The sequence below is a fragment of the Bos indicus genome, chromosome 23 (genome assembly GCF_029378745.1).
Source record: "Bos indicus isolate NIAB-ARS_2022 breed Sahiwal x Tharparkar chromosome 23, NIAB-ARS_B.indTharparkar_mat_pri_1.0, whole genome shotgun sequence".
Taxonomy (NCBI): Eukaryota; Metazoa; Chordata; class Mammalia; order Artiodactyla; family Bovidae; genus Bos; species Bos indicus.
This window is the reverse complement of record NC_091782.1, coordinates 50,542,422-50,613,359: the sequence shown is the minus strand read 5'-3', so window position 1 is coordinate 50,613,359 and position 70,938 is coordinate 50,542,422. Positions and strand designations below refer to the sequence as shown.

At 48.5% G+C, this 70,938-nt stretch overlaps 1 protein-coding gene and 1 non-coding gene across 5 annotated transcripts; one reads left to right on the top strand and one right to left on the bottom strand.

The window, feature by feature from the left end:
- The first annotated feature begins 19,988 nt into the window (after positions 1-19,988).
- LY86 (lymphocyte antigen 86) lies at positions 19,989-64,222 on the top strand. Of its 4 annotated transcripts, none has more exons than XM_019986308.2 (7): positions 19,989-20,132; positions 20,947-21,096; positions 43,869-43,934; positions 48,119-48,205; positions 49,426-49,554; positions 59,819-59,871; positions 63,829-64,222. In XM_019986308.2, exons 2-7 carry the CDS (start codon positions 20,970-20,972, stop codon positions 63,910-63,912), a joined length of 546 nt encoding a protein of 181 aa, XP_019841867.2. In that variant the 5' UTR covers positions 19,989-20,132; positions 20,947-20,969; the 3' UTR covers positions 63,913-64,222. The 4 variants fall into 4 exon arrangements, 3 of the variants coding, with proteins under 3 accessions (XP_019841867.2, XP_070634557.1, XP_019841866.2); XM_070778456.1 differs by lacking the exon at positions 19,989-20,132 and adding an exon at positions 20,506-20,655; XR_011563523.1 differs by lacking the exon at positions 19,989-20,132 and adding an exon at positions 60,418-60,527 and having other exon boundaries at positions 20,879-21,096.
- Positions 52,870-52,941, bottom strand: TRNAH-GUG (transfer RNA histidin (anticodon GUG)). The gene has a single exon. It is a non-coding gene; the product is annotated as a tRNA-His (tRNA).
- Positions 64,223-70,938: the final 6,716 nt, after the last annotated feature.

Here is a 70,938-nt window from a genome sequence, read left to right as displayed (position 1 = left end):
TTTGAAGTGCTATTCTTGGTGCAGACCCCTTTGAGATCATAATGTCTCCCTGGGGGATTGATCGTTTATCATTAAGCAATGTATTCTTTTTCTCTAGTAATTTCTTCTTGCTCTGAAGTTCACTTTATCAGAAAGTAATGTTACTACTTGTGATTTCTTTACTAATATTTCTATGATATATTTTTTCCTATCAGTTTAATTTCACCCTACATCATCAAGTTTGAAGTGATGTTTTTGGAAGTAACATATAGATTGGAGATATATATATATATATATCCTCTACCAGCCTCTGACTTACGGGCTGGTGTATTTAGGTCATTTACAGTTGAGGTAATTGCTGATATGTTAGTGTTTAAATTTGCCACTTTTGTTGCAGTGAGAGCAGGTGACCCAGAGCACGTCTGCGTGCTAAGTCTCTTCAGTTGTGTCTGACTCTATGCAACGCTATGGACCGTAACCCACCAGGCTCCTCTGTCCATGGGATTCTCTAGGCAAGCATACTGGAGTGGGTTGCCATGCCTTCCTCCAGGGGGTCTTCCTGATCCAGGGATCAGACCTGCATCTCTTATGTCTAACCTGCATTGGCAGGCGGGTTCTGGGAAGCCCAGGTGACCCAGAGCCCCCACCATAAGCCACTGCTAGCATAGACTCTCTGATGTGACTCAAGGTCCCCAGTAAACCAAGCCGCTTCTATCAGAGAAGCTATTCCAAGAGCATAGAGTTTACCTCCCAGGAGCCAAGGGCAAAGGCCAGACCTTTCTTTCCGTGAGCGTCGTTCTTTACTCCACAGTTTGCAAATTGAAAAGGATAGTCCATGTACGTACCTGTATTTCTACTCTTTCCATTACTCCTGCTTCCTTCCTGTTGGTCTTTGATTCTCTTTTCTATCATTTTTGTTGAAAGCATTTCCATTAGTCAGCCTTTAAGGGTGGGTCAGTAGCAACATGCTTCTTTGTCTCAGAATGTTTTTATTTCCTCTTCATCCCTGAAGGACAGTATCGCCTGATAAAGAATTTGATTGACAGTTCTTTTCACTCAGCACTTGAAAAATATGATGCCACTTCCTTCTGGCCTCTGAGGTTTCCGAGGAGAAATCCACTCTTATCTGAACCAAGTTTCCCCCACAGATAACATGCTGTTCATCTCTGACTGCTTCCAAGCGTTTGTCTTTCATTTTCAGAATTTAATTATGACATATCTCCGTATGGATTCCTTTGGGCTTATCTTGTTTGGGGTTCTCTTATCTTCACGGGTCTGTTATTTTTGTGTCTTATGCCAAATGGAAGGAGTTTTCAGGCATTATTTCTTCAAACCCTCTTTCAGCCCACACTCTTGCTCTTCTCTCAGACTCTGATGATACAGATGTTGAATCCTTTTTACTACCCTGTAGTCCCTGAAGCTCTGTTCATTTATTTTCTGCCCGTTTTTCTTTCTGTCATTTATATGGATGAGTTTTATTATTCTGTGTTCAAGCTCACTGATTTCTCTGTCAGGGAAGAGTGTTCCCCTACTGCTTTTTGGAAGGACTCCCAGGGGTCCGCTGAGGATGGTGGGTGTCGTCACTTGGACCCCTGTTGGGTGTAGGGGAGGGGTCAGCCCTCCCAGGGCTGCCTTCACTGCTGGGCTGAGATGGGAAATGCCAAGTCTGGGTGGAAGGGACATAAGCTGTCTACCCCTGTTACTCCTCCAGTCCCAGGACCCCGAACAGATTTGTCTTCTTCTTCCTTTCAGGGTTTTCCTGTGGTTTTCTGTTGCATTATTCCCAGGGTTCCTAGCTGTGCTTCCGTGAGGAGGAGCACAGAGAAAAGAGAGTCTAGCTAGTCCTTGAAGTGCCCCCTCCCCAGTCTAGGAAGCCTACAGAGGGCTGAGCAGGGATGCCCCAAAGTCAGCTTGAGGGTCTACAGGTGTGAAGAGCCGCTGTACTTGTGCAGATGCAGGGGGCTGTGGCCACTCTTGGAAGAGACGAGCTTGGGAAAAGAGAGGACTTAGACATGGTCCAATGGCCAAAATGCTTCCCTGGTGGCTCAGACGGTAAAGCGTCTGCCTGCAGTGCGGGAGACCTGGGTTCTATCCCTGGGTCAGGAGGAACCCCTGGAGAAGGAAACGGCAACCCACTCCAGTACTCTTGCCTAGAAAATCCCATGGACGGAGGAGGCTGGTGGGCTACAATCCATGGGGTTGCAAAGAATCGGAAGCGACTGAGCAACTTCACCTTCACCTTCAATGGCCAAATGGCAGTGTGGCCTATGGGCTATCGTGATAAACACATGAACCGTGAGAGCATCAGGGAGACGGGCCAAGCTGGGGAGAAGGGACTATCATCATCCGCTTCACTGTTTGCAGACAGGGAAACTGAGGCTCAGGGAGGTCAAAGCTGGGCCTTGGAAATGGGTCTGCCTGTCCCAAGAACTCACGTCCCCATGGGTCCAGACCTCTAATTTTTTTTTTTACACCCACCTCTTAGCAATGGAGCTAAATCGGCCTTGCGTCCCACTTTCAGAACTCTCTCCCTCGTTCAGACTTGGCAGCATCCAAGTGTGTGCACTCAGTCGCTCAGTCGTGTCTGACTCTTTGCAACCCCATGTCCTGTAGCCCGCTGGGCTTCTCTTGTCCATGGAATTTTCAGGCAAGAATACTGGAGTGAGCTGTCATTTCCCCCTTCCAGGAGGTCTTCCCAACCCAGGGATCAAACCTGCATCTCTTGCATCTCCTGCCTTGGCAGGCAGGTTCTTTACCTCCAGCGCCGCATGGAAAGCCAAAACTCCAAGTGTGAGAAAACTCTAAACATTCTCTGAAAAAAGCAGGGATGAAGCATCCTACATGAGCAGGATTGGCCAGGCCCTTCCTCTCACCCTGCCCATGGGGACTCATCTCTCTAGTCCTGTATGGGGCCTGGGCAGAGCATGGGCTCCTCCCCACTGTCCACCTGCCAGCCTCCCCCACCCTCAGGGAGGGTCCTCACCTGGTAAATGCAGGTGGGCAAATGTGGTCAGAGTTGGGGGGCACCTAGATGGCTCAGGGTGAAGAATGCACTGGACAGATATGCTACAGGGCTGGGAGGAAAAGAGGCCGGTCCCGAAAGATCTTTTGTTTGTTCCCTGTAGTTCAACCCTGAAAAAGGCTGAAATGCACAGAGACAAATTCTCCTGCATTCTCATCTCCACTATGCCCAAATTGAGTCATTTATTAGAGCTGAATTTAAAGTTTCTTAAAATCTCTTTCATCCTAAAGGGAAAAACTCCTGTGTAGCTGGTGTGCCCTGTAATAATGGCTGTAATTAATCTGTTGAAGGTCTGTGCAATGCAGTAGATGGGGCACCTTGGCTTTGCAGCCTGTGGCTTCAGGACAAAGACTGCAGGATGGAGAACTCATAGCACAGCAGAGGACCCAAGGGCCGCCTTCCGTCGGCTCCTCTGTGACACCCTCGTCTGTTGTCTCCCATGGATGTCAGCTCTCGGGGGAAACGTTACGGTTTGAAAATCAACTCTCCCACGCTTGGCTATAAATCTGTATGGAAAATTGAAGATGAAAAACACATTTCTTTTTCATCGGTCTCATTTGTCTAATAAATGCCTCAGGGACTCACAGCTCAATCAATACTTCCAATCTCCTGAAATTAAATTATCTTCTTTTCGTGAGTGAGATAAAAATGATTGAAGTAGGTGGAATAATTTAGGTCTTATCTTAGCATTATTGACCGAATGGCGTTACCATCAATGATTTTTCCCCTCCTGTGTTATTTATTTCAAGAATTACCTGAGATTGCTGAATATATATATATATATATATATATATATATATATACGCGCGCACACACACACACACACACACACACACATGTATCGGGCTTGCCTGGTGTCACTGGTGGTGAGGAACCCTCCTGCCAATGCAGGACATGTAAGAGCTTCAGGTTTAATCCCTGGGTCAGGAAAATCCCCTGGAGGAGGGCATGGCAACTCACTCCAGTATTCTTGCCTGGAGAATCCCATGGACAGAGGAGCCTGGCGGGATACGGCCCATAGAGTCGAAAAGAGTTGGACACGACTGGAGCGACTCAGCACACATGCATATATGTATTATTTCACTAAAGAGTGTGCTTGCAAACCAGCCATGCTCATTAAATAGAAGGTGCTGTCATCTATCTCTTGGAACAGAAGTGGAAACTTGAGGCCAGCAGTCTTCCTTAAGTGAAAGTGGATTTAATCCCCTCCAATCAGACGATTCATAGACATATAAACACCCAAATTAGAACTACAGAAGAAACACAGAAAAACACCTCCATCCTTTGATAAGAATAGCTTGTCTCGGAATGTTTTAATGCTTTGTGTATTATACAGTCGTTCATTTGGTAACCCCTACACGCCAGACTGAAGGCCGGTTTTTATGAATAGAAAGATGGGTACCACAGAGACCTGATAGCCCACAAGTACACGTAGAAATAAAATACTGTGAATAGAGTGTGTAAATACTATAGCGGGGCTATACGATTGGGCCCTGAATGGGAGAGTTTGGGATGGGGAAAAACCTGGAGGACATGTTTTCTAAAGCAGCGCTGCTCAGCGGCAGTTTCTGTGATGATGAAAACATCCAGTTTCTTCACTAAGACGACAACCACCAGACACATGTGGCTCTTCAGCACAATAAATTTTTAGTTGTATTTAATTTTCATCAGTTTGAATAGTGGCTCCCATGTTGGATAGCACAGTTCTGAAGCAGTAATTCTCAAACCTTCAGTCTGTATCAGAGCCATCTAAAGACCTTCTCAGACCTGACTTAGCAGGGATGGGGCCCAAGAATTTGCACCACTAGAAGCCCAGGTGACTCTGATGCTTCTGGTCCAGGGATCTCACCCCGGGAAGCACTGCTCTAAAGGACACGAGTCCTTAGAGGTCAGAATAAGACTGTCTGCCCTTTGCCTGTAGACTTGCTGTGAGGCAAGTGAAGTTAGCTCCATGACCTTCATTGGAAGGGCTCCAGCAATGTCTTCAAGTGGTCATAATTTGTAAAACTTGTAAAACCCAGGTTGGTTAAGACCTCCATCTTCTACTTTGGCAAACTCTCCATCACATTTCCCCCTTCTGTCCAGTGTGTGGAGAGACCAGTTGTATTTGGGGGGTGGTGTTAAGGGCAGATTGAATTGGACATCCGTTTGGTTGACTAACCGGGATATATTTTTGTGGTTTCCAGCCACTAGCACGTATGGAGTTACTGCACGTGGCTCTCACGTAGGAATTGCGTCCAGGAATTCTCCCACCAGCCCTCTGCTCACCTGTCAGCGCTGAGTAGATTAGAGCCTGGAGGTCATTGCCTCTCCATAGCATCAGACAGAAGTATGTAGGTCATGGCGGAGAAACAAGGTTTGAAATGGAATCTGTGGGAATTGTTTCTTATCATCAGATGTTTAAAATTATAAGTGGGAGCTTCAGTAGTCAAAATGGAAACTCTTGCCTATAAAATCTATTTGGTGATTCAGCTAATACAATTATTCACAAGACATCCCATTTTTGTTTATTAAATTTCTTTTTATAAAGAGAAAGATGTCTTAAATAAAGCTTGAAAAGACTGTTTTACAACTGAATTTGCAAGAGGTTTTGAAATATATCAATAAAACAAGTGAAAAATTTCAGAGACCTAATTTGGATATAGAAAAGAGGCATTTATTTTGGTCATCACTCAATTTATTTATTAAAAAACCAAGAGAAAAATCCAGCAAAAAATTAATGGAATATAAAACAAAAGCCATAAGTTGAACAATGTAGTAATCAGTGAGAGTTATTCTGATATTGGGAAGTGAATTCTAGCAGTTTTGTTTCTTTATATTAAACCAAAAGTAGTAATTCATTAAAAGGAAGTAGTGTATTTTGAGTGGAAATAAAGAATAGACTCTTTGGATTGTTTGATAATCTGATTAATGAAAAGGAGTCCATTCTACAAGGAAAATGGGAAAATATTTAACTCCTACTGGTTTGGCACAAACCACAGATAGTGGAATTGACAACAATAACCTAAAACTCATAAGAAGCCACTAAACCAAGGCCTTGGTGACAAAATGATTTACGAGTGTTTCCAATGCAAAGATTTTTTTTTTTAGAGATTAATCAGTGTATAAAAAACCAGAAAAGTCCTTTAAAGAGTCCTTGAAAATCTACTGTATAGTTCAGAGAACTATATTCAATGTCTTTTGATAACATGTACAATAATTGGAAAAAGAATATATATATACACACACACACACACACACAAGTATAACTGAATTACTTTGCTGTACACCTGAAACATTGTAAGTAACTATGCTTCAATATGGAGAAGGAAATACTGCAACCCACTGCAGTATTCTTGCCTGGAGAATCCCATGGACAGAAGAGCCTGGTGGGCTGCAGTCTGGGGGGGTCACAAAGAGTCGGACACAACTCTTTGAAGTGACTTAGCATATACTTCAATAATTGAAAAAAAAAAAAAGTCTCACCTCTGAAGCTATTCCTTGAAAAAATAAACAAATAAAACTGAAAACTCTTCATTGCATGAATGAAACTCAATAGATGTTTTCCCAAATTTGACAATAGTCCTAAAACTTAACCAGTGACAAATTGAGAAACCACATAATCATTTTTTGCAAACTAGCAATAGTTCAAAAACACCTGACCAACATCAGTCAACAATGCTGGGAGAAAGACTGAATTATCTTTCTAGTCTCCTTATAGAAAACTATGACAAAGTTGCCATCTGAAGAGAGTGACATTCCCAAAAATCTAGGAGGAACAAGCACTTGTAGAGGGAAAGCAGATATCAAGAGTTAGTTAAAATGTTATTTTTACAAATTTTATAATGTCTTGCTATTTGTTGACATTTAAAATTTAATGATTTTATTATTTTTAATTTAGTGATTTTAAATTTAATGATATATCATTTCTTCTGTCACTTGAAATATTCAATGTAAAGATTCATTTTTATTTACAATTTTACTAATTTTTGTTAAAGAAGACCTGTAACTTCTGAGTTTTAGACTCCACAAATTTGTTTCTGAATTGTTTCTGAATTTGTTTCTGTCCTTCTCCAAGTATTTATGAAGTGAGTTGGAAAAAAACCTCTCTAAGCAAATGGACCTAGGAAATATTTTCTTTACTCTTGCTCCCCCAGCGCCCAGCACATGTTGTTGCTGTTGTTGTTTGGTCACTCGGTTGTGTCAGACTCTTTGTGACCCCATGGACTGTAGGCCACCAGGCTCTTCTGTCCATGGGATTCTCCAGGCAAGAATACTGGAGTGGGTTGCCACTTCCTTCTCCAGGGGATCTTCCCAACCCAGAAATCAAACCCGAGTCTCCAGTGTCTCCTGCATTGTCAGGCGGGTTCTTTACCACTGAGCCACCATGGAAGCCCACCTAGCACATGGTAGGCATTTAATAAAAACTTGTTAAAGGATAAATGAAAAGTGAAGCTATGAGCAAAAACAGTAAGTAATTACCCCAGCCAGAGCTATAGCAACAGGAGGGGAGATGGAACCCGTAGAAGGCAGAGCACACCCTTTGACGCTTGTCACTGGGATGGGGAAGTCACAGGATGGGTATCAGAGGAGAGAGATGACCAGGGCGAGGTAATTGGGACAGGTTTATGGAAATGTGGCTCCGAAGCAGAGGAAAGGAGAGAAGGCGGCTGGGGAAGGATGGGTCGGACCAGGGATGCAGGTGGGAACCCACGTGACCTGCTTGAAAGGGGCAAACCAGTTGGTGAGAGAAGGAAGGCTGGACAGGAGAGTCTGAAGGGCAAGCTTGGAGCTGCTTTGGGATAATTAGCCAGGAAAGCCAAGGCTACCCAACCAAGGAGCTTGGTTCCACCCTGAAGAGAGAAAAGACCGCACAATGGGTCTGTCCTTGGGGACACATGTGTGCGTGGGGTTCAGAATGCCTCGTCCCCAGGGCAGGAGGAGGTCTGGGAAAGAGAGACCCCGGGCAAGGAGATCGGACCAGAGATGATTCCACCAGCTCAGGAAGCGGGGTGTACAGTCCAGGGCTGGGGAGGCGGGGTGAAAACAGCCAAGGAGGTGCGGGACAGAGACACAGCGCAAAAAATAAGGGCTAGTGGAGGGGGGCTGGAGATTTGTCTGTTTTTAACGTTTATTGAACGCCTACTATATAGCAGAGGCTTTTTCACGGACCACTTCATTGACTCCTCAAACTCGCCTGAGATAAGAGAGACTGTTGTGCCCAAGACAGGTTAGGGAAGCAGGGCTCAGGAAGAGACGACCCTCCGCGCCAGGCAGGCAGGATCCGGGGTGGGCTTCTCAGAATCTATCCTCCTCAGGCTCGTGATCCTTGTAGACCCCAGTGGCCCCAGGGCACAGGGAGAGGGCAAGTCAAGAACAGCTTCTGACTTTGCCCCTTGGAGGCTGAAGGCCATCTGTCAGAGAGCGGGGTGGTGGCGGGGCAGGAAGATCCAGGGAGAATCTTCTGGAGGCATATTTCTACTTGAACAGCTGGAGGACAGCTTCTTTGTCCTTGTTCTCCCAGCCTGACAAGTATTTTGAGCCCTGAGACTTTGAGAGAATCACTCTGCAGCTGTCCCTGACATTTTAAAATCTGTTTCTAGTTTGAATTAAGTGGAATCTTCATTCTTGGATATGAAAGTTGTTGCAAAAAAAAAAAAAAGGTTACAGAAAGCAGTTTATTTCAGCTTTTCTTCATTGTTGCAACTGACCTTCTAAATAAAATATGTGATACAGGCAGGCTTCCCTGCCCCCTGTGAGGAAAGTCTGGGGGTCAGATCTAGAGCCATCCAAGGCTGGGGGCCCTGTATCTGCCTCCCAGAAAGGGGCTTGCTCTGCCTTTCTGCCCGTGGCTGGGCCGTGGACACAAAAGAGGTTAAGCTAATAAGATGTGAGGACTTCTTAAAGGTGTGTGTTTTCCAGTTTCTCCAATTGTCTGAAGCTTCATCCTTGGGGAAATTTTCAACACTGGTGTATTCTCAAGAGAGATTATTTCCCCTGTTTGGTAAAGGAGAAACTATTTATATATTTCCACAATTTACACTGCAACAAAGACATGTGGATTTATTTAAATATTTCCTGACAGGGCAGCTTTAACATGTTATATTAATCTGCCAAAGACAACTCATTACAGCTGCAGAAAAACATCCCCTGCTTACCCACAGGGAAAAAAAAAAAAAAAAACATTTACAAAAATCAAAAAAGCTGATCACTTTAAAAGTTGCTCTTGCCACGGAAAATGTGAAAATTAAAGAAACACGAAATGGTTACATCAGAACAGGAAGCTGACTGAAGACCCTATAGATATTCTTCATGGTTTGAGGAAACGATATTAAAAATGAAAGTAATGGTCTCCACTTGCAGCAACTAGTTGAACATTACCTTTAACTTTTCTTTCTAAATTGGTCAAGTGCTGTGTAGCTGCTGTGAAAGACACAAATGCTATAGAAACACACTTCTAGAATCTCCCTCCTTCACTGCGGGTCACAGATTATTGGACTGCTGTGATGTTTGCATATATAACTTTCAGCATAAGATTCATAGTAGGCATTTCAAGGATACAGTGTTCACTTCTTGCTCAAACAGTACGAGCTTCTTGACCCTGTCTCCCTAGCTACATCACAAACCTCCTCCACGCGGAGCGTCCATCTGGGCTATCACATCGTCCGCTTGGGCCTTGGGGCACGAGGAATCAAGGCCAGCACACTGATGCTTATCCTGCTCATTATACTGCGAGTAACCAAGGCCTTTGTCTCTGACCCTGAGTTTCACGTCTTGTGCCCACACCCATGAAGCAGTAACAGGTAAGGCCCCTTAGCTTCCAAGGAAGGCAAAGTCTGTGAATCTCCACAGTTCTTAACAATCGTTTAAGAAAAAAACCAATGCGTTGCGAAGTTGATAACATATGTAGAAGTAAAAAGAGTATGATAGAATAAGCAATGAAAAAGATTAAATGGAAATGTATTTACTGCAAGTTTTTATGGATGCGTGCTATAACAGAACAACGCTGTCTAACAGACACATACCACAAACCAGAAATGCAGGCCGTATATGTAACCTTAAATTCTCTAGAGACATAAAAAAGAGGAAGTTAATGGTAGTATTTCATTTAACTCAGCATCTTCAAAATACTATCATTTCAACCTTCAATCAACATAAAAAAATTCAGTTATGTATTTTACATTCTTTTCTTATACTAATTCTTTGAAAATGAGCGTATATTTAAACCACCAGCATAATCTGTTCATTTAAGCCCCATTTCAAATGCTAACGAAGCTACAGACTAACCTATTGGACAGCACAGCTCTAAAACCACTGAACATAAAACAAGGAGGGACGGCTGAAGAGTGGACAGAGATAAAATGGAATACTGACGAAATACTATACTAACCCAGAAGAAGTCAGGAAAGAAAAGAACAGGCTGAGAAGTGATGGCACAAATGACCCATTTGGATGTGGCACACTAATTCTTCACCTCCAGGGCGGAGGAAAGATGAGCACGGAGGCTCAGGTCGTGCGAAGAATTTTGGTCCTAAATATGCCATTCATAATCCTTGGGGATTTAGACAAGAGACCTCATCCTCCTCAATTTGCATATATTTCTTTATCATGTAGTGTATCTGTTTATGGCAGCAATAAATGTTACATTTCAGAAAGTGGATTTGGATGTTAGCCCCAGATTTGAGTCTGGACTCTGCCCTCATGTGACTTTGGACAAATTGCTTAATTGTCCTAAAGTTCAGTTCTTTCTTCTCTATAGTGGGTATTATATAACACCTACCTTAAATCCACACAAAACACAGTGTCCATCATTTTAGAAGCCTTCGAGAATATTAAGTGGTTTTATTATTATTATTAAACCAACTAGGACCCTGAACTATGAGTTAGACACCATTCAAGGCAGCGGTGACTCAAGGCTGAATGGCAAAGTCTCTTTCTACAAAAGAGAAGCCGGACATCTACCTGACTGCCTACTAACATGGCTATTACGGGGCTAAGGTAGGAACACAGAGAGAAGCATTAAGGTAAAAACATGTGTTCCTTATGTCAGTGTTCATACTGTGATGTGTAATCTTTTTCTTTGACAAAATACAGTATCCAGGGAGCCTGGAATAATCATGAATAAAGTTCTGTTCTGGTCATGATTTCAAAAAATTAACAGACTTTATTCTACAAGTGAATGCTGCTGCTGCTGCTGCTGCTGCCAAGTCACTTCAGTCGTGTCCGACTCTGTGCGACCCCATAGACGGCAGCCCACCAGGCTCCGCCGTCCCTGGGATTCTCCAGGCAAGAACATGGAGTGGGTTGCCATTTCCTTCTCCAATGCATGAAAGTGAAAAGTGAAAGTGAAGTCGCTCAGTCGTGTCCGACTCTTAGCGACCCCATGGACTGCAGCCCACCAGGCTCCTCTGTCCATGGGATTTTTCAGGCAAGAGTACTGGAGTGGGGTGCCATTGCCTTCTGCACAAGTGAATGAGGAGCAAATTATTCTCCTTTAAGACTTCCCTGGTGACTCAGATGGTAAAGAATCTGCCTGCAAACCAGAAGACCTGGGTTTGATCCCTGGGTGGGATCGAACCCCTGGAGAAGATCCCCTGGAGAAGGAAACGGCAACCCACTCCAGTGTTCTTGCCTGGAGAATTCCATGGACAGAGAAGCCTGGGGGCTACAGTCCATGGGGTTGCAAAGAGTCGGACACAAATGAGTGACCACCACTTTCACTTAACTGAAAAGAGCAGTTTCTATTTGTTCACTAAGAAGCTCCAATCTTCTGAATCTTACCGTTGGGAACTAGCATTTTATTGATATTTTTCTTCTCTAGCATCCTTTTACAAAAGTACTGTGGTCACTCATGTGTCTGACCTAGCCCCTAGTTTATAAAGTGAGAGTTATTCCGTAGAGAAGATTACCAGGTTTTTGATGCCAAACATATAACAAGCACTTTCTCATACCTACTCGATTTAGTTTTGTTTTCAAGCCTGAAATGTGGATTTAGCAAGCTTCCTTTAATAGATGAGAGTCTGGGACTTGCGAGGGTCATACAGTGGTCGGTGGTGGGGCCAGAATGTGGATGAAGGTCAGCCTGATTGCACCCGCCCCTTGTAAAGCTTCCTCTTATGGTGGGTGCTTCAGAGAGGTTGCACAATAGTATTTCCCATTTGTTCAGAGTACAAGCAATCGGTCACATATCTTCAGCTGCTCTTACCAAATATTCGGAGGCTCTCCAAGCAGATCATATGCTCCAAGCTGCAGTAGCAATGGCGGCAGCAACAGTCTGGGGTCACGAGTTCACTGTCAAGCCAGGGCGATACCCCTGAAGAATTCTCCTTTTCCTACGTGACGTTTAAGTTGCGTGTGTGGGTTCTAAGTCGCTTCAGTTGTGTCCGACTCTGCAACATTATGGGCTATAGCCCACCAGGCTGCTCTGTCCATGGGACTCTCCAGGCAAGAATACTGGTGTGGGTTGCCATGCCCTCCCCCAGGGAACTCTTCCTGACCCAGGGACCACACCCACGTCTCTTGTATCTCCCCTGGGACGCGGGTTCTTTGCCACCAGCACCACCTGGGAAACCTGACTTCTAGTTTAATCGTCTACAATTATTCAGGTTAATATAATGTCTTATATCAAGAATTCTCGTTTGTTTTTCTATATTCAGATCAGATCACATCAGTGGCTCAGTCGTGTCTGACTCTTTGCGACCCCATGAATCGCAGCACGCCAGGCCTCCCTGTCCATCACCAACTCCCGGAGTTCCCTCAGACTCACGTCCCTCGAGTCAGTGATGCCATCCAGCCATCTCATCCTCTGTCGTCCCCTTCTCCTCCTGCCCCCAATCCCTCCCAGCATCAGAGTCTTTTCCAATGAGTCAACTCTTCGCATGAGGTGGCCAAAGTACTGGAGTTTCAGCTTTAGCATCAGTCCTTCCAAAGAAATCCCAGGGCTGACCTCCTTCAGAATGGACTGGTTGGATCTCCTTGCAGTCCAAGGGACTCTCAAGAGTCTTCTCCAACACCACAGTTCAAAAGCATCAATTCTTCCGCGCTCAGCCCTCTTCACAGTCCAACTCTCACATCCATACATGACCACTGGAAAAACCATAGCCTTGATTAAATGGACCTTTGTTGGCAAAGCAATGTCTCTGCTTTTGAATATGCTATCTAGGTTGGTCATAACTTTCCTTCCAAGGAGTAAGCGTCTTTTAATTTCATGGCTGCAGTCACCATCTGCAGTGATTTTGGAGCCCCCCCAAAATAAAGTCTGCCACTGTTTCCACTGTTTCTCCATCTATTTCCCATGCAGTGGTGGGACCAGATGCCATGATCTTCGTTTTCTGAATGTTGAGCTTTAAGCCAACTTTTTCACTGTCCTCTTTCACATTCATCAAGAGGCTTTTTAGTTCCTCTTCACTTTCTGCCTTAAGGGTGGCGTCATCTGCATATCTGAGGTTATTGATAATTTCTCCTGGCAATCTTGATTCCAGCTTGTGTTTCTTCCAGTCCAGCGTTTCTCATGATGTACTCTGCATATAAGTTAAATAAACAGCACTAAATATTTCTATATTTTCTTAACAGTCTGTGTTGTCCTCTGGGTAAACCTAAGTCTTGAACAAATCTCACGGCAGGGTCTTCCTTACCTGCACCAGCTCATACAACCATTTACCCCAAAGATAAAGAACACTGGGCCGAAAAGGAGGCAGCAGTAAATGTCTGTTGATTGGATTTTCATAAGGATCTAAATTCAGCACCTCTTACTTTCTGTCTCTCTTGTGCAAATTTGACATCATCATAGAAAAATGAGCACTAGACATGCATGAGAATTTACAAAGGAATAAGTACACATGACCGATAATAATAACATCAAAAGTGTTTAACTGTACTAGTGCTGAAATAAATAAAAATAAGTTGAAGGGGAAACCAATATTTATCTACTAAATCAACAAAAACCATTTAAAAATAATAATACCTGGTTGCTGAGGGGATCGTTATACTGTTTGTGGAAAACTGTATGATAGGATGTATCAAAAGCCTTAAAATCTGGTGATTCTTCACCTTTCTGTGCCCCTGAAATGCTATAAGTCAACCATAATCCAATAGAAAAATATACATATTAAGAAAAAAGTCTGGTGATTCTTTTCATGAAGCATTTCACTTTTAGGCATTTACCCTGAGGAAGTAATCATGGCGGCACAAAAATATAGAAGAAGAACATTCACTATAGCAGCATCTCCCATTATTGTGCTGTTAACAGTAGTCTAAATGTCTGAAGTATAAACTGATTCAGTAAATCATGATCAGTCCGTGCAGTAGAATACTATACAGTGACTAACAGTCATGTCATGGAAGGGACTGTGAACGACCCACGTGAATCCTGCAGTGTGTTGCAGTGTGTGCAGTTTGCACAGTGTGGTTGTGTGTGTGAGTACCAAATGAGCATTTCACAAAATGTCAGTAGGGCTTATCTCTGGATGTTGAGATTATGGGTGATGATTTTTCTTCTTTGTCCAGCTTCCCTGCCCCATCTCCCTGCAGGGGAGGGTTATCTCCAAAGTCTTTCAATTAAGATGTATTAATTTAAGAATGAGAAGAGAAAAAGAAACTGTGATGCATTTTTGAGAAACAATGACATCACACTTTAACTTCTTGGGGAGCCCAGACTCTCAGGCAAGGGTGAGCTCTTGCTTTGCCCTACCTGGGAGATGACTCAGAAGTCCAGAAGTCCAGTCTCCAAGGCCAAAAAGACGAGTTTATCGGGTCACACCCATCCTCCGTACTTCATCCATTCAGTCTAAAGTGTTTTACCGAGTACCTGCCCTGTGCAGGGGTACAACAGGCAAGAGGAGAAGAGGGAAAGAGAAAGGAGAAAGGATGAGGAGGGAGGGAAGAAGAAAGCCTTCTAATGTACTATGAGGGACTCTGACGTCAACAACGTGGTGGCCAGGAGCAGCGCTGTGAACCAGCCCTCAGGTGCACAAGCTTGTTCTGGAGGGAGTTGCCAGGGCGGCACAGCTTCCTTCAGAGCTCAGGCACGAAGGCGAGAAAGAGGTACGCTCATCCAGTGCAAGGTAACAGGACGGGCTGGAGACACTGGCTCAGGAGGGAGCAGGGTTGCTATAGAGACAGAGAGAGGGCTGGGCCAGCAGGGGTTGGAGCAGAAGAGACCAGACCACAGGCAAATCTTGTGGCCACGTTCTGGGGCCCACTGAAGGACTCTGGATCTGGGAGCAGCCGGGGGATCTTAGGAGACCCCGAGGAGCCCCATCCCAGGCGGCGGTGGGCAGACCTGAGCGGGAAGAGAGACCCTCATGCAGTCACAAGGAAACCGCCCGGTGATGCACAGACTATTTTTAAGTGACTTCATCTTTGACTCCCTGCCAGGGAGTCTCCGATCTTAAGGTTCAAAAGCTCGAACAAAGGAAAGACCAGCTTTTTGAGTGTGAAGTGATAACGCAGGGCGGTGGCTTTCCAACACAATTAAATTCTAGGTGAGCAGAGCCCACAGCTGTGGAAAGCACGGTTTGCCTGGAAAGTACAAAGTGCCTTTTTCCCGCTTTATTCATCAATAACCCTACAATTGGAGCTGACACATCCAAGCTTCAAAGTGAAAGCAAAGAGCTCAGTTTGTGAATATTAAGCGGCTTGCCGAGAGATGGTCTGACCCTTAGGTTTCAGCAGCGTCCAGTGGTGACAGAAAAGGGGCCTAACGTTCATCAGACCCCTTCAGGGCTGGGCGGCTCACTGGCCAGCTGTGGGCTCTCTCTTCTGAACTCTCAAGGTCCTGTTTTCGATTTCTAGTGGGGAAGAGATTTCTTCTAATGAGAAGATATTTATGTCCATCCATTTAGTCACCTGCCATGGGATGCAGGGCCTGGCTTTGGCTGAAAAGAAACGTCTGCAAACTAGATTACTGAGAAACTCTTGAACCTGGCAGTTAGCACTTCTCCCCAAGTCTGCTTTCCTCTAAAAATATAAGTATTAATTTTTTTAAAAAAAGGTGGGATCTCCTGGGGGTGGATCTCTCAGAGGCCCAAGAGGCCGTGGGAAGACTCTACTGAAGACCCTCGCTGGCTGGCACCAACCCTGTGAGATGCACATGTTACCCACACGACAAACAGTAGATGTGAGAACAGTTAAAGAGCAAAACCTCATGGCTCAGCCCTGAAGTGGCGGGGGCGGGGGGCACCAAATGGGGTCACACAGTAAGTATCACGGCTTCCTGCCATCTGCACAGGCAAGGAGCTGTTGTTCCCGTTGCACTCAATCCGGAAGACGAGAGTGAGAGGAGATCACAGCTGTCCCCTCCCTCCGCGGGGTGGCAGAGGCCAGGGTCAGCCCACAGAGGAAGGGAGCAGAGTGGCAGCACTCAGGAGGGGAACTATCCCCTAGTATCACAAATAGCGGAGAGCAGCCACCATCGGATGCAGTGGACCATTGCAGAATGCAGAAGACGCGCTGGCGTGGGAGACAGAGTCCTGTGTAGTCAGAGCTGTTGCCCGGCTGTCGGCGCGTGAAATATATTGATGGCTCACGCTGGCCTGAAGCCCCATCCACGCACCGCAGAAGGGCTGTGTGCGCCGAGCGTGAACCCCTGTCCTGTCCTCAGTGCGCACACATGCACACATACACATGCACACACACACATACACACACACGCGTGCACACACATATGCATTCCTGGAGTGTTTAAGTCTCCACGAAACCTGTGAGGGTCACGGGGTGGCAAGGAAGCCAGTCCCCGCAGCAAAAACTCCAGCATCCAATCCGTCCTGAGACGACCCTGGGCTCCTCCGCCTGCCGCCGGCCGCTTGCTCCGCCCCCAGAGGCCACGTGTCAGCGGCTCCCGCCTGGCTCTCTCCCCGACTCCTTCTCTCTCTCCCTTCCCTCGCACTCAGAGCCCGGTCACCTGCTGTCCCTTCTCCTGTGGGGCGGTGTCGCCCTCCTCCACTTCCGTCTTTGGACTCCTGCCCTCAGGCTCCCGCTCATCCTTACAGTCTCTCCTGAAACACCAGAGTTTTCTTAAGAGCGCGGGCACTGACAGCCACCCTGATGAGAACATTCTTACCGGGCAAGAAAAGAAAGCCACCATCGCCAAGCGAACCTCTGTGGAAAGAAAGCAGCTGGCGACGGGGAGGAAGACAGTTATTTAAGAGTAGAAGGGAAATCTGAACAGGACAGAACAGTGCGGTGACTTCAGCAGGGCGTGGTCGGGGCCTCGAAGTCAACACCAGAGCTTGGGGGTATATTCAGTCACTATTTACATACACATACTATTTACATGCACATAACAATACATACATGTAACATAGTTACATACACGTAAGGACAGAGGATGAGATGCTTGGACGGCATCACCAACTTGATGGACATGAGTTTGAGTAAGCTCCGGGAGTTGGTGATGGACAGGGAGGCCTGGCATGCTGCAGTCCATGGGATCACAGAGAGTCGGACATGACTCAGCAACTGAATTGAACTGAACTGAACCATCTTTCGGGGCTTCCCAGGAGGTGATAGTGGAAAAGAACCCACACCCAGTGCAGGAGACATAAGAGGCGTGGGTTCAATCCCTGGGTTGGGAAGATCCCCTGGAAAAGGAAATGGCAACCCACTCCAGTATTCTCGCCTGGAGAACCCCATGGACAGAGGAGCCTGGCGGGCTTCAGCCTATAGGGTAGCAAAGAGTCAGATGGGATTGAAGCGACTTAGCACACAGGCCCACAATCATCTTTCAAATAAGGATACAACTGACTCTAATTTTATTTTATAATTAATATATGCTGCTGCTAAGTCGCTTCAGTCGTGTCTGATTCTGTGTGACCCCAGAGATGGCAGCCCACGAGGCTCCCCCCATCCCTGGGATTCTCCAGGCAAGAACACTGGAGTGGTTGCCATTTCCTTCTCCAATGCATGAAACTGAAAAGTGAAAGTGAAGTCGCTCAGTCGTGTCTGACTCTTCACAACCACATGGGCTGCAGCCTACCAGGCTCCTCCTTCCATGGGATTTTCCAGGCAAGAGTACTGGAGTGGGGTGCCATCGCCCTCTCCGATAATTAATATATAATTATTTTAATATACTGAGGAGCAGGACCTTCTCAGTGAATTCTTTGGCTGCCTTCATGAAGCTTCTGGTTAAAGGACTCAACACACTATGCTTTGACTGGACCAGGCAAGCCACAGCTGATGATTTCAGGCAAGTCCTAGTTCTCGGGAAGCAGGACTCCTTAGAGCAAGTGGCTGGCTACTTCTCATCTTTTTACAGATGTGCTACGTTTTATACAAAGTATTGCCTGTCATTTAGCACAGAACATTTTATTAGGAACTTAGATGAGTTTTTAAACAAATCGTACACTCTGCAACAGATCAAGTCCTCTGGCCTAGAGCAGAGCTTCTCACACTGTGGCCCCCAGACCAGCAACCATGACCTCCCCTGGGAACTTGTTAGAAACGCAAGCCCTCAGCCCCACCGCAGAACTCGAGGACTGGGAACTCAGTGTGAAGGAGCCCTCCAAGTGAGGCCGACCCCCTCGTAAGTCCAAGAACCGCTGCTCCAGACCCACCGCACCTCCAGAGCCTCTCAGTAGTCCATACTGAATATTTCTAGATGCCAAGGCGTGCGCTTGGTCACTCAGTCGTGTCCAACTCTTTGCAACCCCATGGACGGTAGCCCATCAGGCTCCTCAGGCAAGAATATTGGAGCAGGTTGCCATTTCCTTCTCCAGGGGATCTTCCTTCTCCAGGAATTGAATCTGTGTTTCCTGTGTTGGCAGGCCGATTCTCTACCACTGCGCCACCTGGAAAGCCCCTAGATGTCAAAACAGCCTCTGAACGATGACTTTTTTCACGGCAAGGTCCTTTGATTTACAAAAGTCTGCAGCCCAGTCCTCAGATGAGCTGGCCTCCCTCTTGGGGCTGCTCTTGGGGCTGCTCTTGGGGCATCTCTCCTGCCCGCCTCTCCTGGTCCTCCACCTGGTGGGTGGGGCTGCTCCCAGGGGTGGAGGGGTGTGGCCTCAGCTGCTCTTTACCCTGGCTGTTCAGAGCCGTCTCAACGAGGAGCCCTGAGAGGTCCCTAGAGAAAGTCTCCACATCCCTGTCCTGGAGTCACTGCTGATCGCGGGCTCCCAGGGCCCACAGCTCTCTCAGGGCCTTGCGCTCTCACCTCAACTCTGTTCACAGCGCGACGCCCTCCTGCCCACTCGGACCCTGCAGAGCGACCTCGTCTCTTCTCATAGAAGTTTACCCCCCTCTCCTCTCCTCTGGGGCTCAGATTTCCCCTTGGGTTTCACAAAAAGCCAGTGGTTCTTCAATTTGAACAGGTGTCAGACCCACCTGATGGGCTTATTAAGACACAGTGCTGGCCCCGCCCAGGAGTTTCCGATTCAGTGGGTTCTCAGCCTGCAGCAGTGGAAGAATTTACATTTCTAACAAGCTCTTGGTGCAAGTTGATGCTGTGGTCCAGGAATCCTACTTTGAGCATCTCTGTTGAAAACCAACATCAGTGAACCTAAAAAACTAACAAACAAAAAAACCAGTCCCCAAATGACCACACCCTTTCATCTCCCAAGAAATCCAAAGTATCCTTCAATTAAGTCAACTTATTTCACTGGTAATTAAGTTCCACTTACTGCGAAAAAAGAAGTTTTGAAGTTACTTCAATTCTTATTTAAGCCATCAGCAGAAATAGTCAATTTACTCAATGTATTCAGAGAAATGCTTTTCCTCCCAGGGGAAATAGTGTTCTCTGCAGCTTCTAAAATCTGCTGGCCCCAGCCCTGACTCTGGTTCCCTTAAGCTAAGGAGGAGCTGGGGTTGGGCTGGGGACCAGGGGTGAGAAGCTTTGCTGTCACAATTCAGGACGATGGAGGATGGGGAACAGGGAGAGAGACTCTTGGCTTTGAATAAGAAGAGGGAGGTGACATCAGTAACCCTGCCACTGACCCGAACCATCAGGCTCCAGGCTTCATAGGGAAGCCCTGACTTCTCCACCCCTCCCCGTCCTTCCCACTAAGCTGAGCCCAGAAACAGAACCCAGCTCACTTCTCAGGGCTCTTGCCTGCATCTCCTCTCCAGAGACCACAGCAGCTGCCCCCAAGGACACAGCCCTGCTCCCCCAGCTGAAGTCTGAATCCTGGAGTGGAAGCCAGAGCGAAGTGCCAACAGGGTAAGAGCCTCATTCCAGACCTCAGAGGTCCTTCTGCAGCCCCGCAAAGGCCAGACCCCCAGTTCATAACCCACATCAGAGCCCCCTTGGGACAGTATGCCAGTGATGGAAAACACGTAGAGGCCTGTGGTTTCGCTCTCCTGAGTTCACTGCTCTACCTGGGGGCGGGGTTCCAGGGAGGGTGGGTCTATATGTGGGCAAGGCTGCAAAGAGGGGCCGCTTATAACAAAGGGAGAGCTGTGTGGAGGGCGGGGCTACAAGGGGGGCGGGGCTTCAAGGGGGGCGGGGTTATAAGGAAGGCTGTTTGCGGGCCCAGCCAAAAGGTCACGTGTTACTTGCTGCCCCTTCTCTTTGAGAACAGAAAGTCAAACATCCCCCACCCCAGACCTAGACTAGCCTCGCCTGTTGATTCAAGCTCCAAAGGTTCAGGGAACTGCATTCAAAGGCCCCTGCTAGCTGCCTTTGGACTTCCCTGGTGGCTCAGTAAAGAATCTGAACACTGCCTGCAATGCAGGAGACTGAGGTTCGATCCCTGGGTGGGGAGGATCCCCTGGAGAAGGAAATGGCAACCCACTCCAGTATTCTTGCCTGGAGAATCCCATGGATAGAGGAGCCTGGTGGGTTATCCAAATCCCTGGGGTCGCAATGAGTTGGACACCGCTTAGAGACTAAATTACCACCAACGGCCTTTTGCTTCTCACAGTGGTTCCCCAGGAGCATAAAATAGGAGAAGTGAAACTGATCATGTCACTGCTTGATAAGGGGGGAGGAAGCACATGGACGACACTGTTTATTGGGCCCTGTTATCGTGCAGGTCACACACAGGGTCTCCGCGCCATGAAAGGGTTCGCAGCTGCCCTCCTCATCTGGACTCTGCTGTCTCCCCGGAGAGCTGGCGGGGAGGCCTGGCCCACGCACACGGCCTGCAGGAACGGGAATCTGCAAGTGCTCTACCAGAGCTGCGGTAAGTGCTTTCTGAACGTCGGTTTCTGTTTACGGGGAAGGCAAGGCCCATACGTGTGAGATGCTCAAGCGCTTTATGGGGGTGGGGGAAGGGCAGGGAGACAGCGGATGAATGGGTAGGTGTGGAGCACAGGAAGCCCTGGGCAGAGAAGCTGTCTGGCGGGAGAGACCTGGAGAGCACGACCAGAGGGCCGGAAAAGCACAGTGACTCTCTAGATCAGAAGGGAGAGGAAGATCTGCCTGCAATGCGGAAGACCTGGGTTCGATCCCTGGGTCAGAGAAGAGAGGTGGCTACCCACTCCAGTATTCTTGCCTGGAGAATTCCATGGACAGAGGGTCCTAGTGGGCTACCACGCATACAATCACTAACCTCACAGAGCCTGAAAAAGAGCAGACTGACCGGTGAGTCTACCAAGTCATGAAACCTTGCCAGTTCAGGATCAGGAAGAGAAGCTTCCATCTGTTCAGTTCAGTCGCTCAGTCGTGTCCAACTCTGCAACCCTGTGGACAGAAGCGCACCAGGCTTTCCTGTCCATCATGAACTCCCGGAGCTTGCTCAAACTCATGTCTACCGAGTCGGTGATGCCATCGTGGTGAAGTTTCCATGACCTCCCCCAACTGCTCACCCGGGGCTCCTCTCCAGGTTACGTTGTTTGTGAGTCGAGTGAAAAGATGGTTTATGACAAAGGAGAAGACTCCTGTCCTTCTGATGATGCTGCCAGAACTCCTCTCACAGCAGCAACGTCATTTATTCATTCAACAAACACTTATCTGGCTGCTGCCAATGCCACGGTTTTCTCTAGCTCTGGACATGATAAGAGGGATGAGCCAAGGCTGTTACCCCACCGGTCAAGCGTAGACAGCAACCAGCACGCAGCCTAGTGAATAGAGCGCAGGGAGCTGCCGTGATCAGGGTCTGAGCCGAGTCTTTGGAGGGTATGTTTGTTTTCTGGGGCCATCAAAACACCACGGGCCGAGGGGCTTCAACAGTAGAGGCTGCAAGTCTTGCAAGACCAAGGTGCCAGCAGGACTCGTTGCTCCTGGTCTTGCAGGTGGCCTCCTCCTCCTCCTGTCTTCACCTGCTCTTTGTTCTGTGCCCACATGTCCCTCGTGTGTCTGTGTCCATTCTCATGAGGACATCAGTCATAGCGGATTAAGGCCCACCCATCCAGGAAGATCCCCTGGAGGAACAAGTGGCAACCCACTCCAGGAGCCTTGCCTGGGAAATCCCACGGACAGGGGAGCCTGGCAGGCTGCAGTCCATGGGGTCGCAAGGAACCAGACAGGACTGGGTGGCTGAGCACAGATACACACGTTCAGTTCATAAAGGGGCCTGAGTGGGGAGAAATGAGCCCAGTCTCAGGATTGCATTGTTGAATGAAGATGAGAGGGACTGGCTCACGAAGTCATGACCTTGTGAAACATGACATCTTGGCGGTAGACAGGGGGCAAAATGCTGCTCAGATTGTAGGCAGTGGAAAGCAGATGCCCTTTAAGTACCCAAGCCGGCCCCACAATATGCCAACGAGGGTCATCAATGTTACACTGAGCAGAAGCTGGGCCCTACGACTGGCACGCAAGGAGTGCCTCACAGATGTCCAGACTTGACTCTTAAAAAGAGGGAACATCGAAGATTGAAATACACACACACACACACACACACACGCACAAATTTTGTTTAATGTAGAAGAGAAGGAAAGACTGGGTGCTGGAAGTGTTCATCGCCTTCCTCTTGCTCTTCCCTTGGGGATGGGATGCTTTCTGCTGGCATCTGTTCATCTTCAGGGCAGGATGAGAAGCAAAGCTTGAGATGAATGCACCGCTCAGGATTTGTTTTTCCAGTTCACCCTCCCACAAATGGTTGCCATGGCTGGTCCACCCCTCAGACCAGCCTGCAGCCTGTGTCCAAGCCTGGCAACCACCTCTCCTGCCGCTGCCAGGAGCAGATGCTCCAGGGAAACGGATCATGTCGCTGCAGCCTGGGCAGAACCCCTCCCTCTGAAGAGGCGGCTGCTCTGTGGAGTCAATGAGTGCTGGTCACAGCCTTGCTCTAAGCACTCAGTGGAAGAAATGAGGGAGACGCAGTTCTAGTCCAAGAGCAGCGGGAGGAGGGGCCGAGCAACAGGGTGAACGCCTCGTGGGAAGGGCTGGACTGGAGACGGCAGGGATGCGATGATGGCTGGAGAGGGTGAGGCTGAGTCTAAGCCACCAGGGAACCTGTCCTCAAGCTTGAGTTCAACCATGTGGGATGATGAGAACAGTGATTACAGCATCTCATGTTCATAAAGGGCACATGTGTTAGGCGTCACACTAAGTACTTTCTAAGCGTTATTTTTATTTACAGATGTGTAAACTGAGGGTGCATGCTAAGTCACTTCAGTCATGTCTGACTCTTTGCCACCCCATGGACTGTAGCCCGCCAGGCTCCTCTGTCCATGGGATTCTCCAGGCAAGAATCCTGGAGTGGGTTGCCATGCCCTCCTCCAGGGGATCTTCCAACCCAGGGATCGAACCCAGGTCTCCCGCATTGTGGGCAGATTCTTTACCATCTGAGCCACCAGGGAAGCCTGAGAATACTGGAGTGGGTTGCCATGCCCTTCTCCAGGGGATCTCCCGGAACCAGGGATGAAACCTTGCATCAGACATGATGAGCAGTGAAACAGCAACAAACTGAGGGTGAGTGACGTCAGATAACTTTTCTGACGCCACCAGGTGGCAGCGGCAGAGTGATGCCCTCCAGGGGCACAGGACAGGCATTAAGCAAATATCTGTGGAGTTAAAATGCATTGATTCCAGGCCACTCTGAATCAACTGGCGTCTAGAATGTTGTCAGAAGGCAAATGGCGTAGGGGTGGGAGCGGGAAGGAGCATTTAGGCCGAGGACCATGTGAGTGAAAGCTGGGGAGCAGGTTTAGCCTCAGGGGCTGGGGAAGGGCTGGGACACGGGGGAGGGTGAGCGATGAGGCGGGAAGGGTGAGCAGAGCCCAGGGGTGATGGGTGACTTTAATGTGCCAGTGCAGCCAGGGCCCGGGATGCTCCGATGGCTGGTTAAACATCATGTCCGGGGTGTCTCTGAGAGGTTTCCAGAGGAGATGAGTGCTGGTGCGGTGGACTGAGTAAAGCAGATGGTCCTCCCGGTGCGGGCGGGCAGCTCCCAACCTGTGAGGCCTGACGCCCGCACAAAGGTGGGGGCAGGGAGTACTCACTCTCTGCCTGACTGTGAGGCTGGGGTGCCCATCTCCCACCTGCAGTGTCTCCACCCTGGGTCTCAGGCCTTCAGGCCACACCAGCGGCCTTCCTGGGGCTCCGGCTCACAGATGGCAGACTCTGAACATCTCAGGTTCCATCATCACACGAGCCTACACCGTGTAACAAGTCTCTTTCTAGGACAGATACAGATATGTGTCATGATCACCAACACGTCATGACCTGTGTGGGGGTTGGAAAAGAATCTCCAGGCAGGATGAAAGGAGAATAAAGTTTATTAGAGTGGGAGACGCTCTTAGAACAGCGGGCTGGCTCCAGGGAGAGCCAACCCTTTCAAGGGCTAGTAGCCAATGTTTATAGCCTCAAAACAGAAAAAATTCCTACTGGAAAGGGTGGCATTAGGTGGTGGGTTAAGATGGTAGAGGGTGGCTAACAGGGTAGAAATTTTACCTAATATGGAGTCAGGGAACTGGCCACTGGCCGGAGGCCCACGGCAGCAGTTGCTATGGGTTCGGTCAGTTCCAGAGATGTTTGTCCTGTGACCTTGGGACAGGACTCCACACAGAGGGCATAGGTTCAATCCCTGGTCTGGGAGCTAAGATCCTCTATGATGCATGGTGCAGCAAGAGAAAAAAAAAAAAAACCAATAATCCAGGAAGGAATTTCTGGGAGCCTACATTAGCATCATTTCAACATCCTTAATGTCAGAGGGAGACTTTGATGTACACTGGGGTCAGCAGAGAGGAAAGTGGTGTCCTGGGAGCTCCCCCAGAGATGGGTCTCCCTCCTATCTTGCCAGCTATCGAGCTGTGGGGGACCGAATGGCTGCACCCCCCTCCCCGATGGAGAAGCCCCCTTAGCTACTGCATTCGCTGCAGGACAGACTCTCAAGGTATCCCACCAGTGAGGCCTGTAAAGACTGTGCTGTGATGCTGCATCCAGGCCTGGGCTTTAGATGTCTTTGGGCACAGCGGGCTCCTGGAATCCCTGTACAGGTGTGTTCACATCATGATCGTCCACGGATGTGGAAGAATCAGCAATCAAGGATTCGCTGTCTTCCGGGTTTAGCGCTTCCTTTCCCCCTTCTCTGCTCGTTTTATAATCTCAGTGGGAAGGGGAGATCATAGGCTAAAAACTGTTCTGAACAATATAAAAATCCTCAAGGTGAAAGAAGGAACTTCACAAGCAGTTACTGGGCGCTGGCCTTAGACCAGGAAGTGAGCAGAAGTGTCTGAAAAAGCAGAAGTCCTGCTCCATCCAAATGCTGGTGCTGCCGCAGAGAAGAGGGTGACAGTCTTTACAAAAGCAAAAGGGGGAATTAAAGCAGTCAGGGGGCCTTTCTTCTGTTAAATCCTAGGGCAGTTTCCAGGGCTAGAAAAAACCCAGGGCCCCCCCTCGCATACCTGCCCAGACGTCCACCAGTGAGGTTATTTCTGCTTCTGTCACATAAAGACGAGAGGTGGATCACGAGAGTGCAGGTGATGAGAAGATGAACCAGAGATTGGGGGAAACAGAGCCGGGAGGGGAATAACGAAGCCAGCACGTGGGGGCAGGGAGGTCGGGAAACTTACAACAGGGGAGGCTGCGTGAGGCCTAAGAGCTTGCGGTCTGGAGTCCGCAAACCTCACTCCAGCCCCTGGGCAATCCTGCTTCCTCTCCGGTGATAGTCAAGAGGGTATGTGAGTTTCTTGCGGTGGCGGTAACAAGGTACCACTTGACACTTAGCGGCTTTAAAGAATTCTTAAATCCTGAGAGTTTTGGAGGCCAGGAGTCCAAAGTCAGTTTTGCTGGGTCCAAGAGGACCCTCCCTCGAACTCCCCAGGGAAGGAGACTGTCCTCGCCTCTTCCAGCGTCTGCATCCCTGGCTCACAGCCCCTTCCTGCATTTCCAAAGCCAGCAGCACAGCGTCTGGCGTCCACGGTCACATCCCTTCCTTCTTCCGTGTCCTGTCTCCCTCGGCCTCCCTCTTGGGAGGCGCCCTGAGATTAGGACGATCTCACAGTCTCAGGATCCTTAGCACAGTCAGTTCTGCACAGTCCTCTGTGCTACCTGAGGGAAGACTCACAGATCCTGGGGATGGAGACATGGATATCTTTGGGAACCATTCTCCAGCCCACTGCACTAGGGATAAGAATCTTATCAGCATCTCAGGGCCGTGTGAGAATCAGGTGAAATGTGATGAGCATATACTAAGCGCTCAGTAAGTCTTTGCTGCTGATGACTTGTGAGATACTTCACAGTCACTATGGGTATATTTGACCACAAGCTTCCTAGAAGTTGGGACTTCCCTGGTGGCTCAGACAGTCAAGAATCTGCCTGCAATATGGGAGACCTGGGTTCAATCCCTAGGTCAGAAAGATCCCCAGGAGAATGGAATGACAACCCACTCCAGTATTCTTGCCTGGGAAATCCCATGGACAGAGGAATCTGGAAGGCTACATCCATGGGGTTGCAAGGAGCTGGACATGACTGAGCAACTAACATTACACCGTTTACAAAATCAAACCAGTTTTTAAGGAGATGTCCAGCTTTTCCTGACCCTGGGATAAGCCGTGAGGAACTTCTCTGTAGCGTAGATGTTACCCTGGACAGCATTTCCACAGGCAAAGCCACAGTGACTCATGCCTGGTGCCCTCAGCGTGGACCAAGGGCTCGTCACCAAAATGCAACTGGAGATGATTTTGCAAAGGGCTGCAGTGGAAGCTTCTCTGAGTGTGGCCCTTGCAGGTCTGAGTTGCTCAAGGGGAAGTTGGGTGCCCATAGGAACGAGTGAGTTACACGCGGTCCAGGACTCACTGCATCCGTGAATGTCATTGTGGTCATTGCTGCTGTTACTGCTGTGATGGGGTTTTTGGTAAGAGTTGGAGAGCAGTTGTATTTTCTGACAACAGCCTTGAGTGTAGATCCTAGTGTTGTCAGTTAACATGCCTTGACATCAACCAGACAAAGAGGAGGGTCAGAAAAAGTAAGAGACGTGTATACAGGTGGGGAACAGGTGCTCCCCTCCAAACCTCAACCCCAAACAACGGTTCGGGAGAGGAGGTTAACTGAAAGAAAAGGGCCACCCGCCCAGGAACTGTGTGCCATCTGGCTTGGTTCCTTCTCTGGGAAGCCGTGTGATGCTCCAGGACTTCCCTCTAGGATGTAGAGTAGCCGAGTGAGCATCTCGGGAGCCCTCTGCGGTCCTCCAGGGACCAAGCACGTCCATCTGGGATCTGGGTGCAGCCCCGGGGGCGGGGGCCTTCCTGTGCAGCAGGCAAAGGGCAAGCTGGCACTGTGAAGGACCCACCTCCTTGCGAGGGACCCAACAAGGCTGAGCTGTGCCTCCGCGCCTTCTTGAGAGTCTGCGCCAGTTTCCCCCGCAGAGCCTCTCTGCCTCCGGAACAGAAAGGGGTGGGGGGCGGTAACCAGCCAATGGCCAGAAAGAGGAAGAAAAAGATCCGGGGCCCGTAAGACGCTGCTTCCAAGCCTCAGTTCAGCTCAGTTCAATCGCTCAAGTCGTGTTCGATTCTTTGCGACCCCATGAATCGCAGCACGCCAGGCCTCCCTGTCCATCACCAACTCCCGGAGTTCACTCAAACTCATGTCCATCAAGTTGGTGATGCCATCCAGCTATCTCATCCTCTGTCATCCCTTTCTTCTCCTGCCCCCAATCCCTCCCAGCATCAGAGTCTTTTCCAATGAGTCAGCTCTTCGCATGAGGTGGCCAAAGTACTGGAGTTTCAGCTTTAGCATCAGTCCTTCCAATGAGCACCCAGGACTGACCTCCTTTAGAATGGACTAGTTGGATCTCTTTGCAGTCCAAGGGACTCTCAAGAGTCTTCTCCAACACCACAGTTCAAAAGCATCAATTCTTCCACGCTCAGCCTTCTTCACAGTCCAACTCTCACATCCATACATGACCACTGGAAAAACCATAGCCTTTACTAGACAGACCTTTGTTGGCAAAGTAATGTCTCTGCTTTTCAATATGCTATCTAGGCTGGTCATAACTTTCCTTTCAAGGAGTAAGCATCTTTTAATTTCATGGCTGCAATCACCATCTGCAGTGATTTTGGAGCCCCCAAAACTAAAGTCTGACACTGTTTCCACTCTTTCCCCATCTATTTCCTATAAAGTGATGGGACCAGATGCCATGATCTTCGTTTTCTGAATGTTGAGCTTTAAGCCAACTTTTCCACTGTCCTCTTTCACTTTCATCAAGAGGCTTTTTAGTTCCTCTTCACTTTCTGCCATAAGGGTGGTGTCATCTGCATATCTGAGATTATTGGTATTTCTCCCGGCAATCTTGATTCCAGCTTGTGCTTCTTCCAGCCCAGCGTTTCTCATGATGTACTCTGCATAGAAGTTAAATAAGCAGGGTGTCAACATACAGCCTTGACGTACTCCTTTTCCTATTTGGAACCAGTCTGTTGTTCCATGTCCAGTTCTAACTATTGCTTCCTGACCTGCATATAGGTTTCTCAAGAGAAATCCAAGCCTCCAGTGGGGGGTTAACCCTGCTCCCGGGAGCACAGTGAGGTCAGTGGGGGGTTCACCCTGCTGCCGGGGGCCACAGTGAAGTCAGTTCAGGTTCACCCTGGCTGCTGCGAGCACAGTGAGGGCAGCAGGCTCCCCTGAGTGCGGCCTGGCATCTCTCCTCTGGCTGGGTGGGTGCTGCGTGAGCCCCAGGAGAAATCCAGAGGAGCACGATCAGGGCTCCCTTCAGCTGTTCACCCTTAGCATCCTTTCCCATAGCTGCGGCCTTTCTATTTGGGGGTCTTCTCTGTGTTTTAGTGTTCAATTCTATTAAGAGGTTTTCCTGGTGGTTCAGTCAATAAAGAATCCGCCTGCAGTGAAAGAGATGAGGGTTTGATCCCTGGGTCAGGAAGATCCCCTAGAGAAGGAAATGGCAACCCACTGCAGTATTCTTGCCTGGAGAATTCCATGGACAGAGGAGCCTGGCCACAGTGCTTGAGGTCACGAGTTCCACACAGTTGTAGCAACTAAACCGCCACTGTGTTCTATTGAAATATCCCTTTAAACAATTAAACTCTGTTTGCATAACCAAAGCTTTGTAAATTTAAAAAATTGGTTTTATCACAGGCATACATCCATGGGTCGCAAACTTACTAGTAGAATTGTCTTAAGCAGGTAAACAAATACAACCAATTTGCTTAAATGCTTTAAAATCTTTAAAATCATACAAAGTAAGCACAGGTTATCACAGTGACTGTTCACTTACTAGGACCCTTTTCTTAAACTAGTGTCAAGATATTGGTTGTTCAGTCACTCGGTCATGTCCAACTCTTTGCAACCCCATGGACTGCAGCACACCCAACTTCCCTGTCCTTCACCATCTCCCGGAGCTTCCTCAAACTCATGTCTATTGAGTCCGTGATGCCATCCAAGCATCTCTACTGTGGATTTTACTTAATCATCTCTACACCGATATTTATTCTTCCTTGTATTCTTACTTTTTTTGGAGTTATAGCAATGGAAGTGTGAAAGTGTTAGTCACTCAGTTATGTCCAACTCTTTGCGACCCCACGGACTGTAAGCCCACCAGGCTCCCCATCCATGGAATTCTCCAGGCTTGAATACTGGAGTGGGTAGCCAATCCTTTCTCCAGGGGATCTTCCCGACCCAGAGATCGAACCCAGGTCTCCCGCATTGCAGGTAGATTCTTTACCATCTGAGCCACGAGGAAAGCCCAGTTATAGCAATAACTAGGTCAGTATTTTCCAAGGATATGTTCCAGACCAAACATAAAGCCTGTCATTCAGACTAGCCAGAACAAAGGTTTTAAGTTACCAATCAATTGATCCTGGGCCTGGTCAGCCAGCAAGTTGACATCTCTGCACTTGAACTTGACCTATTACATCCTGAAGACCTTTCAGCCCCTTCCTGTCTCAGGGCTCCCTATGTCCTGCTGCTTCTCCGGCCACTGATGCGTGTTTCTCTGGGTCATTGTGAAGCCACCGTACCATCATTATGCATCAACCTGGCCTGTCAGCATTGCTGGAAACATACACCCACCACCCTAATGTCAGAAATACAGTGAGGGGATCATTTAGCAGCCACAACGGATTTTATCTTCTGCACAGCTGAGGCTCACCTTAACATATTTAGCAAACTTATTCTCTTAGAACATAGCACTGGGTTATCTTTTTACTTTGTGTTTGCTGATGCTGGTTTGACTCTCGTCCAGCTTTCAGTCCAATTTTTACATAAGACCACTTGAGCTGATCAATCCTTCTGTTTTAATTTTTTCCAAGCCCTTGTGTTCATATATATATATTTATACACATTTTATATATATACACACACACACATGTTTTTTTCCTGGCTTATTCACGATGCTTTGTCTTCACTCCTACCTACTTACAAAGATAGAAACAAATCCCGTGGTTCTCTCTAGCCTATGCAAACTGGTGGAAACGTTCTGGATCCCCAAAGAACTAAGAACAAGGCTTCATGCCCATCCAGGGTTTGTGATGTGACGCAACTTCCTTCTCGTCTGTGCTCAGGCTGCCTCACCCAGACAGGCCTGAGAAGTGACTCTGAACGGCAGAATCCCCGGAGGTGACGTCTTCAGGAGCCCCGCACGGTGGGCACTGCCTTTCTTCCTGGTCCCAGAATCTGCCTGGTGGCACCCGAGTCCGCAGAAGGGAGCAAGTCCCTGGCGGCCCCCGCCCACCTGCCCCCTCCCGGTCAGAGAAGGCATTGCAGCTGCCCACCCCCGGCATCGGCTCGCAGTCTTTTTCAGCTCCAAGGCCAGCACAGAGGACTTGGTCTCTCCGACTGCGGTCTGCAGAGGCTGTGAAGCTGCAGGCGGAGTGGAAGGAGGCACGCTCCAGCCTGGGCGGGGTTCCTAGAGCAGCTGCTGGGCTCGGCCTCACGCTCTGTGGGGCTCAGGCATCCGTCCCTGACCGGGGCCTTGTGGCCGTCTACTGTGGTCCTGGATGTTACTTGGCCTTGAAAGGAGCCTGGCAGCCAGGGTCTGTCCATGACGACCTATTTCTCCACAACCTGGTGCTCTGCAGGCATATGGGGAGGGGTCAGCATCCTTCCACCCCCACGCCCGCACCCAGCAGGCACGGGGCAGACAGGGGACCTCTTACAGAACTTGGAAATGTTCTGGCCAGACAGAACCCCAGGGCTTCATTCCAAGCGTCTCCTCGTCCAGAAGAGGAAACTCGGAGCCAGGGAAGTAGCGTGTTCTGACCACAAGCCACGGAGCAGCGTGGCCGCCGCTCCGCCCCCGAACCCTCCTGGGCAGCCCTGCCTCCTGTCTCCTCCGTGGCGTGGCCGCCGCTCCGCCCCCGAACCCTCCTGGGCAGCCCTGCCTCCTGTCTCCTCCGTGAACACCAGGGTGTGAAACGCACCTGATCTCAGATCAAGGATGGCACCTACACTGCGACCAGACCCTCTCCTTCCTACTCACACCCCCGATCCTCTTTCTAGGCAGGCCTTCTCTGAAAGCCATGTGCCCACATCCCTTCCTGCCAGGCCCAGGCAAAACAAGACCCTCTGTGTCTGCAAGACTTGAGGGGGCTCATTTACAATACTGAGAGGACCATTTAGTTCCATAAAAGTTCTATCACTGCCAACTGTACATAGAAGTGACATGGTTCCAGAGAACAGTGAAGGCGATGCTTGTTTAGGAGGAAAGCTGCCTTCTCCTGTGGTATGAGCCCCGTCGAGGGTTCTAGCAGTACTTAGGAAGCAGATGACCGTCACAGAGGACAATGATGGAAATGGGACAGGTGACTCGGACCCCGAAGCCCACAGCTTGATGCCAGCAGCCGGCTTCTTCTGGTCCCTTCTCCATGTGTACAAAAGCTTGCTGAGAGCAGCCAGCTTCTGGCATCAAGGACGATGCCCAAGTCCCACCTGCGTCCCCCGGGATCGGCAGGCTCAGGTCTAGAGCCTGGATGGTGCCTATTCTGGGAGCACAGCACTGGAGGCCTGGTTCTCTGGCATCAATACTCCAGTCTGGCCGGCACGGAGCCGCTGGAATCCAAGCCGGATGGAGAATGGGCAGGGAGATCCTCTCCCGGGGAGCACAGCTTTTCTGCCTCACACTTAGCTTCGGTTTTAACTAAACGAAAGAGCAATTCTTGTGTCAGTGAATATGCACATTTCAAAAAAAAAAAAATCCCGGAGGAGGACAGAGCATTGCCAGTGGCTCTTGGTTTATTTGAAGCAGCGGCTGAACAGCAAGTATCGTGTCCAATCGTGTCTGAGGTTTTAGAGCCAGTCGCCAAAACAAGGAGCAGGAGGCGCCTGTGCAAATGCTGCTGATTCCCAGGGTCTCAGGGACGCCGCCTTCCTGGGGGAGCAGACCTTCAGGAAGGCAGTGACGGAGAAGCCAGAGAGCAGAGACCACTGTTCCCTTCCTGCCTGACTCGTCATTGCCTTACGTCTCACCCGCTCCAGAGCCCGAGTCAGATGCTCAAACACCTTCATGGAAAAGGCAAGTTGTGAAGGAAGGGGGTCAGTTGCAACACACAGTAAAAGTTGCAAGGACTAGAGGTCATCTCATCTCAAGGAGGAAACTACTGTTCCGCTCCATTTGATCTCCAGGAGGGATTTGGAGACCTAAGACACCCAACCTTCTCCTTTTTCGAAAGAAAAGCTCCTAATTGAGAAGCACCGCCTCCTGATTTATGAACATGGCAGCTGGCCTAGGTGTTCCTTAACCTCGTGAAGGGCAGCGACACAGCTCTGAGAGCTTGGGGTAAATCAGGCTCTAGCAATTTACAGCCTCTGCTGTAGAGAGAGGAGATGTTAGTCTGGTCACACCTTTTTTTTTAGATGCCTCGTCCTGAAGGCTTTCCCTTCCTGGATGCAGAACATCTAAAAAAAAAAGCATCTTACTGTTCAGTTTTACCATCTCTATCCTCTGTATCAAAGTGATATCACCACATGAATCCCCAAGAATTACAAATACGTAACTTAGGGGTGTGTGTGTGTGTGTGTGTGTGCGCTCAGGCATGTCCGACTCTTTCGCGACTCTATGGACTGTAGCCCGCCAGGCTCATCTGTCTGTGGGATTTCCCAGGCAAGAATATGGAAGTGGGTTGTCATTTCCTCCTCTAGGGGATCTTCCCAACCCAGGGATTAAACCCATGTTTCTTGCATCTCCTGCATTGGCAGGCAGATCCTTTACCACTAATGCAAAGCCGCCAAAGTAAGGAATCCACCTACTCAATTCAGAGTGTCCTTGCTAGCCCAGGAACCCAGTGTTCAAGCATGTCCAGGTCATGCTATTTCCGTCAGCACCCCAACACCTGACATTGCTAGGTAGATTTTGGCCCAAATCTGTTGAACTGTTTCTTGCCACCTACAGTCATCACTAAAATGTGTATTTCCTTTACAAAAGGGCAAGAAAGCAGGAGGCCTGAATATGAAGGACTCTGAAGATAAAACTATTTCTTTGCTGTCATCTTTGAGTCCACAGCATTTAGCACCATATACGTCATCAACAGTCATTACAAATTAGTGGAGTAGGTTTAAGTTATAGGGTTTCCTGAGAAATGACCAGTGACACAAGGAATCAAGTGCAAATTTATTTGAGAAATGATTCTTGGAAGAACCAAAAGAGAGTGAAGAAGTGAGTCAGGGAAGAAAAGGAAGCCGATCAGGTGACCACTGTGGGCAGCTGAAGCCCAGTCCTTCTGGGGCTCCTGGGAGACCCGAGAGACGTGCCTGGGGTGGTCAGATCTGAAGGGAGAGGGAACTGGAGTGTTAGTCTGGCCACTTCCGTGTGTCATGGTGGTTCCTGGGTACGTTGTTTCCCCAGCACGTCTGGCCTGACTGTGTACAGAACAAACTCACTCCCACACCCAGAGAAAGCCCTCAGGCAGAGCCATGGAACTTTCAGGAAGACTTTGGAGAGAATAAATGCCCTGCTACAGTGTCCTTGTGCATTGAAATCCCTCCCATACACAAAAGCATCCATAAACAGGACACTGGTGAGAGAGACCAAGACAGCCCATAAAAAATGACCAGCGCACCCTGGAACGGGCACGCTGCGGCCTCCACAGGATGGAAAACTGTCTTGCTATAAAATCTGTGGCTAAAATGTGACACAGATCTTTCTATACACATAGCTGAGCTTGCCTGAAAGAACGGGAGATCTCTGGGAGCCAGAATGGAAAGAAAGCACAAACGCAGGGTGCAGAGGGCACTGAGGTTGTGTCTGGCTCAGGCCCTGAGTTGGTCTCCACGAGCCAGAACACAGCTTCAGCAGCTGTGTGCACGTCTGGTCACTGCGGCCTGTGCGGCGCAAAATGGGACTTGATCCCGTCGTGAAGCCAGGACCTGCCGAGAGTGACAGCCCCAATAAACAGTGGATGAGAAACAAAGGAACTTACCGGACTCTGTGCGGCCTCTGGAGGAAATAACGCTTCTCTGAGAACCAGGAGCTCCATACCTGATATCAACACAGTTTTGAGGCTCAAGTGTGGAGTCCCTTCATGATCCAGGTGATCCCAAATCTAGAAATCACATTAAAGTGGGCCTCACCGGGGAATACCTGAGACGTGTTGGCAGAAGAAAATGTCAATTTTCTCCAGAGGAACACCTACTCTCAATTTAACTTTCACACGATTTCTGAAGATTCAGCTTACAGTCCAAAATTTAAGACCACAAGGAAATAAACCACCATAAGGCAAAGGCAGCAGAAAAACAAAACGCAGAATTCTGCCCCGAATACATTAGATTTGGAAAATGTGAAATACAGACTGTAGAAGAGAGAACACCTGATTTGTTTAAAGAAGTGAAAGAGAGAATCTAAAACACGAGAAAGGAAAAACAGAACGTCAAAAAAAAAAAAAAAACCTGAAAGATTTGACAAAGAATCAAACAGAAGCCCTTAAAATATTTAATTGTTGAAATACAAAGCCTCAGGGCTAGGTTAGAACACAGATTTAAAAATGGCCTAGAGAGAGGGACCCCCCTGGTGACCAGTGGCTAAGATGCTGTGATGCCCGTGCAGGCTCGGTCTCTGCTCAGGGAACTAGGTCCTGAATGCCACTTAAAAAAGAGAGAATCCTGCCTGTCACAGCAAAGATGCCGCGTGTCACTAACTTAGAGAGAACTAATGAACTGGACAAAAGGGCGGTGATATTATTCAAAATGCATCACAGAGAGATAAAGAGATACAAGCTTCAGCTACAACACAAAATAGAAAAAACAGGGAAAATGCAATTTCTGAAGAAAAATACTGGAATTTTCTAGAATTAATGAAAGACCTAAACCACCAAATTCACTGCACACAAATTCCATGTGGGATTCATAAATAGAATACCAAAACTAGACCCACTGGAATAAAATCGCAAGTTAACAAAGGAAAAAAAAAGTAATTGGTGTAAGGAGAAAGAAAAATTACATAGCAAGAAATTTTATTTAGAGTGATAGCAGATTTTAATATAGCAACATCAGTATACTCAGAAGAAAAAACAGCAATCAACCTTGACTTCTGTCTTTAGGTAACTATCATGCCAAAACTAGAGGGAATTAAAGACTCTTTTGGACAAACAAAATCTAGAGTTTGCCACTAAAAAACTCTCAGTAATGGAACTTTCTAAGGAACACTTCAGAAAGAAGTAAAATGATCCCAGAAATAAGTTCTGAATTGCAAGATGGACTGGGACGAAAGAACTGACAAATTTAAATAAGCAATGAATGTGAGGATGATAAAAATATCTAATTTGAAATAAGAATGCATTTGTTTCTTATTGTCGCATAATGAATTACCCTAAAATTTAGCCGCTTAAAACAACAAACATTATCTCACAGTTTTTAATGGCTGACTTTATATGTATATATATAATCACACCTTTTTATCCCTTTGTCCACCGGTGGACATTTATGATGCTTCCATGTCTGGACTCTAGTCGGTGATGCTGCTGTGAACATGGTGGTACAGATCTCTTTTCCAAGTTCGCGTTTGTGTTTCCTTTGGATGTACTCCCAGAAGCAGAATTGCTAAATCATATGGTAGTTCTATTTTTAATTTTTTGAGGCTCTGCCAGCTTGGATTTTGAAAATCAGCTCCCTGCTCTTTAAAGAAATGCACCTAAAATGCTGTTCTACAGCGAGCGTCCCATTGAATGGTGAAACGTGGGAAGCATTCTCTTTAAAACCAAGAATCAGGCAAATGGGAGTGCCTACCGTCACCGCTTCCGTTCAGCGTGGTGCTGAAGGCCGTCACCAGCACAGAAAATACAGCATTTAAGGGTCTGCAGAGAGGATACAAAATAGTATTGTAGGCATGCAGTGTGACAACATAGAAACGTGTAACCTAAAATGTATGGAATTAATGACAGTTGAGTTACAGTTTATTTTGAAATCGATGTATTGCATTATTCCAAGAGATAGCTAGTATGTGTAGCTTTGGTGAATTCACTTTCACAGCTGTAGAACATATCATTTGTGCATAGACTACAATTATATACATTCTCCTTCCAATAGATATTTAGGTTGCTTCCAGTTTTTCACAGTTACAAACTGTTGTGAGCATCTATTATTTACGTCTCCTTATCTCAGAAAAAACTTCCTAGCCCAGGACTTTTCTTTCCGTTTTTCTGAGGCTTAAGCCTGGGCAAAGGTAGCGCATTTCTCTCGTTTCACCAGTTTTGTCTGGTAATGTTTCCATACAGAAACGGTTTTTAAACGCTATGTTCCGAAAACACAAGAGCAGATGGCAAGAAAAGGCTGAACGGTATCCAAATGGTTCCAGCCGTGGCGCGAAGGAGACGGGTGAGGTGTTGAGTCAGGCCTGCCTGAGACTTTACTTTGATCAGCTCACGGGCAGCCCTGAACTTGTGTGCAGCCCGGTGGGAGTAAGAAGGCTGTGGGTATTCAGCAGGTGCACGGCTCTCATTTATCAGTCTGAAGTCAGCTTTCCCATCTTATTTTTCATTTCAGTTTGCCATCTTCTAACAGAACTCTTTTTATATTTTTAGCAAAAGTATATTTAATCCTCTAAACAGGAGGAAAATATAATAGGATTGTGTTGGTCCAGGAAGCAGAGAAATGATTCCTCTTCTCAATTAAGAATTTATTTTGCTGGCAGAGGGTCCAAACCAAAGGCAGCTGGTTCTTCTCTCCTCCGGCATCTGGCAGTGAGTGCTTGCAGACCTGGGTCATTCATGCCACAAGATCCTACTCCTGGGTGGTCCATGCCCTGCAGACGAGAAACTTCTCCCTCTTTCCCATCAGGGAGAGCTCTATTGCAGAGTTGGAACGTCCAGCAGACTCCTTCTGGCTTCATCACATAATGTGAGATGCGGGGGGTTGGGGGGGGAGTGGTTTGTGGTTCTAGGAATGAGGATTTTGTTTCCCTGATCAGTACAAGACATCCTGGTAGAAACTCCCGTTAGGTAACCTCTCCACCTTGTCAGGAAAAGGTTCTTGAGAGTCCCTTGGGCAGCAAGGAGGTCAAATCAATCAACCCTAAGGGAAATCAACCCTGAATGATTGGAAGAACTGATGCTGAAGTTGAAGCTCCAATACTTTGGCCACCTGATGTGAAGAACTGATTCTTTAGAAAAGACCCTGATGCTGGGAAAGACTGAAGGCAGGAGAAGGGGACGGCAGAGGATAAGATGGTTAGATAGCATCACTGACTCAATGGGCATGAATCTGAGCAAACTCAGGGAGATAGTGAAGGACAGGGAAGCCTGGCATGCTGCAGTCCATGGGGTCACAGAGAGTAGGACATGACTGAGCGACTGAACAGCAACAGACACCTTCTCAGGGAAGGTCCATGGTCTCTTTAGGAAGAGTCAACTGCATGTCCTGGAGATGCTGGAGAATGCTGTGTCTCTAATTCTCGGATAAAGAATGAGTCTGTGGTCCCCCCTTGAACACCGCCCTCCTCATTCCAGGGCCTTCGTGGGGCACTCATGCTCATTCTAAATCAGGGTGGCCGGACTCAGAAACAGTGCCACTCTCTGTCCCCTTTGCCGAATGCTAACCATGAAGAGGAAGGTCTTCACACGTGTTATGTACTGAATGTGTCCCCTCAGAATTCGTATGCTGGGGCTCTAAACCCCGATGTGATGGAGTGTGTGTGTGTTTATGTTCTCAGTCGTGTCTGACTCTGCAACCCCATGGACTGTAGCCTGCCAGGCTCGTCTGTCCATGGGATTTTCCCAGGCAAGAATACTGGAGTGGGTTGCCATTTCTTCCTCCTCTTCCCCACCCATGTCTTCTGCATTGGCAGGTAGATTCTTTACCACTGTGCTACTGAGGAAGCCCATAAGGTGATGGTATTTGGAGGTAATTCGGGTTAGATGAGGTCAGGAGCGTGGGGACCCATGATGGGATTAGTGTCCTTCTGAGAGGAAGAGACCAGAGTGGATGCTCTCTCTGCCTCTGCTGGGTGAGGACGCACAGAGAAGTCTGCAAACCTGGAAGAGGGCCCCCACTAGGCACCAAATCAGCTAGCATCCTGACCTTGGACTCCCAGCCCCCAGAACTTTGAGAAATAAGCATTTGTTTGTCATTTCAGCCACTCAGTCTGTGGTATTTTGTTATGACAGCCCGACAGACTAAGATAGACCACCAGCTCCGTCAGTAGTCTTGCTTCTCAGGGAAAGTGTAAATTGGTGTTTCGTCGTGTGGCTCTGATGGGGGATTGGAGACAGCAGTGGACAGTTTCTTACCAGGCGTGGGGAGGGCAGTACTCGAGGGAGAAGAACTGTTTAATAAACTGATCTCATACTAGAAGCACGGGAGAAATGAGTCTTAAGAATTCTGCCCGCCTCCGTGTGACAGAGTATGGCCAAAACTGCCTTAGGGGTCTTGAAGACAGCGATGGGAAGGAGACGGGAGGCTGAGCAAGGAAACCCCCACATAGCTGGCTATCCAAGCCACCCTCTCCGACACCCGTTAACAGCAATGAGCCACTGCTGCACGCCCAACTCATGGCTTCCAGGATTCGATCTTCCTGGGAACAGTCATCTCATGTCAGGGAGGGAGTTTTGCCTGAACCCGGAAGGTTGAGTGGGCATAGAAGTTGTCAACCCCATACTGACCACAGGCCTCTCCTGATTTCTCCCAGGGAACAAGCTTCTCCTGGGAGAACCTGCCTACCATGCTGGAGGGAATGGAAAATGCACAGCCACTCTGGAAAACAGGCTGTTTCTTGTAAAACCAGACATACGCTTACCATAGAACCCAGGAACCTCAGTCCTGGGTATGTATCTCGGAGAAATGCAGACCGTGTTCACACAAAAACCTGAGTGTGGAAGATCATGACAGCTTTATTCGTAATGCCCCCAAACTGGACAGATGTCCTTCTACATGAAGGACAGGTGCGCAGCTAGGCTGTGAAATATCCACACTGCAGAAAAAAAGCTCCTGAGATACACAGCCACTTGAATGGGTCTCCAGGGCCACTTGGAGAAAGAAAAAATCCAATCTTAAAAGGTTGCATATGCTGATTATTTTATAATATCTACAAATATTGAATCACTACACTGTATGCGGAAAACTAATATGATACAGTATTGTAAGTCTACTATACTCGATTAAAAATAAATGTGTACATGTTTTTATATTTTAATATATATATGACGAGTTAAAAAGAACACTTCCATACTTTATGGTTCCACATGTGTAACTTTCTCAAGATGACAGAATTGTGTTGCTGAAGCAGTGATTTGTGGTTGCTGGGGTGGGAAAGGGGAGCTGGAGCCACAAGTGATTGTCAAGGTGCAGAACGAGGAAGGTTCTTCATGTCTGTGTCTTGACTGTAGCGGTGGAAGTTGAAGCTATGAATAGCAACCCCACCACTAAGATTGACTTTAACCTGCAAAGAGATCAGCCCAGGTAACGTGGGGTGAGTGTGCAGACACAGCTTGCACACAGAAGACCGTTTGACTCTATGTTGACCATAAAATAAGAGATTTAAAGTACATGTGTATCTTTTATTGAGTTTATGTTTTGGCCATGTAATGTCATAACTAGATGATGGAAGCATTATACTCCAGATGAAAGCAGAAGCGTTTTCTGGTTCGTCCGTGTATCCCCAAGGCTGTGTATCAGGTCCTCAGCAAAATGAATGAGGAGTTGAGTTGCATTTCCCATTCTTCAGCCACTAATGTGCACTGTCAGTGGGAAGACAAGTTCAAGTTTGTTTGTACTCTTATGGTCAGATTTTATGTGGCACCATGATACCCCCAGGTCTTCCCAGATGGCACCAATGGTAAAGAATCTGCCTGCCAATGCAGGAGACACAAGAGATGCGGGTTCGGTCCCTGAATTGGGAAGATCCCCTGGAGGAGGAAATGGCAACCCACTCCAGTATTCTTATCTGGGAAATCCCATGGACAGAGGAGCCTGGTGGGCCCCAGTCCACTGGGCTGCAGAGTTGGACACGGCTGAGTGCTGAGCGCAGGGCATGTGATACCCCACGATAACACACAATAAAACTGCATTTAGTGTTTAAAGTGCAAAAGATCAGTCGTAAGAGCTTCGAATGGGTCGTTATTTCCCTTGAGATATTTGGCAAGGTGTTTTCGATGAAAGCTCATCTCCATTGCTTTTTAATCTCTTTTTGGCCTCAAATGTTTATAATATAAAAAACCACGTCCTCCTAAGCTCGTGGAAGTCAGGCTCCGGTTATCCCTGGGGAATGGAATTCAGAGGCCAAAAGAGGGTGCAGATTCACACCCTTTATCTGTCAGTAATGAGTTCCAATGAATCCCGTTTCTTTTGCAGTTAGAAGTAAACAAGATAAGGGATACAGACTTTTGAACTTGGCAGCCAAAACCTACCTTCACACTCAAAAATGCGTTCGCCCAGCTTCCAGGCGGGCTGTGGGATGTAGGCGTTCTTGCCCGCAGTGTTACGAACAGTAGCCGTTCCACTGGGCTGGTGCTCATTGCGTTTGGTTGTGTCTGAGATTAGGAACCATGTTTAAGCATTTTTGAACACCCAGTCTATGTATCCAGGCTTCCCTGATGGCTCAGGTGGTAAAGAATCTTCCTGCAACGTGGAAGACCCGGGTTCAATCCCTGGATCAAGAAGATCTCCTGGAGAAGGGAATGGCTCCCCACTCTAGTATTCTTGCCTAGATGCTTATATGGACAGAGGAGCCTGGCAGGCTATACAGACCACGGGGTCATAAAGAGTCGGACACAACTGAGTGGCTAACACCTTCACACTTTCACTTCTCTACACAACCACGCTGAAGAAACAGAAATCCAGATCACATACCCGTCTTTGGCTGTGTGAGTCAATTCTCAATGAAATGCTGACCGAGGAGACTGGAATGGGGGCAGAACTGCTATTATTTGAAATGCAATGGCCCATCGGGAGCTTTGCGTGCTATTCTGCAGTAATAAGATTTGACAGGTGGGGAAAAAGGAGAGACCAGGAAATAACAGAACAACTAGCTAGAATGCATTTACCACCTCGTAAGTCATTTCTTTCTCTTCAAAGGCAGGAAAAGAGGATGGGGCAGGGGGGAAAGGAACACACCACAGCACGTCAAGGACAGAAAAGAGGAAATTAATTTTGTGTTGCCATGGTAACGGATTTCCAGCCATGGCATCTCACGGAAGCCTTCCCATCATCTTTTTTTTTTTTTCAAGGATCCACAATGACCCTTGAATGTTATCATAGCAATCACACAAGAAAATTAAAATACCCCATCAAAACACAGCCATATAAGAAGGCAAACTTTCAGATCCACGCACAACTAGGCCTGTATGGCGAACAGAACACAAGCTTGCAAAACTAGTAACCACCCCACCTAAAGGAAGAAGTCAAACGCAAGATCTGTTTATTTTGTTTTATTTGCAGAAGAATTCTGAAAGACAGCAGAGGTCCATCTGCTAATATTTGGCCTGAGACAAGATTTTCATCCACACTCAGAAACTCCATCCTAAGCGCCAAAGCAAATACCTCTGTTATGATGATAATAAAGTTAATATGCACTAACACCTTTCCGAAGAGTATTCCAAGTGCAGGGGAAATTAGTCACTGGCTTCAAAACTCAGGCTTCCCAAGTGACTGCTGGCACCCACCAGCGCCGACATGAAAGTCCAGCTTCCCTCCTGCTCTCGTTCAACTGCTTGACCTTGCCTCTTTTCCGTGTATTTATCCAACCAGCTGAGATATGTGGTTTGTGGACACGTCCACTGTGATCAACCAGCCCCATGTCCACTGTGATCAAACCAGTCCATCCTAAAGGAAGTCAACCCTGGATATTCATTGGAAGGACTGATGCTAAAGCTGAAGCTCCAATATTTTGGCCACCTGATGCAAAGAGCCGACTCTTTGGAAAAGACCCTGATGCTGGGGAACATTGAAGGCAAAAGGAGAAGAGGGCGACAGAGGTTTGGATGGTTGGGTGGCATCACCAACTCAATGGACATGAGTTTGAGCAAACTCTGGGAGATGGTGAAAGACAGGGAAGCCTGGTGTGCTGCAGGCGACTGGGTCACAAAGAGTCAGACATGACTTAGCGACTGAACAACGACAACAGGCAGAGCTGTGCAATTTGGAAAACGGGACCAGCTGCATGAGACTTGTCCCCTCCTGTGTCCCTCAAACCATCCAACCGGCAGCACAGAGGCTGCAGGGAGCAGAGTGACTGCCGTGGACTCGAGGCCTTGGGGATACGCGTGTGCCTGAGACATATCAGCAGCAGCCCAGCCCGGTGCGCCCACCTGGCCCCATCGGGCCCCACCGACCTCGGAGAGGAATCGCACTTCCCCAGGCCGTGCCGCTGGGCTTTGTTTTCTTGCCCTGATCCCAGCTGAGAGCCCAATGCTGGCCAGAAATGCCCCAGGCCAGCTCATCCTCTCCCGGATGACCGCTTGAGTCCAGCCCCTCCCGGGAGAGCACAGGCCATCAACAGATCTTAAGGCCCCAGAATGGCTCTGGAGCTGAGATGTGTGAAGACCCTACACACACTAAGCCGCATCTGTCTTTCTAAGTCTCTTCTACTCCAATGAAGGAGTGCGAACTGGTTCAGGGACGCGTGTGACCAGCACTGCCCTTAGTGAGAAGGCAGATGCTCCTGGCTGCTTCCCCAGCTGCTCCCTCACCCTTCTCCCTGGGGATTTAGTGTCCGCTGTTTGGAGGAGGCTGCCTTCCAGACACACCTGTGCCCCGGGCGTGGGGGCAGCGGGGCAGCTTGGGGGGCATTACGCTCACCCACTGTAACTGCTGCCCTCTCTCAGGCGGACACCATACAGGAGGACTGAGCAGACAGAATAGAGGTAGAGCTTAGAGGCTAAGGAAAAAAAAACTCGATGAAGAGATCATATATCTCACCCTGAAGCTTCTCGTCTTTTCTCAGCTCATTCGCTGCCGTACAGCAAAGTGTCAGGAAGAAATATTTATCTCCGCGCTTGAAGCCCAGGAACACCACTCTCATTAACTCCCCAGTTTTATTCTTTCAGAAGATCCAAATTCAGATAATCTCGTTTCTATGTGGTCAAATTACCCAGGGCAAGTGTCCAAGGAAAAACCCCCCACCCTGGTCTCCAGTCAACTCTCACTCCATATTAAGGAGATCTGCTTTAAAAATGCAGCCCACTTTCTTTATTTTGGTAGCTGATTCTGTAGATGTTTGTCTGGCAACTGAGAAAGCAGTTCTTCAAAGCAGTGGTTCCTCACCAGGTGAGTTCATTCCCAAGAGGGTATTTAGTAAAATCCGTAACCTTTTTTGTTGAACTTGGGGCTGGGATGCTACTGGGTCTAGTAGGTTAGAGGTGTAGGTAAGATCCTACAGCACACAGAAAAAAAAAAAAAAGGATTTTCCTCAAAAAGGATTTCTGACCCAAAATGTCCATGGTGACAAAGTTGAGAAATCTGGCTTTCAAGTTCTCCATAAGTTTACTGTATATAATCCCTATTATTCATTCAACAAACTACTACTTGGAATCTAGTATAATCTTTTTCTTATGAATGTCTTTGTTTTCTTATTTAATTTATTTTGTTTTTCGGCCGTGCTAAGTGGTGTGGAATCTTATTTCCCAGACCAGGGCTCGAACCCACTTGCCCAGCAATGGAAGCAGGAAGCTTTAGCAGCTGGGCCACCAGGACAGTCCCACGTAGGATGATCTTAGCACGTGACGCTGGGCTCTGAGGCTGGGCCGCTTGCCCTGAAGCATCTAGTAGAGGAAAGGCAGAGGTTTACAAGAAAATAAAAAATATTTTTTACAGAGCGTGCTAAGTGCCCGAGTGAAAATACCAGTCGATAGAGGAAAGGCCGTAAGTGCGTGAGGGTGTGCTTGGGGGACAGAGGAACAGATGTTATTTTCCCCGAGACAACTGTGAACTACATGTTCACTCTAAAGTACAAAATTCATTCTCAAAAAAAAAATTAAATTCACTCTCAAGTATAAAATTGAAATAACTGCTAGGAAAGATCACCAAAGCCCTAAGCGCTTCTTAAGCCGTCTGTCTTTCTGTGTTACAGTCACATCCTCAGAGAGAAGCGGCCCGCTGTTTCCTCTGTGACTTTGCTCCTTACTAAGATGATTTTCTTCACAATAGTATTTTTCCAGAACCAGGGAGATGTTTGATTTTCTTCTTCTGGCCTCACTTTATTCTCTCCAGCTATGCCTTTAAAATATTGATCCACACAGTGTGAGTCTGTGCCTGATAATTAGCTAATCGACACATGCTTATCCCCTTTTATCTTTCCTCAAATCGCAACTTAAATTTGTTCACAATCTTGAGGATGCACTTTTCTAAGCCTCTGTTGGTCGGCCTCTTTTTTAATACCGAGGGCCAAATATGTAGCGGGAAAAACTGTCTCCTTAAGCCCTGCTCCCATATTCCAAACTGAAATAAATGCCAGGAAGGCACAAACATGCTGATGAACGAGTAAAATGGGCATCAGAGAAAATGGCTTATCCCTCCAGGAAATTGGTGACCAGATCATAGGCGTTTCATCAGACAAAAGTGCACCTAGATTAGATTCGCAGGGCTGAACAGCCTAGTGATCGTTTCCACGGCACACACCACAGACAATTATGCGTCTTCCAGGCCAGCAGTGTGATGATTAAACTGTCTGGAATGCTCCCACCAACAAATGTGAGCTCATAGCTAAGCTGAAATTGAGGCCAGTTATGAAATAGAAGTGCCAGGTGCCACAGGCCGGCACACAGAGTATCCCAGGCATCGCGCTAATCGGTCATTAACATCCACCTTCCGGGCTCTGCTTCACGTGCCTCTGTGCAGTAGTGGGTGGCAACTTTTTATTTGTTTGTTTTTAAGTCTGAGTTTGAATCCTGACTCTGCCATTTTCTAGGTCTTAAACCTGGATAAGTCAACACCGCCTCTCTGAGTCTTAATTTTCCCATCGGTGAAATGAGGATGACCAGGCCTGTCTCTCAAGATTGTCATTCTTTCCATCAGTCCAGGTCCAGTCAGAAATTCAGAAACCCCATCAGTTATTTCAACAGAAAATTTAATACAAGGTATTGGTTAAGCAGTTGTTCAGTTCAGTTCAGTTGCTCAGTTGTGTCTGACTCTTTGCGACCCCATGGACTGCAGCACACCAGGCCACCCTGTCCATCACCAACTCCCGGAGTTTACTCAAACTCACATCCATGGAGTCAGTGATGCCATCCAACCATCTCATCCTCTGTCGTCCCCTTCTCCTCCCACCTTCAATCTTTCCCAGAATCAGGGTCTTTTCAAATGAGTCAGCTCTTCACATCAGGTGGCCAAAGTATTGGAGTTTCAGCTTCAGCATCAGTCCTTCCAATGAATATTCAGGACTGATTTCCTTTAGGAGGGACTGGTTGGATCTCCTTGCAGTCCAAGGAATTCTCAAGAGTCTCCTCTAACAGCACAGTTCAAAAGCATCAGTTCTTCGGTGCTCAGTTTTCTTTATAGTCCAACTCTCACAAGCAATTTTTAGGGAACCAGAAAAGAAAAAAAAAGAAAAAAACCACCAATGAGGAAGAAGCTACCCGCCAAGGGCTGTGAGCAGAGGACAGAGGTGAAGGGTGTTAGAATGTAGAAGTGTGACAGCAGAGCCCTTAAAGGGCTGAGATGCAGGCAGCCTCGGAAGGGGTGCCACCCTCTGAGTTACCATCGACACAGAAGCTTTGGGGGCGGCAGAGCTGAGCCTCAGCTGATTCTAGGAAGGTACGAAAGAGAGCTGGACTCTGGAACCAGCTGCCACTGCCAGGCAATAGGCCTTCAACAGGGGACACGCTTGAACATCGGCAGGAGTGTGAAGGAGAAGTCCTTCTCCCGCTCAGCCCGCCTCTTTCTGGCGCATCTCTGGCAGGTGGCAAAGTAGAAATGTTAATGCAAAGAGCCCCCAGCTTCTCACAGCAGAGCCCTGAACGCCAATTTGAAGCTGAGAGAAAATAGCTTAATACATAACCCATTCATCCACGCCTTGTGCGCATTTATGGAGTGCTTACTTCGTGTTTGACCTCAAGGCTCTGCGCCAGGCGCAGAGAATTAGGTGGAAACCCCGTGAAGTGCCCTATGGCTCAGCGACTCACGTAACGCAGACCCTCACTTAAAATCAGCTGTCTTCTCTGGGGCCCAGAGGGAAACATAAGTAAAAAGGAAATGGAAAACAAAGCAACACGAAAGAAACAGAACTCCAGCTCCTGCCTGTCGAGAGGTCTGCGTTTAGGTTAATTATTGTGAGTCAAGCCAAACGTCAAGGCACAAAGTCACACATGCTTGTGCGCCTTAAATAGTACTTGAGACACAACTGTTTGAAGAGCTCAGAGAAGCAGAAGAATATCTGGGGGACTGTCAGGGAAATCGGGAGCAGGGCGTGGCAACCCGCTCTGGGATTCTTGCCTGGAGAATCCTATGCGCAGAAGAGCCGGGTGGGCTACGGTCCATGGGGTCGCAAAGAGTCAGACACGGCTGAAGCGACTTAGCACAGTACAGGGAAACCTTCACCAAAAAAAAAGTGGGAATGAGCGACTTTAGTTTGTAGACAATGGCCTGAACTGGTGAGACCAGGAGACAGCAGAAAGCGCCTGGAGCTTGCTGGAAAACTTGCCAGGTGGGGCTGACGTTGCCACCAAGACCTCTGAGAATGGAGTGTGGACTTTGATGCGGGAAACGGAACTTGGGGCCAGCAGAGCATTTCTTGATTCTCTCTAAGGCATAGATGAGCCACTGGGATGTTGAGAATGAGCAGAAATTATACGTAAAAAATATTGTTTTTGTAGCTTTTCGATTTAACACAATACCTTTCAGATAGTGGGATATTTGGAAACAGTTGCTGTGTTGAATGGGATGGGGTGGGATGAAGTGATAAAGGCAGGTCTTAACTTTGAAGAGCTGCCCTATTTTCCCTTGTTTGAAATATAGTACGACATGCCTTGTGAAGTACTTCAGGCAATCAATTTTAAGGACAAAAGTTCAGGAAATAAAAGCAAGCAATAATCAGAGTTTTAACAAGTAAAGATAGAACCCACCTAGGATTTTTCTGGTGGTCTGGTGGTTAAGATTCTGCGCTTCACCGCAGGGGCCGCAAGTTCGAGCCCTGGTTGGGGAACTAAGATCTCATGTGCTGAGTGGTGTGGCCGAAAAGTTAGCAAAAAAAGATGAAACCCACCCATCAGGACCCTGCGCTCATTTCTTAGCCTGAGACCTGCCATCAGCGTGAACATGGCGTCGAGTTTGCAGAGACGGGGAGGGGCAGTTGAAAGCATCATGGACTTCGGCGAGAAGCGTGCTGGGCAATGTGCTGCCAAGTCCATTCCAGGGACTCACGTGGGAAAAAGGCACAGGATGGGTGTGAGTCTTGAGTGTGAGCATGCAGACCATGTGGTGTCCTCACGTCTAACCCGTCGCTTTCTTCTTGGCAGACCCATTGCAAGATTTTGGCTTTTCTGTCGACCAGTGTGCCAGACAATTAAAACCAAATATCAACATTAGATTTGGAATGGTTCTGAGTAAGTAAACATTGCTGACAGCACATAAAACATGACACAGCCTCTTCGTGGCTCAGACACCCGGTTATTTGTATTTGCTGTGGTGGCTGAGCCGCTGCGTCCCATCATTCTCTGGAATTAACTATTTCCATTTCCATTTTCATTTCTCTCTCTGGGTAATATCCAGATAGAGCAGAACTCTCAATTAAAGCTGTTCTTTTGTGAAAAGAGACCCTAGACACTCATTTGGGTGCTATAAGCACCTGGAATCAGTATATCCAATAACAACAACAAAAAGAAAATATTTTGAGCCTAAGTATCAATGTTTGCTCAAAAGAAGGCTTTTTTGCTTAGTTGTCTCAGCCACAAACAAGTCTGGTACCAGCAGCATGGTTTATCCTCGCATTATTTCATTCCACAAATAGCTCATCTAAGCTCTTAAACCCGGACACGGGCAAAGACGTGGAATATCTTCTCCCTCCACCAAGTCAATGAGCCAGGATGCTTTCAGGTTGTTTATTTTTATTTTTACGTGGCCATGTCATCACAGTTGGTCATCACATTGCTATAGCTGCTAGACTCTCTCCTTTCTCACAGTTTCCTCAAAACAAGAGCAGAAGGATTTAATAAATTGAGCATGTGGACTCTTTCCAGAGAAATGGAGGGAACATTCCCGGACGCCGAGAACTCTCAGGCATCTTGGCATTTCCAGACCTTGCACAGTGTCTGGGCTCCATACCAACAGCTCCGGGAATGCTGTAGGGAGAAAAAGAGGACTAGAAGGAAGGGAGTGAGCAGAATCTAAACAGGGAGGAAAGGAGAAAAGGGCAGAGAGTCGGGAGCCGGCTGTGCAGAGCGGCCAGAAGCTTCCTGTGTGATAATGGACATCAGCAGTGGGGATTACAGGCTGGACCGCAGCCCGCCACTCTTGGGGGAGGCACCTGGGACCACGTAGCTGAGAAGCTGTAGGAGCCAGGTCCCCGGGGTCCACAGCATCAGGGCACGGGTGCAGGTCAGCTAGCTGCTCCAGGCAGGTGAAGTCAGTGAAAGGCTTTCATCCACAGACATGTCCCAGTCGCACTGCCCAAAGGCTGTTTTACCAAAACAGAAAGCTGTTCGCCATACAGCGCAGACTTCTGGCGATGAAAGGTCCTTCAGCTCAGGCTTTTATGACTTCTGAACACTCTGATGCTCAGCGAAGCCCACACTAACAGGAAAGCTGGTCTCCCCTTTGCCCCCAGGGGAGGACATCGAGCAGCTGTTTCTGGATGTCGCGCTCTTCAGTAAAGGACTGTCCATCCTGAACTTCTCCTACCCCGTCTGCGAAGTGGATCTACCCAAGTTTTCTTTCTGTGGAAGAAGGAAAGGAGGTAGGTGTTTGGCTGGCTGACGGCCGCTGGGGCCCAGAGAGAGGTGGACAGGAGCTTGCGGCCAAGGCCACGATATCCAGGCCGGTGTCTAGGGTCCCCTCTCCCCTGCGGATAACCTTAGCCTCATGGATCATCATATGTTGTATAAAAATGACCACATGGCCCATCCCACAGGACCTGCCTTACAGGGCAAGTGTGGACATCAAATGAAATGCGTTTATCGAGTGTTTGCAAAGAGAAAATTGTTGTTAATGTTAGCAGTGGCACCTTGTGAAAAATAACCAGTGCAGTAAGTAAGCTACATGAAAACACTGGATATGGACTTAATTTTAAAGGTATTGCAAAGCTTGGAGGTAAGATAAACATGACCCTGACACCTTTTGCAAGCTGATGAGTCCTTTATTCAAAGAAATAATTGCTCCCTGGTTCATCTTTTGTGGCAGTCCGATCTTACCTATGTCAAGTGTTTGTCCAAAGCAGGGAATACATCATAATTAGATGAATTTCAATACACAGCAGAGAAGATTCCCTGAGAGCTGTTTTTCAGGTCTGACATGACATCGCCCAGGAGGCAGGTGTCATTCCTAACAGCAGCTGGAATTGTAGGGCTTCCACGACAAAGTTCGCTGATCTCACACCTGCAAGCAAGACAAAGCGGGAAGCTTAGTGGGCACTGGGGCTGGGCACCTCCCCGCCCTCCCTTTCACAAACGTGGGCATTTCCTGTTTGTTCTGGTTCACGCTGAACATGTGAGCCTGGCCATGCCCCGAGATTATTGAATGCAAAGGCCTCTCAGTCTCACTGCCTCTAGCTGTTCAAAGTCAGTCGTAACAGCTCTATCTAGGTCAGCAATTCACGTTTCATCAGACAGAGTTCCACTGCCTCACTGTCTCTAAGTGCTGCTTTTTGTGGGTCTAAGAAACGAAGAACTTGCCTAGATTTGGAAAAAGTACCCTGAACACTTTCTGCAAAACACCTTATACCTCACACAGCTGTAGTAGAAAATAAGACAAAGCACCTTCCAGGCAGAGGCCATCTTGATGCGTCCCACCGGTAATCCATGCCAAGGACCGGACAGCCTGTGTCAGCACGCCCGCAGCCCCACCCAGGGCCTCCCTTTGCAACTGTTCACGGCACACGTTAGTAACAAATGCAGTCCCAGGGACTGAGCCACTCATTTCTGCTCTGAAAGAAGGGGAGCAAGTGGCTGTGTCTGAGGCCTCACTTTTAAAATACATCTTCTCTGGGTGGAGTCCCCTACCTTTTGCACATCCGTGATTTCTGGGCCACTGTAGACCTCCTATAGTGGCCCTGTGGTGTAAGGGTTAGCACTCTGGACTTTGAATCCAGCAATCTCAGTGCGACCTACTTATTTGGGGCTTCCCAGGTGGCTCAGCAGTAAAGAATCCACCTGCCAATGCAGGAGACCGAGGAGATGCAGGTTCAATCTCTGGGTCGGAAAGATCCCCCGGAGAAGGGCATGGCAACCCACTCCAGTCTTCTCACCTGGGAAGTCTCATGGACAGAGGAGCCTGGCGGGCTACAGTCCAAGGAGTCGCAAAGAGCAGGACCCGACTGAGCGACTAAACAACAAGACTTCTGCGTCTCCTGGTTGCTTCGCTTTTTCAGGCTTCGGTCCTGCAGGTCCCGGGCCTTTGTTCTCCGTCTCTCCCAACACAGGGTTGGAAGCCAGGCTTACACAGAACCAGACCTTTGCTGTCTCTTATGGCTGTGTGACTTCAGGCAGAATTACTCAGTGTGTCTGAGCCTCAGTTTCCACATCTCCACAGAGACCTCATGGGATTCTTAGTAAGGATAAATTGGACAATTATACAAAGTCCTTAGGACAGAGTCTGGCACACAGGACTCAGTAAGTGATAAATGGCAGCAACTGCCGGCAGGTGATGAGGGATTTCTCAAGCAAGGGCTCTGAGCCCCTGAAGTCATCAATCTCAGAGTGGAAGTCTGCATTTTAACAAGACCTGGAGAGGCGGCAGAGCCTCGGGGGCTTAGAAGTTTAAGACCGTTTTTCCTTGGAGGTAGCAGGAACCGGACTTAGGCCCAGGTTGTATATCCTCTGCTGGCTGAGAGCAGAGCCCCCGCAGCCCCCTTCCACCTCTGGGGAGAGAGCCCCGCCTGCAGTTCTCACGAAACTGGAATTTGGAAGCACCAGCAACTCAGCCTTCAGCCTTTCTTCTCTTCATGTTTTATTCTTTGTCTGCATACTTCAAGCAGCTGTGGGTTTCCTGCTTGCAGTGACAGGGCAGCTGCAAATTCATGAAGAATCAACAAAAACAGCGCTTTATTACTGCATTGGCAGCAAACACCCACCCTTGAACTGCAAAAAAAAAATAGAAACAATGATCACCTTAGACTTTTTTTTTTTTTTTTTACTAAGAGAAGGAAAGGAAGGAAGGAAGAAAGAAAAGACAGAAAGAAAGAAGGGAAGGAAGGAAGGAAAGAAGAAAGAGAAAGAACAGTGCCTGTTCAGGAATTCTGTAACCCTGGGAACTTCCCTCCATCCTCAACATTAAGCCTCTTGTAAATGATCCAAGAATGTGTTGAAGTTGTCCTTTGAAATCCATCAGTTCTTTTTGTTGATCCCAAAATATTGAGATTAATAATGACATAGGACCTAGGTCCGGATAGTCGAAGCTATGTTTTTTCTAGTAGTTATGTATGAATGTGAGAGTTGGACCATAAAGAATCTGAGCATCAAAGAATTGATGCTTTCAAATTGGGGTGCTAGAGAAGACTCTTGAGAGTCCCTTGAACTGCAAAGAGATCAAACCAGTCAATCCTAAAGGAAATCAGTCCTGAATATTCATTGGAAGGACTGATGCTGAAGCTGAAGCTCCAATACTTTGGCCACCTGATGCGAAGAACTGACTCCTTGGAAAAGACCCTGATGCTGGGAAAGACTGAAGGCAGGAGGAAAAGGGGATGACAGAGGATGCAATGGTTGGATAGCATCACCGACTTCATTGAACATGAACTGGAGTAAACTCTGGGAGACTGTGAAGGACAGGGAAGCCTGGCACGCTGCAGTCCATGGGTTGGCAGAGAGTCGGACACGACTTAGCAACTGAACAGCAACAAAAGGCCAAAGTGTTTTTAATTCTCTAAGGTAATACGGGATCCTTTACAAACTCTCAGCCTATTGTGGAGTTTTATTAAATCTAATTGAAGTGAAGTCAGTAAGTCATGTCTGACTCTTTGCGACCCCATGGACTGTAGCCTACAAGGCTCTTCTGTCCACGGAATTATCCAGGCAAGAATACTGGAGGGGATTGCCATTTCCTTCTCCACGGGATCCTCCCAACCCAGGGATTGAACCCAGGTCTCCTGCATCACAGGCAGATGCTTTACCATCTGAGCCACCAGGGAAGCCAGTACCCACAATTCTGTGTAATCATCATGTAGGAAGCTATTTGAGAAGGCGGACTGGCAGCTCTCCTGTGGACCCCGTGGGTTGCTGGTGTTTGCATTTTAACAAACGTCCTGAGAGCTCTGATGTGCACGAACACCTGAGACCCCCAATCTGAGGAAGACCACCCCCTGTGACATCTGTTTCATGACTTTCGGTCACATTGCCCTTCCCTGTGGCTGCCCCAGATTTCTGAAGATCAGCTGAGTTTCTTCCCTTTCTTCCCATCACCATCTCCTTTGCTTCTCCTTCTGGCAATGCAATTAGCCCACCAATTCACAAGCTGTATTTTGAGAGTTATATTAAGTGTTTACACACAGAAATCCAAAAATAGATTAGTAAGGAAAAAAAAAAATTTAAATCCTCCTTCCCTTCTTGCTGCCAGAAGTTATAGCTCTTACAGAGAAAACCTGGGCGGCAAATGCAGAAAGCTCTTGTAGGAAGAATGAAGTTGGAGAAAATCATTTCACCTCCTAGGCCATCCATGGCTCCATCGTTGGCCCTGTCCATTCCAGGAGCCATGAGTCATGTGTGGCTCCTGGTAACCAGAAACGGGGCCCGTCCAAGTGAGATGGGCTCTGAGTACAGTTTGCACCAAATTTTGAAGACTTTGTACAAAACATAGATTGAAAAAAGAATTTAAAAATCTCATTGATGCTTTCTATATTGGTAATCTATTGAAATTATAGTATTTTTTTTTAATTTTGTTGAAAAAAATCTTTCAAGCAGAGATGATTCACATAACTTCAAGATAAAATTATTAATGGCATATTTTAATTCATGCATGTTTTACTTTCAATATGATCCTAAAGGGTGCCATTTTTGAAAAAGGATTTTGAAAGGCTTGATCAGTTTTTTCAAGTTTAACTTAACTTTGATATGCATGTCATTGTCTTATAGGCATCATTGGGTTTTTTTCCCTTTAATTGTTAGCTGGTCTCACTCTGCCAGATAAATATTCATTGTCAATGGCTTTAAGTTCTTTAACACTTTTGCCTTTAGAGACCTAGATTTTTTTTTTAATTAAATTCAAAATTTGTATTTTGTATGCAATGTGTTAATTATATTTTCCATTGCCAAAAAACCCAGTTTTTGTTGAAGTATAGCTACTTCACAACGTTGAGTTAGTTTCTGCTGTAGAGCAAAGTGAATCAGCTACACGCGTACATATACCCCCTCTTTTTCGGATTCTCTTCCCGTTTAAGCCACCAGGGAATGCCGAGTAGAGTTCCCTGTGCTCTGCAGTAGGTTCTCATTCGTGATCTGCTTCACACGTAACACCCATAGTGCGCATGTGGTTCTCATTCGCGATCTGCTTCACACGTAACACCCATAGTGCGCATGTGGTTCTCATTCGTGGTCTGCTTCACACGTAACACCCATAGTGCGCATGTGGTTCTCATTCGTGGTCTGCTTCACACGTAACACCCATAGTGCGCATGTGGTTCTCATTCGCGATCTGCTTCACACGTAACGCCCATAGTGTGCATGTGGGTCTCATTCGCGATCTGCTTCACACGTAACACCCATAGTGCGCATGTGGTTCTCATTCGTGGTCTGCTTCACACGTAACACCCATAGTGCGCATGTGGTTCTCATCCGCGATCTGCTTCACACGTAACACCCATAGTGCGCATGTGGTTCTCATTCGTGGTCTGCTTCACACGTAACACCCACAGTGTGCATGTGGGTCTCATTCGCGATCTGCTTCACACGTGACACCCATAGTGTGCATGTGGTTCTCATTCGCGGTCTGCTTCACACGTAACACCGATAGTGTGCATGTGGTTCTCATTCGCGGTCTGCTTCACACGTAACACCGATAGTGTGCATGTGGTTCTCATTCGCGGTCTGCTTCACACGTAACACCGATAGTGTGCATGTGGGTCTCATTCGCGATCTGCTTCACACGTAACACCGATAGTGCGCATGTGGTTCTCATTCGCGATCTGCTTCACACGTAACACCCGTAGTGCGCATGTGGTTCTCATTCGCGATCTGCTTCACACGTAACGCCCATAGTGTGCATGTGGTTCTCATTCGTGGTCTGCTTCACACGTAACGCCCACAGTGCGCATGTGGGTCTCATTCGCGGTCTGCTTCACACGTAACGCCCACAGTGCGCATGTGTCAGCGCCGGTCTCTCACTTCATCGTCCCACCCTCTTTCCCCTCCATGTGGTTCTCATCCGCGATCTGCTTCACACGTAACGCCCACAGTGCGCATGTGTCAGCGCCGGTCTCTCACTTCATCGTCCCACCCTCTTTCCCCTCCATGTGGTTCTCATCCGCGATCTGCTTCACACGTAACGCCCACAGTGCGCATGTGTCAGCGCCGGTCTCTCACTTCATCGTCCCACCCTCTTTCCCCTCCATGTGGTTCTCATCCGCGATCTGCTTCACACGTAACACCCACAGTGTGCATGTGGTTCTCATTCGTGGTCTGCTTCACACGTAAAAGCCACAGTGTGCATGTGGTTCTCATTCGTGGTCTGCTTCACACGTAACACCCATAGTGCGCATGTGGTTCTCATTCGCGGTCTGCTTCACACGTAACGCCCATAGTGCGCATGTGGGTCTCATTCGCGGTCTGCTTCACACGTAACGCCCATAGTGCGCATGTGGGTCTCATTCGCGGTCTGCTTCACACGTAACGCCCATAGTGCGCATGTGGTTCTCATTCGCGGTCTGCTTCACACGTAACGCCCATAGTGCGCATGTGGGTCTCATTCGCGGTCTGCTTCACACGTAACGCCCATAGTGCGCATGTGGGTCTCATTCGCGGTCTGCTTCACACGTAACGCCCACAGTGCGCATGTGGGTCTCATTCGCGGTCTGCTTCACACGTAACGCCCACAGTGCGCATGTGGGTCTCATTCGCGGTCTGCTTCACACGTAACGCCCACAGTGCGCATGTGGGTCTCATTCGCGGTCTGCTTCACACGTAACGCCCACAGTGCGCATGTGGTTCTCATTCGCGGTCTGCTTCACACGTAACACCCATAGTGCGCATGTGGTTCTCATCCGCGGTCTGCTTCACACGTGACGCCCACAGTGCGCATGTGTCAGCGCCGGTCTCTCACTTCATCGTCCCACCCTCTTTCCCCTCCATGTGGGTCTCATTCGCGGTCTGCTTCACACGTGACGCCCACAGTGCGCATGTGTCAGCGCCGGTCTCTCACTTCACCGTCCCACCCTCTTTCGCCTCCTTGGTGTCCGTTCATTTGTTCTCTGTGTCTGCGTCTTTATTTCTGCTTTGCAAATAGGCTCGTTGAAATTATAATAATTGTAATATTTGGGTTAATATGCACGTATTATTAAATTAATTTCGCTTGTTTCTTTTTCCTTTTTAAAAATAATACAAATTACAAATGTGGCTCACATTATATTTCCATTGGATAGTGCTGACCTAAAACCAAATGTCCAATACGATAGCCACTCACCTCGGGAGGCCACTGAAATCACTTACATTGAAATTAAATTAAAACCTTAGCCACACTACCCACCTTTCAAGTTCTTAGTGGCCACATGTGGATGGCGGCTGCTTTATCTAATGATGCCGATGCAGGATAGTCACGCCTTTGTGGAATGTTGCACTAAGCATCACTGACCTGGTAGGCTCTGCATCACTCTGCATTTTTCTTAACCACCTGTCCTGAGTTTAGTTGGAATTTGTGTTGGAAATTTCACTGTCTAGACCAGGGACTTTCTCTTTTGTTGAATACCTAGAGTATGCAGGTGTCATGGTTCCAAAGAGGTCTTTGCTGGAGCCCAAGAATCCGCCTGCAGTGCAGGAGGCCTGGGTTCGACCCCTGGATTGGGAAGATCCCCTGGAGAAGGGAAGGGCTACCCACTCCAGTATTCTGGCCTGGAGAATTCCAAGGACTGTATAGTCCATGGAGTTGCAAAGAGTCAGACGCGGCTGAGCGACTTTCACTTCACTTCACCTCAAATATATGCAAGACGCCACTCTTGGCTCTTCTCAGGCCAACCGCCCAGCCTCCTCTCTGGGCCCGAGATCAGTGTATCAGTGCCCTACTGCTGCTGTGAGCCTAGTGATCTGCCACACAAAGGTGTTCTCTTACCACTCTGGACACCAGAAGCCTGAAACCAGACTCAGGAGGGCTGTGTTCCTTCTGGAGAATTCCGAGGATGGATAAAGGTCCATTTCCTTGAGGTTTTTAGTTTGTGGAAGCTGCTCGCTTTCCTTGACTTGTAGCCACATCCCTCCTCTCTGATTCCATCCTCACATCCCCTTCTTCTTTTGATCTTCCCCAGCTTATGAGGACCCTTGTGGTTACACTGGACTCACCCAGACAATCCAAGATAATCTCCCCATCTCAAAATGCTTAATATGACATCTCAAAATCCTAATTTTGCATCTTCAAAATCCCCTTTGCCTTGTAAAGTATCTACAGGTTCTAAAAATCAGGACATGCACATCTGGTGGGGGGAGGGGCAGGCATTAGTAGCCTGTACAGCCTCCAAATGGAGAACCAGCACAGTTTGTCTGAACTGCGCATACTATGACCTTGTGAAGAGGCCATGTAATTGTGCATCATCAGAAGAAAACTCAAACTCTGTATGCTTCCAATGAAAAGGCCCTCCAAGAAGTTCTGAGAGCTTCACCGGTGATACAGCTACTTGTGTAGCTGGGGTGAGATGTGAGTTTCTCTGTTAGGGGATCCTATCGCTGCTCAGAAAGGTTTGCCTTCTTGGACTGTTCTTGTTGCCCTTCCCAGACCCCATAACGCTCCCACCAGTCAGGTTCCCTGCCCAGAGGAGAAACTATCTGACTAGAAGTGGGGGACACAACCCATGTGTCTGTCGGAACCATTCTTGGCAGAGAAAGAGGCTAAGATTGTCAACGAGTCCTTATAGGAGTTTGTCATTGAGAGGAGGCCCATGTGATATTAGGGCAGAAAGACCGGGGTAACGAGCACATCTCTGAATGCCTGGAGAGGGGGCATGGCGGGACCCTACTCAGCCCTAGAAGGCTGCTCACTTCATAGTTTTATAAATGCCCATTGCAAGTGCACAGTGAATGTGTCTAAGTTTAAATAACGTTAGATTACTCTCTTAGTGAAAGGGCAGCCGTCTGGTCCACGACTCTTCGGGAGCTGCTATTTCCACATTTTAAAATCCATTTCCTCTCTAAAAATACACTGTGTGCCAATCACACAAATATCTGGGTTCCCCAAAAAAAGTCGATTGGCAGAAGCAACTTCAAGTATTCAGAAGCAGGAGGGTGAAATTTTTAATCCACTCCGTATTAAAAACTGATCAAGATTCCCAAAGAAGGAGAGAAAGAAGTGGGTACAGATATACCGTGGCTCTTTTTATAGCCCTGGAGTGTGAGGATGTTAATTAAAGGAATCTCAGAACCCGAGATGATCTGGAAAAGGAAGGAGCAAGAATTTAATTTTAGGTGTTGTTTCATCAGGTTTAAAAAAAAAAAGTTTCGCGAGTTACTTGCAGCAATTCTCAGGAACTTCATGGGCCCACAGAAAAGCTCCAGTTGAAACTGTAAAATGAGGACCGAGTTCGTGGCAATCTCTCACCCCACAAAGGTCGCTCATAGTGAAGCACAAATCAGCAGATGTTGGAGCATTAAATGAGCATAACAAAGTGCTTGATAGCATTTGTTTGGTATGCTTCAAAAGACAGCACTCGTCCATTTTTTTTAAACCGGAAGCTAAAAAAGAAAAAAAAGACACCAGTAGAACTTAGCAACTGTTCACAATGGCTCAGGAAGAAGGTTCCCAAACCCAGCCTTGGCATGTTTCTCTGCGTCCCCCTGGGAACCTTCGCGTCCCTCTCCTTCACACTGGGAGGTAAGGTGAGAAACGTGCAGGAAGACCTGCTGGCTCCCCCTTCCCAGGGCCCCGTGCTCCGCGAGCTCGCACACGAGCTCCTAGTCCCCTCCGCGCCCTGCAGAAGAGGCCTTCCTACTTCTGCATTGCAAGTGCAGGCGCTGCGTCACGGGATAGTTAGCAACTCGTCCACCAACACTTAGTGAGGAGGAGAGCTGGGTCCTGCCTCCAGGATCCAGCCGTTTGCACTGTGTCACCTTAGAACACCAAGTAGATACGTGAAGTGGGTATAAAATGCGTCCAGGGGAATCCAAGCAGAATCCAGCCGCACCTGACGGGAAGGGGCGCGCTCACTGGTGTGCTGGGACTCTGCTCCTCTGTCAGCTGGGTCCCGTTCCCTGAGGGACTTCAAGTGGTTCATGGTCCCAGCAGCCATGGTTCTTGAGCTGCAGGCAGCAGAAACCTACTCCTGCCGTCAGCAGCAAAGGGATTGTCTTGAAAGGCTACCGAGAAGTCACAGAATCAGCGAGAAGCCTCGGGGAGATCTTGTCATTCAAACGTCCCACACCAACCATCGTCTCAAACACAGCATCTCTGTTTGTAAATTTAGCAAATCTTCCCAAACATCATTATCAGGGCTTTATACGGATTAGCTCTCTTCATTCCTCGCAACTCTGTTGTTGTCCTTACTATACCCGTCTTAAAAACGAGGGCGCTGAGCCCAAAGTGATCGTAACTGTCCAAGGTCGATCAGTCACGGGAAGTTGTCTTAGGATTTAACCCTGAGCATCCCAGGGCCAGCCTACCCTCTGAACCCTCATCCTGCCTGGCTCTCTCGTGACCTGCGTGTCTCCTGCTACTTGCTACGGCCTGGATTCTGTCCCACTTAGGGATTTATGTACCACAGTCAGAGACCCTTTGCTTCCATCACTGGATCCCCAGGGCACAGTAAGCAGAGACAATAGTAAAGTCAATTCTGTTTCAACACTTGAATGACGTGATGTGCGCTTTGTCTGTCTTTCCAGAGCAGATTTATTATGCCGGCCCTATCAATAATCCTGGATTTGAAATTCCCGAGGTAAGGGTTTGGTTTGCTGTTTTATTTTGTTCCTTAATTATTGTATCGAGCAGTTTCTTAAAGAAGGAGGTGGGCAGGGAAGAGACAGCAGAGGAGGAGAGGGAATTAAACTAAAACCTTCAAGTTTTTGCACCGGCTTTCACTGAGAAGACCCTTTCTGGGTGAAGCTGTTACTTCATTGTGGGCACTTGCTAATTAAAGCTTGACGCATGGGTTTTGGCGTTTTGGTGTTTAACATTTTTGTCCGGCGGGATCCTGGGGCACCCCTTGTGGAGACAGTGCCCCTAGAGAGGGGCTCTGGGGCCCTGTCCTGCTGGAGGACTCTGTCCAGGGGCCTCCGCATGGCCAGACTGTTAGAGGCGAGGCAGGCAGCCACAGGCGGGCTGGCCGTTCAGAGAAGGGAAGAGAGACAGCCCAGAAAGCTCTAAGCTCCCCAGTTACTGCGCTTGCTCAGTACTCACAAGCTCCCACCCCGTAAATAAAATGTCCACGTCTTGCACCTTCACTGTTTTTCCAACAATTCCTTTTTATTTAAAATACCATTAGTTTATGAAACAGCCGAATTCCAGCGACTCAGACATAGCAATCCATTCTCAATAGCTACTCCTGAGAGCATCCTTCAGAAAAACATCAAAAGAATCACAGAAATGTAATCGGTTTGTTTCATTTTTTGGTTTTCAATTTCATCCTTTTCATCTTCCAAAGCCTGAGTATGACTCTAGAAGAGGACCTCCTGCTCCATAAAGAATCTCTTGAACTCGTTTCATCCCCCAGGACATGTTCCCTTTCTGTCCCAGCCTCTGCACTCCCCCTCTTCAAGCCGCCAAGTCTCCAGACCACCTCGGTCTTTCTCCAGCGATGCTTTGGCAGCTGGGGCAGGTCCAGCTTTCCAGAGTCTTCTCCTCAGGCCTTTCAGGGTAACACGCAAGTTGTACAAACTCTCTTCCCTTCTAGGATGTGAGACCAAATTTCTCCCACAACGTTTTTGCTTTAAATCTTTGCTATTTGAATTCTTTTTCTTTCTCCATTTTTTTCTGTGGATCCTTCCCATGCACCCCCAATCCATCAACTTGAAATTTGCAAGCAATTAACTTTTGTTTTGCATTACTAACTTAAAAAAAAAAAAAGCAGTTACTCTTAGCAACTGGAATGAAATAGAGAGAAAGAACTTAAAAGTCATAGGATCACTTTGAAAGAAATGAAGCCCAGATGTACCGAGGTTTATTGCATCCACGTAGGATACGTGGGTGAACGCATCACCTGCATCCGTGGCCCACTTGCATTACCTGCATCCGTGGCGCACTGACGATGGTCCTTGAGATGTTGCCCAGTGTGAGGCTAAGACAGTGGTCAGGTTGCCTGCCCCCTCCTGCCTGTTCAAGCATCCACAGAAGCCCTCTGTGCCGTCCTCCTACCTCTTCAAGACTTTCTGGGCCTGTGGAGCAGGAACCTGGCCAGTCCTGACCCCCGAGGCAGGCCTGCAGGGGACAGAACCAGAACCACATGTGAGCCATCATGTGAGCCGCACAGGCAGCTGGAGGCCTTAATCCCAACCTGGGCTCCCCTGCTGGCCCGAGACCAGCCCGGCCTCCCAGGCGCCCCTGGCTGGCCGCCAGCCTGCAGGCCGCAGAGACGCTGCTTCCTAACGTGGAACAGAAATGGTGTGCAGACTTTTGGTTTTAGAAGACCTTGCCCAGGTGCCCCCTTCTCCCACCAAACCCCCCAGAGGTGGGCTCTGTGCTAATTCCATCCCTGCTCGGCTGAAAACTGCCCACTCGGCTGCCAGTCTTCAGTGTGTTGGTATTATTTTCTTTTTATCACAACCAGTCCTTGGCCCCACTGAAGTCCCGCCTGCAGCGGGCATCTGTCTATGGCGGCTGCTTTCTGACTTAGAGACTCTATGAACTTCCAGCTTGGCTGCCAACTTGGAGGTACAGCCTGAACCCTCTAAGTGCCAAGGGTGCAACTACAGCCTCCTACCTGGCGAATCCAAACCGCGGAAAGGCCCCTGGTCTGTGCCTCGTCCCTTCTTCCTGCCCGCAGATGGGCACAGCTGCCTGAACACTTTCACCCCTTAGAGCAGAGTCTGTATTAATATATCTTGTGATTCAGAATCCCGAACCCCTTCCTTCAAATACTGCATCTTTTGTTAGGCTTCTAAAGCATGGATGAAAGACTCAGTTGGGTTACAGTAATTTCGTGTGGCGTGTTCTTAAAGGCACAGGAACAGTGAAAAGTAGATGATGGGGATGACGATGATGATAGAGAGGAAGAAGCCCACTCGGGTGCACGTGTGAGCTGGTCTTTATCCAGACCTAATTCTCTGACTTTTACACTGTGACTGACACCCCAACACTGCTTCTGAAGTCATAGCTGCTGCTATTTGAGCAGGCCTAGGGAGCCTAGACCGTCATAGAGTCTTTAAGGTGAAGGGTGCCTAAGGTCACCTTCAGCAGCCTTCACACCCAAGACCCCATCAGTGCTGGGGAACCCGCTCGCTCCTGGGCCTCTGCTAATTGCTAGAAAGTTCTTCTTTCCTAGCCCGAGACCAGTCATGCACCATCCATCCGGTGGTCTGATCTGGCCCTGCCCTCCAGCTGACACAGATTAAACACCCTCCCTTTCTTGGATGGGGGCTTCCCTGGTGGCTCAGATGGTAAAGAATCTGCCTGCAGTGCAGGAGACCTGGATTTGATGCCTGGGTTGGGAAGATTCCCTGGAGAAGAGAAAGGCAGCCCACTCCAGAATTTTTGCCTGGAGAATCCCCATGGACAGAGGAGCCTGGTAGGCTTTAGTCCATCGGATTGCAAAGAGTTGGGCACAACTGAGCAACTAACACACACTTTCCCTTGGGTGACTGGCTCCTTAGAGATGGGCCAAGAGTCCCAGGAGCTTCTTCCACCCTCCACCATGCAGAGCCTTTCTCCTCGGGACAGAGTGTCTGCAGCCACGGGCTGTGGGGTGGGTAGGGCTTCGGCCACGAGCACTGCAGATGTGGCTCCTGCCCAGGGCCTCTCTGCTGCGCCACACACAGCCTGGGCGGCCTTCCCTGACCGCAGGCAGAGGGGCTCCTCTGTGGCTGGCCATGGCCAGAAAGGACCCCGAAAGGCAGGAACACGTTCTCTAGTGGCGCGTTCAGGTTCCGTGCCGTTGAGTTTTGCCCCCCAACTGCCTCCTCCGTCTCCACACACAGCACTCCATCTTTCCTGTTGCTCAGGCCAGGATCCTTGGGGTCAGCCTTCACCCCTCTCTTCCCCACCCACGTGGGTCTCCTCAGCAAACCATCTTGGCTCTTCTTTGCAAATCCAGCCAGAATGCCCACCTCTCCCCCGTCTCCCCCAGCTGCTCCGAACCGTCCCCACCTCTCACCTGGCTCTTGCAGCGCCTCCTACCTGGTCCACCACTTCCTCCGCATCTCCCCCCATCTCCTTCCAGTGTCGGCAGGCATGCTGCCGACAGCCATGTCGGGACAGGCCACCCCCCAGAGTGGAGGCTGGTGCCGCCCCCCCCAGGCCCTTGGGGCTGTCCCCTGCCTCCTCCCTCTCCTCCTGCGGGCCTCTCCCAGGAGTCCCGTCTGCCTCCTCAAACGCGGGGCCCCCAGCCTCCAGGGGAATGGTGAGCTCCCGCACTTCCTTCAGATCTTGGCCCCAAGGTCACCTGCTCAGGGAACCTGCCTTGAGCACCCTACTCAAAACCACACAGCAGCCCCACCACCCCATCGGTCCACTCCCCATGGGAGCGCCATCTGGAGCACCAGCATCTCAGGCTTAGCCAGCCATCCCGGGCGCCCTCTGCTCTCCCGGCCAGCCTGGGGGCCCGCAGGGCAGGCATGGTTCCTCCCACTGACCTAACCCCCAGGGTCGAGAGCGGAGGCCGCATGTGATGGGCTCACTGAGTGCCCACTGCAAGCCGATGGCTTTGCCAGTCTCACAGCTGCTGCTTCCCTGTGCCCCTCAGGGAGACTACCAGGTCCTGCTGGAGCTCTACAACCAAGACCATGCCACCGTGGCCTGTGCCAATGCCACCGTCCTCTATTCCTGAGCCTCTCGAAGCACGGTCAGCAGTCCCGTGGCAACAGCGCTCCTCCCACAGACCCTGCTGAGAGGGAGGACCAGCAGACCACACAGCAAGCCTCCTGGAAGGTGCCAGCGCTGATGTCAGCCGCAGGACCAGAGGTCCCCGCGCTCCCTGGATGCAACGAAGGCCCCGCAGTATCCGCCTCCCAGGAGCTCCTGGGGGTCAACCCAGCAGTCCTGAGGGACCGTCCCTCATCCCTAAGTGCTCTCCTGACAAAGCTCACCTCTTTCCAGCTCCTGGGAGCCCAGGATCAAATAAAGAAACTGGCCCACAAGGAGTGCCTCGTGGTTTGTTTAAGAATCCTGGTACAGCCCTGTAGCTGTAGCGTGAGCTCCTCTGCACACAGAGCCACGGGCTGCCACAGCATAAGTGATGCTGAGAGATGCAGGAAGGTGGGGGCACGCCTGCAAGGGCAGAGCTGGGATAAGCCCCACACTCTGGACGTGAGGCCCAGAAGCTGGTGAAACCTCACACACAGACATCACAGTCTCCACTGAACTAACCTCTTGATAACTTCATCCCGGAGTGCGGCTGTCCTGGCCCCAGCGCACCTCGGCTCTCCTGAGTGTGCTCCTTAATTCACCCCCCGCGTCACTGCCGGCCACTCACATAGCAGGCCCTCTGCTCAGCACTTAGGCTACTCCAGGGGGCAAAAGAGAGCTTGTCTCTGCCCTCATTGAGCCTTCAGGCCCCCAAAATATTAAAAATTCCAGTCCCCCACAGTCGTGCACATGCAGAGCCGCCTCCTTCAATGCCCCCCATAAACGGCGAGGTCGCCTGCTGTTGCCAGAGCCCATGGGTGCCCTGATGTCTCCTGTCCCTGGATGTGCAGAATCCCGTGGGGGGCCCCGCCCCCTGCCACACCCTCCTGCTCCCCCGCTTCTGCTTCCAGCACCCTGGTCCCACGTCTGTTCCTCTTGCTCCTGCGAAGGGGCTGGAGTTGGGAGACTGGGGTTGACTGTGTGTTTGCAGGCCTTTTACAGCCATAAAGGTGCCACTGTGCTAGTGATGAAAAGAGGAAAGAAATGCATAGTTTTAGAATCTCCGTTGCTATTAATTACCATCCGTCCATAGTTGAACTACCCGGAATAGCAGGCCATGAATGCCTGGTGAATCAAAACCTTAAGCCCAGCATCTGAGGTTTCCTGGGTTGTGGAGAGACGAAATTACAGCAGTGTTCTCACTGACGCCTAACATGCTCCGGGGCAAAGGCTCGCTGTGGCCATGCCAGGCTCGGGGGCAAAGCTCAGGGCACACACGTGGCCGGGGGCAGGGGGAACAGTTGTGGATCCAGACGGCAGACTGGACTGCTGGTCCTTCTCCATTCCTCCCAGCCAGACATTCCCCATTCCCTTTCCAGAAACAACCCCACGTCCAGTAGGGGCCCTGGGTGGAGTCCAGGAATTCACAGGTTCCACAGACGGCTCAGGATAGCTGTCGCTGCCTTCCAAAGATGGGGACGGGGAAGAAGCAGAGCACATCTCATCTGCCTCTATTCAGCTGCTCCTTTTTCTATTCTTTGCTCTCTTCTTAAAATTCATTGACGGTGTTTGTGTGTGTGTGTGAAAGAGAGAGAGAGGGAGAGGGAGAGAGAGCGAGCCAAAGAGGCAGGGGGAGAAAGAAAGAGAGTTTTCAAGGCTGTAGGTTTAGTTAAACAGAGACTTACACACACATGTGGGCTGACCCTGCCTTGGCTGAGCACACAGGAGCTCACAGCAGTTGCACTAAGGGTGTGATTTGAGGAAGAAAAAAGTGTTTCTCAGCACCCAGATATGTCTGCCCTTACATTTCACTGAGTTCCACTCCTGCAAGTTGAGAAAGTTTTTCCCTGTTTATGACTCTCCAATTAAAAAGTACAAACCGTCCTGATAGGCGAAATGCCAGAATAATTATCATAACTCAGGCAGAGCATCATAACCAGGGTGAGGCTTGGAGTTGCCAACATAGGAAGCGGGAGGTATTAGAGGGCAGGTGGGCAACCCACCGCAAGCTCTTAGGCTGGTCACCCACGTGTGCCCAGGGGGCAGGGTTGGGGATGTGGGGAGGGAGAGGGGGCCGTGCCAAAGAACTTAACTTAATTACTTCTTATCCATGATTTGCCATTGTTTCAAAATCACCATCAAGTATTCTAAAAATCTCTCCTAAATAAACTTCGCTGAAAAAAAAAAAAAAATTCCCTGATTTAAGATAATGCTATGATGCCTCCAAACCAAGGGACTCAAGTGGAAATAAGCGAGCTCCAGTCATTTTGGTGTCTGTAGGCCCTTCCTAATATTTTAAGAGCACCTCTGTGTATGTGTGGGTGTGTGTGTGCGTGTGTTTGTATTATTTTTAAGGAAACTTTGGTGCCCAAGGAGAACTTCCCCAAGCAAGGTTCAGGCAGAAAGCTGAAGATCCACTGGGTCAGTGTGATCGCCCCACTTGGAATGTTTGTAAGGAAAGGAGACCAGCTCCATCTGGTTATACACATGGCTCACCGCTCACTGCTGAGGTCATGCGGTTCAGGCTTCAGCCACGGTTCGCTAGAAAGCTTCACATGGTCATCACCATGTCAGCTCTATTTCTCTGCAGTTCTTTTACCTCTGGCCTCCCTGAGTATCGGCTTCACCCTCCGACAGTCCTTCCTATAATAGTAAATAGTTTCACACTTGTCCAAAGTACAGAGGAGGGGGGCCTTTCTCCTCAGCCCAGCATTCACTCTGAGTGCAATGGTTTGGATCACGTGACCATTCTTGGCCAATCACCTTGCCCCGGTGCTGATTGGCTTGCCTGTGTCACATGACCCACCCGAGAGCTGGATTGGCATTAGTCCCACTGGAACCACACCATCCCCTAAGTGGGCACTGGGGAGGCTAGAAATTGTACAGAGAGGAAAGAGTTGTGGAAGAAGCATCTAGAATTAGGCCATCTTTTCAGCTGTTAACTGGGCGAGGGCCTCAGGTTCTCGAAGCCTCTGTTTGTTCATCTGCACACGTCAACAGTAATAATACCTGCCTTACTTACAGAAATACCTTGAGAAGTAAATGAAAGAACAGTGCCAGGCATGTAGCTCAATGAATATGAGTTATTATTCTGTTCAGGAGGTGCATGAGTCAGTTCAGAATGCTGTAATAAAAATACCATAAGCTGGGTGCCTTACGGACAACAGGCATTTATTTCTCACATTTTTCCCATTTATTTCTGGAGCTCAGAAAGACCAAGCTGCTGGTAAATTTGATGTCTGGTGGAGCCCGCTTCCTGGACCGCTGACAGCTGTCCTTCTGCTGTGCCCTCATGTGACAAGGTGGGTGCTGGAGTGCTCTGGGGTCCCTTTTTATAGAAGCACGAATCATGTCATCACCTCCCAAAGACCCACCCGCTAACAGCACCATGATGGAGGTTAGGATTTTAACCTATGAACTTAGGGGAGACACAGACATTCAGTCCAAAGCAGATGGGTACTCACCTTGGAGCTGAAGGCCTGTTGCCTAATTTCCCTTCGACATCATCGGATGCAAACTGTCTCTGAGCCTTGACCTCACCCAGGAGCCTGTGTTCCTTTTATGTCCTGACGTGGTTCCTTGGCACCTTGATTTCTTCTACGTGTGGCTGGTTTAAGTCAATCTAGGTTAAGGTCATGTTCACTGAACTGCATAAACCCTGAGAAGAATTTAAGGGAAATATTCAGGGACAAGTTTCCCCTGAAACAGAAACTTTCCAGGCCAAAAAAAAAAAAAGAGGCCTAAGAAAGAAAATGCATGTAATTTTTAATTAAACTTGCTTCCTGTTTAAAAAAAAAGAAAAGATACACATTGGGGATGTGAAGAACTAAATGTAACATCTGCAAATGTAACAATTACGTCTGCCTCCAGAAAAAATCACCCAAAATAGCTAGTGAGAGAATGGAAAAGGCCACGTGCTGATTTTAACCTGACTTGTCAAGGAGGGAAAACATACCATCCCAGCAGCTCAACTTCAGATTTGAATCATCTACAGTTTTCTCAGCCAGGTTTCTCAGACAAGTTCCTCTGCCGAGTTTCCCCATCATTTGATCTGGGCAAGCAGGGATTCCAGGGGAATTGGGAATCAGCCACTTAACATCTAGTTTGTAAATAACTTCAGTTGTTCCATTGGAACTGAAGTCCTCAGCTGCCTTCAAATGTACCAACCTGATTTTTTTTTCCTCCCCAAACCCAGATTTCCTTTAAAAAGTAGGACAACACCAATTTCTTTCTTTCAGTTTCTTGGTCCCTCACTCTTGAAAAAAAGAATATTTGCATCGATCTTATTTCAGCTGAAAACAATAATTTCTTCCTTCAGCTGATGTTTTTATGGATTCCTTGAAACTCAACCAAGGATGCAAAGAAGGAAAAAGTCCATGCCGCACAAGCTCATATCATTTTATTGTGGTTTTCCCTCCTTGTCTTCTACTCAATGGTTGGAGAAAACTGGAGAAGGGGCCAGAGAATATTATTGAAATAATCAAAGAGTTACAACAGGGATTCCACATCAGTTCAGTTCAGTCGCTCAAATTGTGTCTGACGCTTTGTGACCCCATGGACTGCAGCACGCCAGGCCTCCCTGTCCGTCATCATCTCCCGGAGCTTGGTCAAACTCATGTCCATTGAGTCAGTGATGCCATCCAACCATCTCATCCTCTGTCGTCCCCTTCTCCTCCTGCCTTCAGTCTTTCCCAGCATCAGGGTCTTTTCAAATGAGTCAGCTCTTCCCATCATAAATCAAGGATTCCACATAAAGGTAGACTAAAAAGGTTAAAATACGTGATATAGAAAAATAACGTTTGAGAAGGCAGAACAACTGCAGTAGTAATAGCGCCAGTTTAAAAGCTAACAATTTTTTGAGCACTTGCTATGTTTTGGTGTTGTGCTAGGGACTTTGTGTTCAGTTACTCAACGTTGTCTGACTCTTTGAGGCACCATGGGCTATAGCCCGCCAGGCTCCTCTGTCCAAGGGATTTTTCCAGGAAAGAATACTGGAGTGGGTTCCATTTCCTACTCCAGGGGATCTTCCCCACCCAAGGATCAAACACGAGTCTCTTGCGTCTCCTGCATTGGGAAGCAGATTCTTTCCCATTGTGCCACCAGGGGAGTCCAGCCTCCGTCTCAATACTTAGTCTCATTGAGCCCATGGGGGATAATCCAATGGCCCACTTTATAGAAGAGGAAGTCAAGGTTAGCGAAGTGAAGAAGCAGAGCCCTGCATCTTCAGGGATCAGTGGGACTGCAGCGGCCCTGGCGCCCTGACAGGCGCAGTGGGGCCCCTGGGGTGCTCGGTGTCCATCGGCTCATTCCCGCGCTTACTTCTCCAGCCAGATGCAGTAACACCCTGAGTCACACCTTTCCCCAGAAAAGGGTCACGTGCTTAGTTCGTTTTGCTGCTGAAACAAAAACACCATGGAATGGGCAGCTTAGGAGCAGCAGAAACGCCCCTTTTCACATTTCTGGAAGCTGCAAGTCCAGGGTGTCTGGGGACGGCCCTCCTGGCTCCTGGTTCTGGGCCGATGGCTGTCTTCCCCCTGGGTCCTGAGTGCTGGAAGCGGGGAGGGGGCTCCCTGTGGCCTCTTTGATAAGCGCTCCACACCCACCCAAGGGGAGTCCAGCCTCTTGACCCAACCATTCTCCAAAGCCCTCACCTGGCAACACCATCACAGGGGTGGGGTCTGTTTCAACCTCTGAGGTTTTGAGGGATGCAAAGGTTCAGACCTCACACCTGCTTTCTATTTTTCCTTTTCTCACCTCCTTTTTGGTCATGAAATGGAAGAAACTGAAGGCCGGCTTAACGATGAAACTCCCCTATTAAAAATGAATTGTCCAGACCACCAAAAAGAAAGAAGAGTTATGCAATATGATCGAAGCAGTAAATGTCACTTTGACAGCAATCATTACAATATATGGCTGTATTATTTAATACCTTGTACATCTTAAACATACACATTGTTGTATGTCAATATATTTGATTTTTAAAAAAATAAATGAAGGAGTAAACCACCCGTGGTCACCTGTCCATGTCTGCACTCTCGGTGACGACCCTCTCCACCATCCTGGGTGACACACGCCTGGTCTGCTGTCATTTGGAAGAGAAAGGTGCTTAAGTCTTGCCTCGTTCCCTGTCCACAGTTTTTCATCATCGCGCTGGATTGTCCCTTTGTTGCCTGCAAAAGTACCAGACCATTTGTTTGTCTGAGTTGCGTTTTTTCCCTTCCCTTTCACAGGCCCTGAGGGCTGTCTGTCTGCAGCTGTTTGCTTCTTCTTCAATTTTTTAATTGGATCTCACTGTTCAATATTTTACATGTTTTGACTTCAATATTTCACAGTCACGCTCAGGCTGTAGAACCCTGGACTTGGAGACGAGCCTTTAAGGTCACCCCTGGGAGGGGGTCATACCTGCCCCACTTAGGGAGCTGGCTCCCAGATGCTGGAGAAACGGCCCTAAAAATCAGAACCTGAGACTCAGCACAGCTGTGGAAGGAAGCCGATCCTCCCTGGAGCAAAGGGCACACGTCGTCTCTTCTGGATATTTTGGGGTGGAAGTCGTGATGTGGGCTCTGCCTTGTGGGCGAGCTTCTGAGGACAGAGGCAGAAGGGAAGGGGCCTGGGGTCCTACGCCCCCACCTGGCCCTGCAGATGTGCATTGAGCCTTGAGGAGAGAGAATGCCCGCAGGAGTCTGGGCTGGTAGCTGACACACCAGGCACTCAGGGCCTCCAGGCCCCCCGTGGCATGTTGTGGGGTCCGCATGGCAATGGGGTACAGGCACCAGAGGGTAGAGTACCGCATGGTGTCTCTACAAACCGGGGGACCCAGCACCAAGCAGGGCGGGGAGAGCCAGGCCTGGGCACGGCGCCACGCGCCCCAGGACACACAAGGGCAGCGATGCTCAGCCTTCTTGCTGAGATGCTTCAGTTCTTCTTGCTGAGAACCTGGGTCAGGGCCCCGGGGAGGCGCCCGAGAATGAGACAGGAAAGAACTGCTCTTCTGCTGACAGAGGCCCCA

What these genes read in the sequence shown, in the direction of transcription:
- LY86 (XM_019986308.2), top strand. Translation starts at nt 20,970, where the DNA reads ATGAAAGGGTTCGCAGCTGCCCTCCTCATCTGGACTCTGCTGTCTCCC. An exon ending in AAGCAGTGGTTCCTCACCAG is followed by an intron (nt 43,935 to 48,118) that starts GTGAGTTCATTC and finishes TCTTCTTGGCAG; the next exon opens with ACCCATTGCAAGATTTTGGC. An exon ending in TAGATTTGGAATGGTTCTGA is followed by an intron (nt 48,206 to 49,425) that starts GTAAGTAAACAT and finishes CTTTGCCCCCAG; the next exon opens with GGGAGGACATCGAGCAGCTG.